The sequence below is a fragment of the Perca flavescens genome, chromosome 20 (genome assembly GCF_004354835.1).
Source record: "Perca flavescens isolate YP-PL-M2 chromosome 20, PFLA_1.0, whole genome shotgun sequence".
In the NCBI taxonomy this organism is placed as follows: Eukaryota; Metazoa; Chordata; class Actinopteri; order Perciformes; family Percidae; genus Perca; species Perca flavescens.
In genome coordinates, this window is record NC_041350.1 from 12,973,139 (window position 1) to 13,030,518 (window position 57,380).

The 57,380-nt window shown below is 41.2% G+C and overlaps 3 protein-coding genes across 6 annotated transcripts; 2 read left to right on the plus strand and 1 right to left on the minus strand.

The window, feature by feature from the left end:
* Window positions 1-4,086: 4,086 nt before the first annotated feature.
* Window positions 4,087-22,994, plus strand: plcb2 (phospholipase C, beta 2). Its single transcript, XM_028566334.1, has 32 exons — window positions 4,087-4,170; window positions 4,467-4,544; window positions 5,797-5,865; window positions 6,758-6,898; window positions 7,355-7,434; window positions 7,558-7,611; window positions 7,720-7,795; window positions 7,935-8,035; window positions 8,498-8,658; window positions 8,745-8,891; window positions 9,006-9,163; window positions 10,452-10,534; window positions 10,717-10,801; window positions 11,194-11,407; window positions 11,510-11,592; window positions 11,693-11,789; window positions 11,910-11,994; window positions 12,174-12,298; window positions 12,592-12,743; window positions 13,255-13,419; window positions 13,562-13,661; window positions 13,799-13,903; window positions 14,068-14,132; window positions 14,292-14,382; window positions 14,511-15,128; window positions 15,323-15,506; window positions 16,061-16,202; window positions 17,166-17,230; window positions 17,777-17,836; window positions 18,052-18,109; window positions 19,250-19,333; window positions 22,197-22,994. Exons 1-32 carry the CDS (start codon window positions 4,087-4,089, stop codon window positions 22,365-22,367), a joined length of 3,981 nt encoding a protein of 1,326 aa, XP_028422135.1. The 3' UTR covers window positions 22,368-22,994.
* A 4,534-nt stretch (window positions 22,995-27,528) lies between these two features.
* ankrd63 (ankyrin repeat domain 63) lies at window positions 27,529-39,662 on the plus strand. Of its 3 annotated transcripts, none has more exons than XM_028566503.1 (3): window positions 27,529-27,800; window positions 37,553-37,690; window positions 37,774-39,662. In XM_028566503.1, exon 3 carries the CDS (start codon window positions 37,813-37,815, stop codon window positions 39,421-39,423), a length of 1,611 nt encoding a protein of 536 aa, XP_028422304.1. In that variant the 5' UTR covers window positions 27,529-27,800; window positions 37,553-37,690; window positions 37,774-37,812; the 3' UTR covers window positions 39,424-39,662. The 3 variants fall into 3 exon arrangements, with proteins under 3 accessions (XP_028422304.1, XP_028422303.1, XP_028422305.1); XM_028566502.1 differs by lacking the exon at window positions 27,529-27,800 and adding an exon at window positions 31,884-31,969; XM_028566504.1 differs by lacking the exon at window positions 27,529-27,800 and adding an exon at window positions 31,884-31,969 and having other exon boundaries at window positions 37,553-39,662.
* A 375-nt stretch (window positions 39,663-40,037) lies between these two features.
* On the minus strand, window positions 40,038-57,044 carry pak6 (p21 (RAC1) activated kinase 6). Of its 2 annotated transcripts, none has more exons than XM_028566298.1 (9): window positions 57,010-57,044; window positions 50,537-50,784; window positions 48,462-49,124; window positions 47,391-47,924; window positions 46,483-46,616; window positions 42,489-42,615; window positions 42,268-42,393; window positions 41,976-42,110; window positions 40,038-41,381 (listed from the first exon to the last, which is right to left on the minus strand). In XM_028566298.1, exons 2-9 carry the CDS (start codon window positions 50,738-50,740, stop codon window positions 41,214-41,216), a joined length of 2,091 nt encoding a protein of 696 aa, XP_028422099.1. In that variant the 5' UTR covers window positions 50,741-50,784; window positions 57,010-57,044; the 3' UTR covers window positions 40,038-41,213. The 2 variants fall into 2 exon arrangements, with proteins under 2 accessions (XP_028422099.1, XP_028422100.1); XM_028566299.1 differs by lacking the exon at window positions 57,010-57,044 and adding an exon at window positions 52,854-52,925.
* Window positions 57,045-57,380: the final 336 nt, after the last annotated feature.

Sequence of the window (57,380 nt, forward strand, 5' to 3'; positions counted from 1 at the left end):
TGGACCCGATCCTACTATACCTGTTGGCTGGTCCACTTTACAGCGCGTCATTTCAGCACAATGGACAGTGCCCGGGATTTGTCATTGCGCATGTCATCTGGGAAGCTGCAGAGGTGAAACAGGTGAATGACAGGGACAACAGCATTTGACCAGTGATGTGCCAAATACATTTTTTTTTTTTAAACTCAGTTGGTGATCAACATAACTCCCATGCAATAAAAGCTCAAAGTATTGTGTCTTACATGAGCTTGATTGTATTCAGTAGGCTATGTATAGGTGCTATATGTCATCTTAAAAATAAAATAATTTTCAGTTGATTTTACCCTTGATTACATTCCTGTATCTAACATCCAACCATTTACAAGCAGTGGATAATTATGTGTGTTGTTGACCATTTTCCTTTCCAGTGTCACAAAATCTGATCATACACCAAAAAAATATGACACGTGACTGTGTTGTAACATCCCTACACATTGAATGGTTACAAGTAAACCTGGTTGTCACAAATCTAGACGGTAGATTTCTATATATATATATATATATGTTGGTCAGACAAGCAATCCTCCCACAGACCTACATGCACACACATTCAGGTGTTTATAGGATGATTAATTGTTTTCATTACTATCATATGGAGATCAGAAGGAGGACGATGATCAGTATCAGCTGTAATGGGAGATTTTACAGTATGGCTGCAACATAAAGCATTGAAACAATGAAATGACACTAGAAATGGAGGAAACGGGATGTAAGGGCAGGCTTATTTGATTGTTTCCTTGTTCAATGTAAATAAATGGCTGCTGGCAGCTCTACATACAGTTGGCCTATCATTTGCATTAACAGCAAATCACCTGGGATTCATCATTATTTTATTATTTTATTAAATCATGCCACAACCACCTGTCCATGGTCAGGGTCATAATGTCATTTATCACTGCAGGCAGGACACTATGCTGCTGTTTCAACAAAAGATCCCCGGTCATTTGGATATCATTCAAATTAACCTCAAGACAATGCAATATAATGCAAACGTTCAGCCAGTCAGGGACTGGAGGAGTGTCATTTGATAAACCACCAATGATGAATGAATTGATGAATTGTTTTATATAAACATTTTAAAGGAAAAAACAAAACAAGACCAACACATGTTAATGCAACATACTGTACCAAAAAAGATTGACCTATCTTTTTAATCTGGTTTTTAATTCCTAGTAATGTTAGTCTTAGTTCTTAAGTTTCAATCGTTGGTTTTCCATTCTTTTATTTAGTTTTATTCTAATAACTTTTATTTATCGAGTTTTGCTATTTCGCATTGCAGAATTGAAACAACATACAAAAAATGAAAAGAAATGGAATAAAAATACAGTAAATACAATTTTGCAAGACTAAAAATTGCAACAATAAACTAACAGGGTTACTAAGTTTATTGTTGTAATTTTTAGTCTTGCAAAAAAATAAATATTTTTATTTTATTTTTTGTCTGTTTCAGTTTTGCTATGTTAAGAACTTTGGTTCTGCATGTTTATATGAACGGGCTATATAAATAAAGTTGAGGTGATATGCTAGCAAATGGCATCTCCAAATTACTATGGGAAAAGCAACTGTGAAAATCATTTATTAAGGGTCAGTTCACCCAAACTACAAGATAAACATTTTCTCACTTATTCCCAGTGGTGTCTATAGAAGCCATTCAGGTGCTTTTGAATATATTTGCCAGGCCATTTCCGCCTCCATCCCAATACAAAATGGATTTTTGTGTGTGTATGTGTATGTGTATATATATATATATATATATATATATATATATATAGTACAGGCCAAAAGTTTGGACACACCTTCTCATTCAATGCATTTCCTTTATTTTCATGACTATTTACATTGTAGATTCTCACTGAAGGCATCAAAACTATGAATGAACACGTGGAATTATGTACTTAACAAAAAAGTGTTATATTCTAGTTTCTTCAAAGTTGCCACCCTTTGCTCTGATTACTGCTTTGCACACTCTTGACATTCTCTTGATGAGCTTCAAGAGGTAGTCACCTGAAATGGTTTTCCAAGAGTCTTGAAGGAGTTCCCAGAGATGCTTAGCACTTGTTGGCCCTTTTGCCTTCACTCTGCGGTCCAGCTCACCCCAAACCATCTTGATTGGGTTCAGGTCCGGTGACTGTGGAGGCCAGGTCATCTGGCGCAGCACTCCATCACTCTCCTTCTTGGTCAAATAGCCCTTACACAGCCTGGAGGTGTGTTTGGGGTCATTGTCCTGTTGAAAAATAAATGATGGTCCAACTAAACGCAAACCGGATGGGATGGCATGTTGCTGCAGGATGCTGTGGTAGCCATGCTGGTTCAGTATGCCTTCAATTTTGAATAGATCCCCAACAGTGTCACCAGCAAAGCCCCCCCACACCATCACACCTCCTCCTCCATGTTTCACGGTGGGAACCAGGCAGGTAGAATCCATCCGTTCACCTTTTCTGCATCGCACAAAGACATGGCGGTTGGAACCAAAGATCTCAAATTTGGACTCATCAGACCAAAGCACAGATTTCCACTGGTCTAATGTCCATTCCTTGTTTCTTGGCCCAAACAAATCTCTTCTGCTTGTTGCCTATCCTTAGCAGTGGTTTCCTAGCAGCTACTTGACCATGAAGGCCTGATTCGTGCAGTCTCCTCTTAACAGTTGTTCTAGAGATGTGTCTGCTGCTAGAACTCTGTGTGGCATTAATCTGGTCTCTAATCTGAGCTGCTGTTAACTTGTGATTTCTGAGGCTGGTGACTCAGATGAATTTATCCTCAGCAGCAGAGGTGACTCTTGGTCTTCCTTTCCTGGGCCGGTCCTCATGTGAGCCAGTTTCGTTGTAGCGCTTGATGGTTTTTGCGACTGCACTTGGGGTACACATTCAAAGTTTTCGCAATTTTCCGGACTGACTGACCTTCATTTGTTAAAGTAATGATGGCCACTCGTTTCTCTTTACTTAGCTGATTGGTTCTTGCCAACAGTTGTCCAATAGGGCTGTCGGCTGTGTATCAACCTGACTTCTGCACAACACAACTGATGGTCCCAACCCCATTAATAAGGGAAATAATTCCACTAATTAACCCTGACAAGGCACACCTGTGAAGTGAAAACCATTTCAGGTGACTACCTCATGAAGCTCATTGAGAGAACACCAAGGGTTTGCAGCGCTATCAAAAAAGCAAAGGGTGGCTACTTTGAAGAATCTAAAATATAAGACATGTTTTCAGTTATTTCACACTTTTTTGTTAAGTACATAATTCCATATGTGTTCATTCATAGTTTTGATGCCTTCAGTGAGAATCTACAATGTAAATAGTCATGAAAATAAAGAAAATGCATTGAATGAGAAGGTGTGTCCAAACTTTTGGCCTGTACTGTATATATATACATATAAATGACCGGTCAAAAGTTTGGGGTCACTCAGAAATTTCCATTCCATTTTCTACAACAATCGAGAACCCTTTTATTCTGTCTGTAATGGAGTGGAATGGAAATTTCTAAGTGAGTCCAAACTTTTGACTGGTCAAAAGTTTATATATATATATATATATATATGAATATTTATTTAATTTATTTAACATCTCTGTTGAAACTTTATCTATGTTACTCAGGCCACAGAACACAGTGCCAACACTTTTTATGTGGACAATTGGAAAGAGATGTTGCTTTTAAATGTTTTATTACTACTATTTTCCATTATGTCAGCACCACAAACAGAAATCCTTTCACCTCTCTTGCCCTTTGGATGAATTATCCCTTTAATATCAGTTCTTTTTTTTCAAATACTACCTGCTCATTTTAGACTTCTGATTTAAGGTAGCTTGAAAGCGGCACTTATGCTGTACCTTTATTCAAGTTACGTGTTTGTTAGCTTTTGCAAACTTCATTTGCAATGCATATTTCTCAGGGTGTGTCCTGAGTACAGTCAGAGGCAATATGCTAAACTCCATTAGTTAATCTTTTGGATACAGATGGGAGAGTAAGCTAGTCAATGGTTATGACCATGGTGGATTCATTTCACTTATTGCATTGAGTTGTCACAAAAGTCCCTCTAGAAGGACAAAATGAATAAGAAAAGACACTTTCTGGAGCCTCCAGAGGTCAAAGACTACCTGGTCAAAGGAGAAAGATTCACCAAGTGGTCAGAGGTGAGTGAATATTTCGGTAAAATCTGAGCTATATCTTTTTTCTTTATATGCAAAATCTTTGCAACTCTACCAGTGCGTTTTTTATATTTCATTGCCTGATGAGTGACATGGGAGTTTTAGTTTTATTTAAATCCCACTATAGTTACTTCAATCACTGATGTTGAACTGTTCTGGAAAATATATTTAGTCCTACAGCATAACATTTTAAATTAATCAACACATCATCATCAAACAGCTCTTTTCCAGAGATTTAAACTCAATACATTTCCAAAACTTATTCCCTTGTCTCCATCCAGGACTCCACAAAGACTGCTCCCATCACCATGAAGATGGATCCGAAAGGTTTTTACATCTACTGGATCAACCAAAGCAAGGTAATCAATGTTAAGAGTCTGGGGGGGAAAAAATGAAAAAAACCCTTGCACAATATGTCAGAGGTGTAGGAAAGTGTTGACTTTCATTTTAGGATTCACTGCCTAACAGAAATGCAATGGCTTTTGTGCATCAGACAAACACAACCTGACAGATTAAAAAGCATTTTAAATAGAGGTGTTCATGGGTCAGTGTAACGCTTATCAGTTCAATTTTCTAAGCACAAACGGACATTTGAAAAAACAGAAAAATGGGTTCAAATATCCAATTTTTCATTTTTTTCTTCCTAGACCAATTAAAAAAATTGGACCTTTAAACTGTTTTTTACAAAATTGCAACCGGGGCTCCAATTATTCAATACTGCACTGGTATTCTCTCCCTCGTTCCGCCTAGCTACGCCCCGCCCCCCACTCGAAACTATCAGTTGCAAGCACCTCTGACCCCAAAGTCTATCAGTTTTTTTTTTTTTTTTTTTTGGTCCATATACAGTTAATGACCTGCATATCCCGCAAAGTAAAGGAAGAGAATACCATTGTAGTATTGAATAATTGGAGCTCAGACGCAATTTTGTAATTTTCTCAATTTCTGATCCTCTGAATAAAAAACAGAAAATTGGAAAAACTGGTTAAAGATGCAATTTTGTAATTTGTCAAGGTGGAAAAAAATGAAAAAATTGATATTTGAACCCATTTTTCTGTTTTTCCAAATGTCCGTTTGTGCTTAGAAAATTGAACTAATAAGCGTTAAACTGACCTTCATGTTTCACTAATTCAAATCCAGAGTGTGTAATCTCCATTTGATTGGGATCTGCCAAAACTGTGAATAGATAAGAGCTGCTTTTGGAGAATATTGATTGGTGCTGATATGGGCTCCCCAGCTATCTCTCTCTCTCTCTCTCTCTCTCTCTCTCTCTCTCTCTCTCTCTCTCTCTCTCTCTCTATTGAGGCACCTTCTGGTTTCCACCACATAACAAAACAAGTGAAGCCTACATAAAATGTGTGCCTCATGTGTTATGGGTTGAATCATGTAGCCATCCTGATGTTGACTTTAAAGCGTTTATGGGAATGTGTTGTTAAATGAAAAAAGCAGTGATCTCCTACGCGATGTTTCAAAACATTGCAGTCAAATATGCTCCACACAAACAAAGTAAATCCCATAGTTTTTTCACTTTGCTAAAGAATGACTTGTATCTGAATCCATATTTGGACTGGCGCCTACATTGAATTGAGATGATTCTCTGCTTCTTGTTTCTAGGAGACAACGTTCCTGGATGTTGCTAGTGTCAGAGATACCAGAACAGGAAAATATGCAAAACTTCCCAAAGTAAGTACAGTATTACAGTATGATTTAATGTAGTAACCTGCTCTCTGATCCAATTAAGTAAAACTGGTGTGTTCGTTATGTAAGAATCTTTGCAGGCATGCAAATATGGTGTTAAACCCTTAGTTTGCCATTAAGTAGGAGAGGCATATTTGCTTTGCAAAAACAGCAATGGACACATGCACCCAGGCTACTCCCCCACTACAGAAACACACACGCACACATGCACAAGTAAACATACACTGTACCACACACTGAGTCATGATCTGAGCTTTCTGTGAGTGAGTTTTCTTGTTGTTCTTTTTTAGTCAAAATCTGACAGCTGTAGTTCTTTTTTTCTGTTCCTTGCTGGCATCCACAGAGAGTTGAAATATGCAGCCAACGTCATCCCTTACTGAGGGTTCAGAGGTGAAATCTGTTCTCCTCAAGGAGAGCACAGAGCACTGCATCATCCCAGTCGGGGTGCTGTTGCAAGCACATCTTCCTCTCGGGTCCCTTTTTTTTGGGGAATGGCTCCACTGCTAATGTTAGCTCTGCACTTCTGAAAGTAGCAAGTGATTGATTATAGAGCAGCAGATACAGGAAGGCAGAACCTAATAGACTGGTCTTCTTGCTGCTGTGTTTTGTGTGTGTGTGTGTGTGTGTGTGTGTGTGTGTGTGTTTGCGTGCGCACACGTGTTTGTGTGCATATGTTTGCATGTCTTGGTCAGCAAATTTGCCTGTCTTGGTCAGCAAATTTGCCTGTGTTGAACAAGCTCAATTGCTGCAGACATGATTTTAATTCTTTAGGCAAACATAGGGTGAACAGATGAAAAATAATTAGCTTAAAAATGGCACCATGTATTTTGAGCCAATTGGCTATAAACACATAGTCTGTCTCTTTTGCCTTTCACAGCACCCCAAGGTGCGCAACGTGTTTAACCTGGACTTCCCAGACAGCAACCATCTTGCCAAAACTCTGACCATCGTCTCAGGTCTCGACACAGTGAATCTGACCTATCATAACTTCTTTGCCTCTAAGGAGAAAGTGACACAGGTGATAAGCCACTGTGTATACACTGACTGTGTATGTGTTATTTGCACTGTGTCCATCCTCTAGCTGTTTGCAATCCTCCCTTTCTGTCTACTCTAATTGTTTGAACACAGCCACAGGCCATTAGCCATTACACAATGAGCCTTTGATTTCCCCTAATAAGGTGTCCTCTGTCTCCCCTTTAGTCTGTATTAGACTGTATGACTCCAATATCCAGATTTAATCAACTGTAATGAAATCACAATTGCGCTTTGTTCAAATGCAACATGCACTACTTTCATTTCCTGAAGCACTATTATATATATTAGTGCCCTCTAGTGGTGACTTTGTGTCCATTTAAAATCTTTTATAAAGACTTCCTGATTTCCAGCACAATTCATGTTGACATTAAATGTAATATAATATAAAATATATAAATATATATATATATGTTTGTATTTGTAATTAAATGCACATCAGAACTGGGCAAACGACATTCTTGCAATCGCCTACAACGCTGCAAGGAGCAATGCGTGCAGACACGTCTTCCTGGAGAAAATGTAAGTGTAGATCATGTCAGTTCAGCTGGTATTGTTGCTGCTGAGTGAACACAACACCATGTAATTTCACCATGTATGACACAGAATCATGTGGTAATGGGAAGCCTTTTTGCTCACTCTTAGATACGTCCGCATTTCACTTCACACCAACAAGGACGGCAAGATCCCAGTGAAATAGTAGGTCACAGTTCACCCATCAGAAGGTGTAGGATGGCACACAGAAGTTAGTTTGTACAGTAGATTTCCACATTTCCTACCCAAGGTTTCACTGTTTGCTTTTTTCAGTATTTACAAGATGTTCCCTGCGGATAAGAAGAGAGTGGAAAGTGCCTTAGCATCAGCACATCTCCCTAAAGGAAAGGTTAGAAACAATAGTGTCACTATAGTGTCTACTCTAAGTCCAACTATCTTTCAAGATTTGTTACTGCACTTTTTGTAAACTCTCCTTATAATGGCGATCTCTTTTAAAATGATGTGGATAATGTGTTTTTACATTTCAGCATGACACCATGAAGCCTGACGTCTTTACTGAGTCTGCCTTCAAGGCCTTTCTGACAAACCTCTGCCCTCGGCCTGAGATCTATGAGATCTTCACTTGTTAGTGAGTCAACCTCCGCTGTGCTTCACTGATCATCTTCTAATGTGGCGGAAGAATCATCAATTATCATCTTATTTCCTGTAGTTTTTCTAAATATACACCTACTTTAGCTCAAATAATATATTATTCTTCATAGTTTTTTTTTAAATCCTTCATTCACTTTTTTGCGACGTCGACAAATTTTCTGCCAAAAAAATCGATTGAATTTTGTCATGATTGTCTTTATCATCGTCATTTTGCCCTTGTGGCAACATGGCATCTAAATCCTCTTATTCTAAAAGACTCCGCTAGTTATGAAGCCAGAAAATTGCTTCTTTACATATTCTAAATTGGTAGCACAAAACCAGGAACGCCTAATGTAAGTTATATGATGCCGACGTCATACTTCGCCAGTCAAAGCCTCAGTTCATGCATTAGCTAGCTGGCAGCGGTCATGTGATTGTCACACCTTACTGTGGCCTGCAGCTCCAACAAACCCACCATGACGAAGGAGAATTTCACCAAGTTCCTCAACGAGAAACAGAGGGACTCTCGGCGCAATGAGGAGCTGTTTCCACGTCTGCGGCAGGACCAGGTCAAGGCTCTGATGGACAAATATGAACCCTGCTCCTCTAATTCAAACAGAAGTGAGGTTCATTGATGTTTTATACGGAGGCTGGATAATGCTTTTGTACTTTTGTTATAAATACTACTCTCTCTTGTTCATCTGCAGGTCTGATTTCTCCAGAGGGTCTCTTATTCTTCCTGATGGGGCCGGAGACATCCGTTGTCATGCAGGACATGTTGGCCAAGTGTCAGGACATGACCCAACCCATACCCCACTACTTCATCAAGTCCTCCCACAACACATACCTGACAGGTCAATAGTTCAATTTTAGCTTGTAACTTCTCATACCTGATTAACTCAACACATCAGAGTCATTTAGCTGGACATTTAGCTGGTATTTTAGTCTTTCTGTCTGTCCCCCTGCAGCCGGTCAGTTCTCTGGCGTATCCTCTCCAGAGATGTACCGTCAGTGTCTGCTGTCCGGCTGCCGCTGTCTGGAGCTGGACTGCTGGAAGGGCAAACCTCCAGATGAAGAGCCCATCATTACCCACGGCTTCACCATGACAACTGAGATCCTCTTCAAGGTTCTAGTTTTGTGCATTCCTTAAGTGGGGTTTTCACATTTCACTCTAACATTTTACATATTGACATTTTTGTCTCCTTTTTTAAACATTACCCTTCTGGGTCTTGCCCAATCTAAAGAATAGGGAAGTAAACAAATACGGGAAGCTGAAGACCTCAAGTTATGTACTGTCTCAAAGTGTATGCCAAAAGGCCGGGAGAGCTTTTCATATTTCTGTCATTAGCTTTCTCTTTTTTAATTGGTGATTCAATCCAACTTTATTGTAGGTACATCCTCCTGTAAAAAAAATAATGCAATATACAATTTAGCCCAGATAGATACTATGACTACATTGGTATCATGGACACTGCAGACCAACTTTAGATTCATCTGGAGCTCCTCCCATTACATACACAACCCCCAGACAAATCATGCAATATGGCCATTGGGACCATAAACAGTTTATTATTTAATATCATTTTACTTCATGTAAACAACTCAACTAATAGATGTAGGCCTACCTAAGAGCAGGGGGAAACTATTGAACCCAGAAAATGAAGCACTATAGACGATATAAGGATAGACTACTTTTTTTGTAAGACTAACCCTCTTCCAGTGATTATTTACTTGGTGTTGTCTCTAATACATTTTGGGCCTTTTTAGGAAATGGGCATCTGCTACTTTCCTATGAGCACAGATTGCATTGTTTCTATATGACGTCTTCATGTTTACATTCGCCAGAAGCTGTTCATGACCAAAGAATGCCACAGTGTGTGTCATGGATATCATAAAAACACAATAAATCCACCTTTTATTCATTTCCATGTACACACACACACACACACACACACATACACACGCACACACGCACGCACACACACACCGTCATCCTCTCACTCTCAACACTTCCATTTAAGGGCAGCTGGAGCTCCACAGTCCCAGGGGCCGGGACACATCACTTCAATTCAGTTAACTCTCAGCCTCTATGTGATAGGTTTGGAGCTGACTTCAGGGCCTCTGCATAAAAGCAATAGCTCTGCAGTTTGTCATGTTTTTTCTCTTTATGTTTTGTGAGTATAGTCATGATTGGCTCTGATCTTATGATCTTATGCTTATGTGCAATATTCATGATTTAATTTTATTTGTACCCATGTTTTTTGCTGTTTGCTGCTGTGTCATCGACTTATTTTTTTTATATTTTATACCTCACTTGCCCATTAGATCTCTTTCATTGTAATCTAATTCACATAAAAGTCTAATTACTGTAAATGCCTAGAAAAACAATAATGCCTGTTTCTTTTTGATGTCAGGATGTGATTGAGGCCATCGCTGAGAGCGCCTTTAAGACCTCACAGTATCCTGTTATCCTCTCATTCGAGAACCACGTTGACTCGTAAGACCTGAGTTTTTCAATAAACTCATGCCATGTAATGTTATAACTGTAACACAATGTAATAATGTTCTGATGCCATTATCTCAAATGGAATATTGATGAAACATATTGAAGATGCATTTGAACCTTTCGTTATGGCAGTAACAGCAGACATTAGCAGATGTTAATCTGCTTTGTTCCAGGGTGAAACAGCAGGAGAAAATGGCCAACTACTGCAAAACCATATTTGGTGATGCCCTGCTAACAGAACCGCTGGACAAATACCCTGTGAGTACACTGCTGCAACACAGCTCACTGTCAAAATAATAGAGCTGGATAAAGTTAATAGATGGGGGGGTTTGTTCAACAGAACACTTTGTTTGATAAATTATTATTAGATTAAGAATTCTCGTGGTATACTATGTGACTGTGTCATGAAGGCAATACATGGAAAATAAAGTTCTCTTTCTTATCCCTACAATGCCTCTCATAGTCTCCTGTACCCATCCAACTGATTTATATCAACAGCCAATGCCTGTGTGTGTGTATGTGTGTGTATTTCTTCTTTTTTAAAAGATAATTTTTTGGGGCATTTTAGGCCTTTATTATGGAGGACAGCTGAAGATGTGAAAGGGGAAAAGTTAGTTTTAGGTTTTCTTCTATTTGTCTGTACCGTCCAGCTGAAGCCGGGCCAGCAGATCCCCAGCCCATCTGAGCTCATGGGTAAGATCCTCATCAAGAACAAGAAGGGCAGCCATGAAAAGCCATCCCAGGCTAAGAAAACCAGCACGGCAGCCACTGAGCAGACCACAACCACAGCTTTACCCACCCAGGACCCAAACACCACTTCCCAGGATCCTGCTAACGCAGTACCCAGCACCCAGGAGAACCAAGGTGGACGATGAACCTCAAGCCAAATCAGATTACTTTTCAAAAAGTAGGCCTGTTTAGTTATGTTTTAGGAGTGATTGACATCATGTTTATATGTTTAACAAGAAGGGGACGCAGTTGTGGAGGACACCGAGGAGCAAGAGGAGACAGAGGAACAAGATGAGGAAAAAATGAAGACATCAGATGAGGTAGAGTATGCGGTTGCGATGACATTTTTATTGCTATACATCATCCGTGTCCAGCTAAAACAGAGCAAGCATCAATTAACTTCCTGTCAATCCCCCACAGGGCACAGCTGGACAAGAAGTCACAGCTTATGAGGCAATGTCATCCCTGGTCAACTACATCCAGCCCACCAAATTTGTGTCTTTTGACAATGCCAGAAGTATGTATATTCTTCATAAATTTAACCCAAACACAGATTTAATAGATTTTACAAGACATACTTTACAGGTTAACAAATCAAAGTCAGTGTGAGTTATGCAATTCTTTTCTTCCTTCACAGAAAAAAACAAGAGTTATGTCATCTCATCTTTTGTGGAGACCAGAGGAGAAGCAATGATTTCCAAGACTGCTGTCGAATTTGTCGAGTATCCTTTAAGAGTGCTGTAGATGCTCTAAAATATGACAACCTGTGTTAAATAAGATGAATTTGAGTTAAAAATGACATACAATTAGATCAAAAATATGTTCCTTTATGCTGTCACAAGAGTATCCTGGTTCACATACAAATGCAGAGATATACAACTTCCTAACCCATCTTTCTCAGATACAATAAGAGGCAGATGAGCAGGATTTACCCCAAAGGAACAAGAATGGACTCATCCAATTACAGCCCCCAGCCTTTTTGGAATGTAGGCTGCCAGATGGTGGCACTCAACTACCAGACAATGGGTAGAAATGGACACAATGCACTGATAACCACTTAAAATGACATAAACATGTTGCACTACATGAGAGGATGTAACCATTATTTGTTTCTCTTTAATCACCACTTGAGTCTGACACATTTTAAAATGTCATGCTCTGCCATACTGTTTTTGTTTTTTTTAAACCTGAGCTTTTTTTCTTCACCACAGCAGGTCAGTGTTGCACCTCTTTGTTCTGTGCAGGGCCTCTGCTGTGCTATGCTGCTTCTTGTGCTGAAGAGAGGGGGCATGAATGGGCTGTTTTATGTCTATTTTCAGATTTCCCCATGCAGCTGAACATGGCTCTGTTTGAATTCAATGGCAGAACGGGCTACCTTCTCAAGCATGATGTTCTGCGTCGCAATGACAAGAAATTCGACCCTTTCTGTGACAGGATTGACACGGTTGTGGCAAGCACACTGACCATAAAGGCAGGTTCACAGCCTTGTTGTTATTATGCTTCTCTCACTTTAACCATCCTTGTGGTGTGTCCGGCATAGGGATGCTCATATCTGTGCAAACTAACTACAGAAAGTTTAAAAATGTAAATATAAAGACTTCAAATGACTTGAAACATTTCACATACTAAAGTTGCATCATTTTTGTGTTGCATTGTAGGGAAACTGATGCAATGTGTGTAGCTGGGAGCTGTTTTTGCACTTCTAAATTGAGCACTAAATTAGTCTCTCACTAGTCTTGGGAAGTGTGTGTGTGTGTGTGTGTGTGTGTGTGTGTGTGTGTGTGTAGATGAAGAGTCTGTAATAATACAAGCTTCCCGCTGAGACTGAAATATGGTTCCTGGTATTCAGCAGACTCTGTTTATGATAGAGCTCAGCTCATGTGTTCTGAACACGGGTCCACACAAAAGGACACATCCACATCCAAACTGCCAGCCACTTCATACATGTATGTCATCAAATCTTATTTGCCCTGCCTCACTAGATCTATTCGGGCCAATTTCTGTCTGACAAGAACGTAAAAACAGGAGTCGAGGTGGAGGTGATTGGGTTGCCAGGCGACCCCAAGAAGAAATATCGCACCAAGTGGTCCACCACACCCAATGCCATCAACCCAGTGTGGAATGAGGAGCCTTTTGTTTTTGAGAAGGTGTGTGTCAGTAGACAAACACGTTCAAATATGCACAAATACATGTGTGAGTGAATGTGTTTGTTTGAACTCAGCCATTATAACCCCCTGTTTTGCTGCTGCTGTTGGTATTAATATTTTTTGTTGCTGTTATGATGCATAGATCCTGCTCCCTGAAATGGCCTCTCTAAGAATTGTAGTCCATGAGGAGAACGGTAAATTCTTGGGACACAGGATCATCCCACTTGATGCCATCCAATCAGGTCAGTGAAACTGAGGGTAAAAACACCTCACTTCATGCTTGATCTAATCTCCATAATTTAACATGTTTTAGCCAGCTTCTAGATCAGAGGAGCTGCCCTTGTTTTCAGTTCACCGAGGTTTGTTTTATACTCTGCAGGTTTCCATCACATCTGCCTGCGCAGTGAGAGCAACATGCCGCTCACTCTGCCTGCTCTCTTTGTGTACATCGAGGTCAAGGACTACATTCCTGCTGCCTTTGCAGGTGCTTTGTTTTTTCCTTTGTGTTTCTACAAAAGATAAAGCCTCTGTGGCAATTGAATACATGTTGTTATAGTTACAATCAAGGACAAGACTGTTTAGTTTGGATGTGTGGAGCTCAGTAGCATTTTCTTTTAAATATGACACATATTCTACCTTCTGCCTCAGATTTTACAGATGCCTTATTTAACCCAACAAAGGGAACAGAGAAGACCACAAAGGCCACAAAGGAGGTAACAAAAAGCAGCTAAAGGAAACTTAATTCAGCCGTCATCTACATAAACATCATGTCTCCAGTTCTTTTTTAAATCATTAACAGCACTAATCCACTACCTAGAAGATGACCAGCCGTGTTAGATTGTGATGTTCCTGTCCTTTCATTTCCCACGCAGTCACCCTCTGACTACATTTCTCCCTATGAGTTGCCTCTTGTGGGCCAAACCCCCACGGACAAAGCTAAGGAAAGTGAGGCCCCTGGTGCAGGTAATGAAGCTTGTATATATGGGACACAGTTCAAAGTTTAGTTTTTGAAAGCTACTGAGCTTTATTATTGTTCTTGTAGTAGGTGCTGAATTAAGAAGCTGTATTTAAACACTTTCCAATTCCTGTAGAAAAGGCCACATCTGAACCTACACCACTGGTTGATGCCAATGACCAATCACCCCAGTCTAAGCCAGAGGCAAGTGCAGAAGAAGCTAAAGAAGAGGCTGAGAACAACTCAGACACACCACCACCTGCAGCAGAACCTCCTCAAACTCCTGACAACACTCCTGCTGAAGATCCAGCCACGGACGCAGGAAGTGCCACCGCTGAAACCCTTCCTGAAGCCTCTGTTTCCCCTGAGGAGGCAGCCCCTGAGGAGGAAGCAGTTCCAGAGCCACAGGCAGCTCCTGAAACCAAAGAGGAGCCCATGAACGACTCCAGTACAAACCCTATGCCTGCTTCAGATAACACACCAGGCACAGAAGCTTCCAGCGCTGTTGAAGAGCCTGCTGCTGAAGAGCCTGCTGCTGAAGAACCTGCTGCTGAAGAGCCTGCTGCTGAAGAGCCTGCTGTTGAAGAGCCTGCTGTTGAAGAGCCTGCTGCTGAAGAACCTGCTGCTGAAGAACCTGCTGCTGAAGAACCTGCTGCTGAAGAGCCTGCTGCTGTGGCCTTGTCCTGTCCAGCAAGCGCATTGCCCGAGTCCACAGGATCGGGTGACTCATCTCAGCTGCCGACATGCAGTGAAGGTAACACCGAAGTGCTTAATGTGCTGCACTCATCACAGATTCCATTTTATCAGTGCACTGTAGGTCACTAAGAAGGAAAATATAGAAAATGTCATACTTTTTTTTTTTTAATAAATCTATCACAAAAATAAACATCCACTGCTGACACGAGTATGAAGATTGTCACAACAAAGCCTTGTGTGTTTATGCTGCAGAGCCTTCGACTGTGACTACCGAAGAACTGACACAGCACAAGAACTATCTGAAGGTCACCAAGCGTCAGGAGAAAGACATGAAAGAGGCAGAAAAGAAGAATCAGAAAAAAGGAGAGGATCTGATTCAGAAATACTCTGATTCCTTCAAGTCCATCAAAAAGAAGACCTCTGTGAAGAAAAAAGAGTAAGGGGATTCATTTTTTCCCATTTGTTTGTCGGTTTCTGGCTGAAATATGGTAGTAAAACAAATGTTTGACAAAAGACAATTAGATAGTGTTTGTGGTGGAGTACTTAGATCTATCCGTCCAATTGTTAATGTTTAGTCATTTACCAAAGACAGTTCCGTTTCCAACAAAGTAGCAGTGAATTCAACAGTGTATTAATACTGACCCACTACCAACCATGAAGGTTTTGTTGTTTTGGTCAGTGTCATTAATGAGATGATATTTAGAGGCATGGAGAATATTCCTCAGCTAATGGGTTTTTCCAGCTGAATATTAGAGGATAAAGAGAACAACAAAATTAATATGGGCTGCAGTGTCTTTTGTGCACAGCTCTTAGCTTTTAGGACAAAACGTGTTATTCAAGGCCAAATGAGCATCGCTGTAGGATTTCCAGTAACCTCACTCTTTGTACATTCATTTTTCTGTAATTGGAGGGATAGTGGCTGTTAGTCGATAAACTTTATTCCCCTTGCCTTATGTCCTGTTATGTTGTGTCATGTTATGTCTCCTCCAGGGGAGGGGGAAACACCTCTGATTCCAGCGTGATGATGGAGCAGGTGCAGGAGCAGAAAGAAAAAATGCAGGTTGAGCTGCAAGCTATGTGGACGGAGCAGTGTGATCAGCTGAAGAAGAAGAAAGAGCAGTGTGCTACAGAAGTTAGTAAAATACTGGTTAATGTTTAAAGTTGGCTCATTAAAAATTCTGTATTCCGTTTAAAATGCAAAAAAGACATTGTAAAGTAAATCAGTACATTTACTCAAGTACTGTACTTAAAGCTGCACTAATCAGTATTTGTATACAAACAAGGGGTCAATTGACTGTGTAATGTGTCACTTGTAGTGGCAACACCACAAAAATGATCAACTTCTTTTATTGACTCTGCAGTTTCCCTCAGTTATACAGAGAGTTTTTGTGTCTTTCAGCTTATTGTTTCAGTTTTATGGCCTGTTACTTTACTGTTTTGGTTCAGTGTTCAATGAAAAAGCCGTATATACCCACTACACATAAGCTGCACAGTCAAAGTTAGCGACTAGCTGGTGGTGCAGCACTAAGCAGCTAAAGTGCCAGATCTTTCCCTTAGAAATTGGTGGAGACCAAAATAGAGCTAAAGAGAGTGAATATTGTTACATTCGCTAGGTGGACATAAACATGACTGAATTATAATGTTGCTCTGTAACTGCTGGATGTAAATAAGCAAGTTTTTGCTAACAAGTTCACCATATCAATTCTTACAAGCATTCCTTTCTTTCCCCCCATTTCCAGTCTGCCTCTATACTGTCATATATCCAATAATAAATAAATAATAAATTGCCAAAAATGTATCTTTAAAGAACAAATAATAATTGACTCCTTCTCATCCAGCTATAACACAAAAATGTTTAAGGGTTGCCATAAGTGCTGTGGAGTTAGTGTGAGAGTTAGTATCCTGCAAACAGGTATTGGGCCAAGTGCTCTCATTAAACTTAAAGCTAATGTTCATGCAAATTAGGGCTGGACTTTTATTTGGAGAGAGACTTTAATCACACACAGTGTGGACATTGTTATTTAAACTACTCAAGTCTAATTTTTTTTAGCTTTATCTTGACTGTGATTGTGTCACTTCCCTCCTATTGTGACAGAGACTGGCCAAACTGTTGGAGATGGCCACAGAGAGACACACCATTGAACTGAAGACCCTGGAGAGGTGTGAGCACACATAAAACACATTATGTGACATTCTGTACACACAGAGTGCAGAGGGCTTTGCTGAGTCTGTCCAATCTGTGCCCTGAGATTTTGGTGGTGCACTGCATGTGTGTGTGTGTGTGTGTGTCATCTGAGGTGAAACATTTGACATTTTGCAAAGACAATACCATCAAATAATACATAAATCACCTCAATGTGCGGGTCTTCCAAAGTCCTTGGCTGGCTTATGCTGTTCTGGATGTGTGTGTGTGTGTGTTATCCCAAGTCCCCAGCTGGCGGATGGATATCTCAGGACAAGCATTATCCAACAGGTGTTTAAACAGCAGTAGGGAAGTGAAGGTAGCCTTGGTAATCTACCTGTCCACACAGACATTATAACCTCACACTTAAGCCTTCCCGTCACTGTAAAGAAAAGGTCACATCAAAGACACACAGCCCAGCATCTCTTGTTTAAAGGGAAAAGGTTGTTATTAGGGACACTTTTCATTTTTAGGATTTGAACCAAGCTGGAGCCCTCACTCTCTGTCTTTGCCTCGTTTTGCAGTGAAACCAAAGAGAATAAGAAGAAAACACTCTCAAAATGTTCATCCTCAGAGAAAGCGAAGTGAGTTCACAGACCTTGCCTTCAGTTACTTTGTGTGTTTCCATTCATCGCCGTGTCTTTCACTGTGTTACAGTTTCCTGACCAAAATGAAGAAAAATGATCCATGTTCTTACCCCTCCGCCACATGGCATGCACATTAAGTCTGGCTTGATTTTATGAATATTTAACATTATGTGCAAGAGATCTAATTGGAAATTATAATTATCTTCTCTTAGGTTGAAAAGGGCAATGAGCATAGAGCTGTTGGATGAGCCTCGTCAGTCTGATGATGCAGTAAGTAAACTTTATAAGCGAATAAACATACATCTGAAAATGTCAAACTAGGCTACTCCTTTAAAGGAAATAGCAAATCACATTGAAATCCTCACCTGATTTTAACTAAAGTTTGAAGCCACATGCTCACATGCATCACTGCATATGTACCATAAACAGTATCAATATCACAGCTCACACTTGACATCCACGGGCTTGTTCAACACATGTTGTATTTAACTGTGTAACTATGGTTACGAAAAGACAGCAAGTGCCTCAAGAATTGAACAAAAGCTCGCTTTCCTTTTAATACATCTAAACACATACACCCACGTGTATGCTTACAGACACACACACGTTGTTGAACTGTAAGTACACTCACACATGTGAGCATGCACACCCATTCACCCACAAACCACCCACATATACAAACACACACACACACACACACACACACACACACACACACACACACACACACACACACACACACACACACACACACACACACACACACACACACCCTTTTACCCAATGAGTAAAGTTCAGTGGGCCCTGATCATAGGCCAGGCTTGTCCAATACTCAGAAGCTGTTTCCAGGGAGCAGACTAATCCACGTGTGGTCGATGACTCACTGGGCTCCGCGCTAGTTCCTCTGTTGGCTCATCAAGATTCAGACCTGTTGTATCTGGGTTAAAGACCAGGCCATTTCACTGTGCTCCTCTCCAATTGACTTCATTGTAGCAAACCCCACTCACCCCTATGCACATTAGAGTCACATTACAGCTCATTTTGATCTACTTAATCAGCATTTGCCCAGTAATTACAGCAACTATTTTAAACACAATCACTTGTTTAATCAGCACAGCCCCATTGAATGGCCCGGTGTAATAAGGAGAGTGTAACAGAAGTGGACAAGTCCAACCTGTTGTGACTTAACTGTATTGATTCTCTTGCTCGGGTTGTATCCCATGGGTGCATTCCTCTACAGATATACACACACACATACGCACACACAGGGAGAAACATGAGCAGAACTGCTTGTAGACATGCAAACTCTCACTTGATACCACATGCACACATGCTCACACAGACTCAAACCACAAATCAATTGTGTTTTACAGTAGCCATATGTTGTGTTGTACTATTGTATTGTTACAGTCTTCAGATTACAGCCCACAGCAAGTGGCTCTGATGATGAAACAGGCTGCTACACTGGAGGAAATCAAGACCCTGACTAATCAGGTACACACACTGACACCAGAGTACACTTATGGCGCTTTTCCATTACATGGTACCTACTCGCCTTGCCTCGACTCTACTCGCCTTTTTTGGTTTTCCATTACGAAAAAAAGTACCTGGTACCTGCTAACAGGTACTTTTTTTAGTACCTGCTCAGTCGAGGTTCCAAGCGAGCTGAGGCGAGCCGAGAAGGTGACGTGAAACCCTGCAGGCTGCTGATTGGTCGGAAAGAAGCGTCACTGATCACTGCATTGCTAGCGAGAGATTGCATTTTTAAATAGTTTAGCCAGCTGTGTTTTTTTGCTGCCGGAGGCTCCACGCAGAGCTTTCTCCGTAGCATACAAGTGGCCTGATGGTTATACTGGTGCGCTGGTGTGTGCATGTGTGATGTGTGTGTGTCGAGTCGCCGTATGTGTGTGTGTGGGGAGCTAGTGAGCGAGGGAGAAGTGAGAGAGTGACGGCGATTATCTCCGCAGCGAGTAGCGACTCTAGAGTCATATATATGTGAGAGAAACAAAGCGAGTAGCGACTCTAGAGTCATATATATGTGACCACGGTGGGAAATCTGGAGCAGTAAACGTTAACTATCTCTTTGATATCATGTTGTTTATGGAGACGGAGAACCAGGAAATGCGTCGGGGATATGTCAATGGGAAAAGCAAGCTACTAAGCCACGCCCACGGCAGTCGCTATGACGACCAGCCACGTTGAGGCGATACTAAAATCTGCAATGGAAAACGGACGCAAAGCGAGTCGAGGCGAGTAGAGTCGAGTAGAGTCGAGGCGAGTCGAGCAGGTACCAGGTAATGGAAAAACGCCATAAGACAGGAGTATAATGCACTTATAACCCTTTCTGAACAAAAACATATGAAACTCAGGAGCTAAACTACGAACGAAAAGTCCCTTTTGCACATTCCTGTTTACGTTTCCATTGCATCTGAAGATCTGTGAAGACTAGAAAAATTTGATCAATGACAGTTTTACCAATCAGCAAATGTCCAGCACTGCAAACCCTGATGATTGGTAACCATCACAAAGTACTACCCCCTGAGGAAGGACTGTTTTGCTGGCTGAAACCATCGCACAGTGACTACATTTAGTCCCTGGTACCTCCGGTCAAAAAGGAGATTTAATTCCCGAGTTCTTGATCCTTTAAGAATATTCATGTGGTGGAACATCCTCCCAAATGTGTGTCCCCACAATGTGATTAATACAAGATGTCAGCAACATATCCCCTTTTTTTTCAAATTCAATGTCAACCGTGTCCATTCAGTGATTATACGTAATGTTTAAGGACACATCCAGTTTAGGCAATTGAGAAAGTACAAACCAAGCTCCCACCGCTGTAAATTATATCAGAGCACTTTTATGACAATGCTTTGCTTTGAGTTAAATTGTTGAGAAAAGAGGTGTTAGATAGTTTAGACAGTGACGCGTGAACGCCAGATGGATAGTGTGTTTTTAATGTCTCACTATTAGTATTAACTTACAAATACAAACAGTTTTTGATATTGAGAGGAGCTGTGGGATGAATTCAAGCAAGTGCAAAGAGTTTTTCTTTCATCATGCAAGCTAATCTTTGCTGTATATATTTAACAGCATTGATTGAGCATTGCACCATATCCTTAAGGTCCCATATTGTAAAAAGTGTGATTTCAATGTCTTTTTAATAAAGCAGGTCGAGGCATTATATAAAAACTGTGAAAGTATCAAAATCCTCAATCCACAGAGAAATGCACACAGTCTGTGTTCAGGAACTGTGCCTTTAAACGAGCCATCAGGACTTCCGTACAATTGTCATGTCACAACTAAACTATATAAAGGTAGAAAGTGCCGCTACAGTCATTCCCCGGCTGCAATGATGCAGATGTAGAAGACCCGGAAATGCTGACCAATCAGAGAAGAATGGGCTTTTTCGGGAGGGGAGGGCTTAATTAGGCAGATGCTTAAAAGGGAGTATTTTAGACAGAGGGTGAATACAGCTATATGCAGACATTGAACACCAAGCCATTTCTGAGAGTCTGAGCTCATTAACAAGCACACCCATGGCCAAAAGCTCCCAAATGTCTTTTGAGCAGAATGACACAGTTGTATACATATACATGTATAGGATACAATATAGGAAAAAAATAATTTTGGCTGTACATCATTCAGACAAAGAATTATTTATTTTTTACAAACTTTACACTAGTCTTTGTGCTTTGGTTTGCTGTCTCAGTCGCGGATTGAAGGAATTTTTGCACATGGCTATTAATATGTCACACAGTAAACAAATATGACTGCTACCGTTAATCTAGAAGAGCATAGAATTTTATGAATTTTACAGCTTCTTGATCATGCAAATGGTTGATTTTTGGCAAATATTTGAGGATGGACATGTAAAATATGATATTTTTATGCAGTTGGTGGGGTTTTGGCTTAACTTTGGAGCTTTTTTCAGCTTCTTTCTAGGGTAAGTGGTTTTGTTTGGCGATGTTTTAAACAAAACATGCTTTTTCAAACCCAATGGCAGATTTTGGTGTAACGAGGGTTAAATCATGTAGACATGTTCTAGTAAAAAACCAAAATACAAGTCAACATGAAAATGAGCACAATATGGGACCTTTAATACAGGCACATTGCCACTATATTAAATATCCTAAAAACAGCTCATCATCACTCTTGTTTAAAATCAGTCCACTGGGTTCAAGCCAGTTCCCTAGCTTGAGGTGAGCAGTGATCTTTATTTTCACTGTTGCCAATACACAAATCGATTCTCTAAAGACTATGCCAAGCACCTGGCAGAGAAAATAAACTATGCAAATGTCAATGTGTCCTTTTGACAAGCCTGTAACCTCTAACTAACCTTTGGCCCTTGGGTCTGCAGCTCAATCAGGAGGCCCTAAAGGAGCACGATCAGAAATTGAGGTCTCTGCCAGCAGAGGTGAAGGATACTGTCAATGTGTGTGTGGGGGCCCACTTTCCTGAACTGGTCAACCAGGCTGGAGACAAGAAAGTGGAAGGAGTGGGCTTCTATGGCGATGTCTTCCTGGGTTAGAGTTGCCTTTTGATCTGTGACCCTTTACTGTAACCCTCTTCTCACTTTTTAGAAACGTTTTTTAGATCTTCTTTTAACCTGTTACATAACCTTCAGTCTGAGCATAACTGGAATAGAAAAAGATCCAATTAGCTCTTAGTGAAATTTCCATTTAGAACTGCTATTCATAGAGAGAGCTCTTTTGGTAGTGATTATGCAAAAATTATGTTTTTGTGGATGAATTGGAAATGATTTTAATTTTCTTTTAACTTTTTATTTCTGTTGCTTTTCACCAACCAAAAATACCCTAATACAGCGACAAATATATTCCAGATGAAAGCCCATCAATAAAAGCTTCAGTTCACAGTCTCCTTTCTGTTCTCTTAATCAGTTCAAAAATAGGAATTAATGTAGCAAGAAAAATGGGATATCAGAGTCTGCAGGCTGAATCGAGACAATGAGTCCATCTGCAACACTTCAGCACATTGTGTGTAATACTCCATGAAGCAACAGCAGAGCATTCACTGTGAGATGCAGGTGTGCTGGAGTTGTAAAGAAGGTTTTGCAGAAAAAAGCTACATTTACTCTTTGGGACGAAGATCATGTGAAGCCATAACGATGGAAATACACAAAAGGCAGCACATCAATATTCCCTCTGCATAATGTGTTCTTGTGATGAATAATCCTTAATAAACTGTACTTTGCACTGTATATGTGTGTGTTTATTTTTCCAGGTAAGTTTTATCTGCATATGTTTACATTCCAGTCCTTACTCTGGTTTGGATCATATTAGTCATATGTTTACTATCATTTTTTGTTTTACTGGCCATTATGTGACTTGAGTTGAAGACACCCCTGTGTGCATGGCAGATAGTTATCAGAAACCTGGATAAGGTGTTTACATGTCACAGCATCCCATTTTCTATCAGAACACTCCAGCTGGCATATCCAGGTATATAAAATCAGGATATGATGGTTTCAAAACGTAATTGGTATGCACCAAAAACCTGATCATAAGCAGGATACTGCATTTAATACTCACTGAGCTAAATGCTCAGTTTTTTAGGAATGCCCTGATTTCACTTACATAGTTATTCACATTCACACCTGCAAAGCTCCCCTCTGTAACCACAGTCTAAGATGTTGTGCCATGCTTAAAAGCACTGAAAATGAGGAAGGGGGAGCTGCGCTTTCACTTATTCTTCCTGCTGGTCCAGGGATCAAACTGGCATCCTTTGGCTTACAAACATGCTTCTCTAACCTTTAAACCAGTAAGTGTGTTTCCATCTATCTGTTTTTGTGCACATTTTCAATTTTCACATCAAAAACCTACTGAAATATTAAAAAAGTGTTTACGTTTCGCTGAGGTAAAATAGTGTATCCATAAAAGCAAATTATGATGTGGCACCTGACAGGAGAATTAGCTTATCTCAAATCGCCTAACTCCTAATAATCACATAACAGCAGTAGATGGAAACACTCATTGATTTGCCCATTTTCTGGAAATCATGTTAAAATATGCGTTACTTAACTAGTGGTTCCCAATCTTTTTTTATGGTTGTAAAACGCACATGCAGTGCCCTGCTACGCTCTGCTACGTCATGCTATGCCTTGCTCAGAGGTGTTAAGTAACGAAGTACAAATACTTTGTTACCTTACTTGAGTAGAAATTACTGGAGTAATTATTTTACAGGTGACTTTTTACTTCTACTCCTTACATTTTCACACAATTATCTGTACTTTCTACTCCTTACATTTAAAAAAAAGCCTTGTTACTCCTATTTCAGTCCGGCTTGTTTTCATTCCGGGCTTGTCATCGTTCAACAAAAAAGCAAAAAACAAAAACCTATCCAGATAAATTGCGCCATCCGGATAGAGTGAATTAGAATGTGGTTGGATGAGAAGTATAAACATATACCATTCCAACACCCTATTGGTTTGTATGCAATCCATCGTACCTGCACATGACACAAATAACGTCACAGTCCAGCAAGGAAATAGCAGACATTTGTAGCCCAGTACGAATATGTCCGTGGCAGAGACTCAAGAGAACTTGAGCGAAATGTCCCAACCAAGCATCAGTGAGGAGGTGGGTAGCCAGGAAGACCAGCCAACCCTTCTACATCCCTGGCAGTACCTGGACAATTTTTCGAAATGGTTGGATGCAAAAACAACTCCTTTCGAATGCGCTGCAAGCTCTGCAATACTTATAGGCAACTAGTCATCATATCTTCCGCTCTATGAAACATGTTAATGCTCAGTATTACACATATATGGTTCTTTAATGTATTTGCATTGTACTAAAATGCGTTCATTTTCAATGGGCATAAATGCGGCTGAAACAGGTGCATGCCACATTTTTCAACATTAACATTTTAATATAACATTATAGTCATTATAGCCTTTTTTGTGGAGGTGGGGTAGTGCACTACAGGCCCCTGTGGCGCGTCATAAGCTTTTGTCCTTGATGGCACTTTTTTCCCTTGCATTACTTTTACTTTTATACTTTAAGTAGTTTTGAAACCAGTACTTTTACACTTTTACTTGAGTAAAAAGCTTGAGTTGATACTTCAACTTTTAGTCTTTTTAAACCCTAGTATCTATACTTCTACTTGAATAATGAATGTGAATACTTTTGACACCTCTGGCCTTGCTACACCCTGCTGCACCCTGCAGTGCCCTGCTATGCCATGAACTACTGCAACAACTACTATTTCTAGTCATAGTTCCATTATCTTTATTGTGACTATAATTGCCACTGTTCATCATAACCCCAACGGCAGACAACTGCTCATCAAGAGCCTGGGTCTGTCCGAAGTTTCTCCCTAAAGGGAATTTTTCCTCGCCACTGTCGCTAAGTGCTTGCTCTTGTGGGAATTACTGGAATTGTTGGGTCTTTGTAAATTATAGAATGTGGTACTATCTGTAAAGGGTGCATGTCTGAGAGTCCAAAGACACAAGAAAACTGAACACAAGAGAAGCACAATCTGAGAAGCACAATGAGTAAAGAGTTTCTGTTGGTACATAAAGGCTGGTGATGACTGCAAAGGAGCATCTTCCCAGCCCCTTATCTCTCTGTGCATTGCCTCAAACCTCTACAATGGCCAGTGTAATTTAGCATGATAGATTTATAATAAGAAGATTATTGTCTTTTCTCTCCAACTGATACGAGATCTGAGATGGATCGAGTGCTCTTTTCAAAATACAGCCCAAAAGGCACGTGGGATGGAGTGAATGCAAATGACAATAATTTAGATAAAGAATATTCCAACCTAATGTCGGCTCCATATATGGTGTATTAAATGACAGAGACCGGGGAAATCTTTCATATCAAATCAGAGGCACTTGTTTCTTTAAGTGTTTACACGTGCATGCATTTATTAATGAACACAGCTTTCCTCTGACTCACCGTTCAAAGCAATCTGTCCGTATCGCTTATTCCTTTTCTGTGTGACTCCCGTCTTCTGAATCAAATGACATGACTGACATTTAAAAGTGGAGGATCTGGACAAACCACGTCTGGGAGACACAGCTTGTGCCTGAGAGTCTTGCCACCTCATGCACAACACAGATGAACTGTGAGCTTGAGAGTGTGAAACCAGTCAGTCTTGAATCACCGGGCTGATAATCTTACATAAGCTGAAGACAACTCTGGCAGCTCTGTCTCATACCAGCTGGAGAGGGATGGCCTGAGCAGGATCTTTCCATCTTGCCACCAGGCAACACTTGGCTGCTCACACCGGACGGAGAGCACACACACGTGAGCATGCATGCACGCATGAATGCACACAAAAGGTGGATGAAGGCTAAAATGAGGATACAAAAGATAATCAAGCAAAACCCTTATATGCTAGTGTTTAACATGCAGTAAATATGTTTTACATATGAGAATATGGAATGAAATGGACAATATGGTGCATGTTTTTGGTATTCGTAAAGCACAAACAAGTACTGTCTATGGTATTTTGCTTAAAAGGGGTTTACATAAGTTTAATGTTTAAATAATTTTTTTCTGAATGAATGTATTTAGAGATTTTCATAACAAATGAAAAGCATAAAAATTGTTAACACCAGCCATCAATGCAGTCCCACTAAATCTTGGCAGTAGCTGAAACACAGTTCAGTACAGTAGCTTTTCTCATTTGCTGTCTGTCTATTTTACAGTAATCCTGAAAAACAACAGAGAAACAAAACCCAGCAAGTGAAAGACTGAATTCAGCACAATTCTAAAATGCAAGATTAAAACAACATGGTAAAAAAACAAATGGTGTATTTTTGGTCAGACGAGCACAAAGAATGAGGACACTGTAGAGCACAGGTGAAGAGTGAACTACTTTTCTTATCCTCTTGTTGTTTCCTGTGTGAGGAAGCAGGCCTGACCCACAGGAGGTGGAGACTTGACTTGAAAATGGATGCTATCCAGGATGAATATTACAGTAAGCACCCACACCACCCACATACACACGTCACAGGCTGCATGTGTGTGTGTGTGTGTGTGTGTGTGTGTGTGTGTGTGTGTGTGTGTGTGTGTACTTATGGTACTTATACTGCCTTTAACCCTCCCAGGTCTAAGCCATTTTTTCCCATCTTTGGTCACCCTGGTCTCCTTGTATACTAATACTTGTGTAACCTCAACCCTGTTATGCACAATCAAGTTATATACATCATTTTTTCAGGAGAACCTGGGCTTTCAGAGATGCTGCAGGGATGTCACATAAATGTATAAATTGTCATATGACTATAAAGATAAAGAAAAGGACTAAACGTAAATGAAAGCTCACAGATATGTATTGAAATCACACAGAGAAGATAAAAAACTAAACCTTTTGGCTTTTGAAAATTGTTCTCCCAAGTCTTGGCAATCAGGGGAAACAAAATTAAACTCTGTAACTAACAAAAGGAGGCTTTTATCCAAAAAGGTTAGTTGTGTCATCTCTGATTCATTTTCTGTCTGCTATAGACCTTTTTCACGGCAGACATGTTGACATGTCATAGTAGGAAAAGCACAGGTGTATTCAAAACCATTAATGATGGCTGTATTCCACTTAGGAGAGGCCCTGGTATCGTGCACGCTGACTCACTGAAATAGCTCACTGGGACACTTGATGGAATTGCGCCATCGTTAAGTGTATCAATTTCAGCTGTGCTTTTCTTACTATGGCAAGAAGTCAAAGATGTCTGGTGTGAAAAAGGTCCATAGAAGTCCCGACTTGCCCGAAGAGAGCAGAGATTTGTTATTATTTTCATACAGAAAGATCACAAAATAGCCGTTAAGTCGGGGATTTATCGCTTTGGAATTAGTCTCCGAAAAGTCACTGTCTTCCCGGCCGGATTACTAAACTTCTGGAAGGACTACAAAGACACCAAACATCCTGCTGGAAAGCTGGAGCTAATGGCTAAGGAAGCTAAAAACAAAGATGTGGGTGGAAAGGTCACGAAACAAAACCGAGAGTTGTGAGTTGATTATTTATTTATGTTACAAAGACACTGTAATTCCACAATGGATTAAAAAAGCTTCTGGATGGCCTATAATTGTTAGAGGATCTTGTTAAAACTGCGTATTGCTCTGCTTCTAAGCAACAACAAAAAAGTAAGCCTTTACACTGTATTGATCTGGAGATATTAAATATGATATAAAGTGTGTATCTTCCTATCGTGGGCGACAACGTCGGCCATTGCCAGCAGAAAAGATTGCAATTAAATACTGATTCCTTTATACATTATTTGCATGCATGCTTTCACCATGATGCAGGAAGATGTTTTTGTTTCACTTAAAAAATCCAAATAAAATCATGGTTATGGCATGGGATTAACAGGCTTATAAGTATTCCAGGAGGCTCATCTCCTGTGTGTCACATGAGCATCGAGGGCCTGTGAGAGCGCCTTCACTTTCTCAGGGATGCAAATTTCAACTTCCTACGTGTGTTGAGGATATGGTGCTTACATTTAGACAAACCTACACACACACACACACACACACACACACACACTGTAAGCCTGTGCTAGACAGCACTCTCGTGGCTACTTGACTGATACTCTCATACTCCCCAGTCATTTTTGGACCTAAAATTCATGCCATCAGGCTCAAGTCGGGTTTATTTTGCTCTAGCTCAGACTCTTTGCAATGTTTGGATACACTGTTGCCTGTTCATATCTCCATTACGGTCCCAACCTCTCTGGGGTGAGAGCATCTGTCTCACTGTGAGTTACGACCAAGACCCAAGAGTCGTATCATAAACCTGGCAGCCGCTGCACCGTTGAGATGCATTATTCGTACAGCAAATGACTGTACATAATGATCTACACAGTCCACCTGTGTCTGCAGAGTTAATGGGTCCATGGCATGAAGTGATGTGAAAGATTGTGGAATTGACTTATATCATATGGCATCAAAGTCAAATAAGGGCTTTGATTTAGGTTTAACAGTTTGAATTAAAGTCAAAGGTTTTGCTTTCTTCCTTTTGATTGAAAGAAAAAAAAAAGTACACAATGAAGGTCAAACATGCAACTAAAGTAACAATCAGCAAAACAGATTTCTGAGTGCAGGGACTTCAATGAGAATTGGAAAGTCGGTGCTGTTGACCAAGCAGTCTTTTTATTCTTAAATCCATTCACCTGGAGGCTTTTTCAATCTGTTTGAAGCTGCTAGAATATGAAAATATGTCAGTTTTTTTACATATCTGCTCCACGGGGCAGCAACTGACAGAAATGGTGGGTGTGGAAAATGTCATGAGCCGCAGTAACACCCACCATGTCATGGCAACATTCATTTTATGTTATGCACTTAAGGCAGGTGAGTCACAAAGTGGCTCTTTTCAAAGAAATACAGTCATGCCGGGGGCTCATTTGATGTGAAACTTATGCTCTTACTCAAAGCTACATTCACTGTATACTGCGTGCAGCTAAAGAAAGAGCAACAGGAGCCAGTATGAGCAGTTAGCAGGTGAACACTAAACAATGTCAGTGGCAGAGCATGTGGAGGAGAAAATAGATAAATTTATAAAGAAGTGAAGTTCCTTGAGGGGAGCATGGAGGGTTGCCATTTACAGAGCTGTTGTGTCTCGAGGTGAGGTGTGACTGATATGGTCTGTGTGTTAAATATTTAAAATCAATAAAACGTTGATCACAAAACAAAAAGGATCGGCTAAGAAAACTAGACAGACGATGCAACCGTGTCAGCAGTTGAGACACCAGGTGAAATAAAACCTGGCATCTGTTATTGTCTTAAAGCCTCCAGGTGCTTTATTTCTGTTTTCTCTCTGACCCAGTCAAACCTGCCTTTTGCTGCTACTTTCTTTGTGGATGTAAAAGTGTGGCAGACCTTTACTCCAGGTGCGGCTGAGTGTTACCCATCTCCCTACAATGTGGCCATATACATTTGTTATCCATTTGAACAATTTATTGAGCTGTCAGAGGTGAGCGTGCCCGCAAGGCCACAAATAGTGCCTGTCAGGTGGGAGATGGAGAGGGAGCTCTCTGGCCCTCCATCTCTTCCGTATCATTGCAGGAAAGGAATTTCCATCAGACCTGATAGATACAAGAGGGGGTACAGGTGGCTCATGGGAAACAGCACTGTGGCTCAGCATGGCAAAACGTATTGTTGACACAGATTCAAGTCCTCTTGTTCAACAGGAAACCAGTGACAAGTTCGATTCCTTGTACATCTGAGACATGCTATGTCTGTTACTGTGTATTTTCAGATTAACGTAAAGAAATGTTGCTGACAAGTCTGCTTTATCTTGGAATTTGTTATGGCATATGCACACATTAAACCTGACTTTTAAACTAAAATTATATGAATATTGATTGCGCAGGGAGATAGTTAGGTGCAAATACAGTGTTGTATTTAGGCCAAGTGACATTTTAACCCAGCATTGTCTTCAGCAGTCAAATGTGTTAGCACAGCTGTGCTTTGAACTAAATGTTTACATAAGCTTGCTAAGAAGAAGAAATGTTAAACTATTCCTATTAGGTTTGCAGGCTGATCATAAACCCAATGGCAAAATGGAAATTTTGACCTGACGAGGATTACCAAAGTCATTACAATTCATCCTGAGGGGAACATGAATGTCTGTACAATATTTCATGACAATCCATCCAACAGATATTCCCATCAAGACCAAAGTGGTGGACCAACCCACCGACCACCATCCCTAGAGACTTGCTGCTAGTGTGGCTAAACATTTGTAACATCTTTTATGCAGTGTGCAGGTATCATTTGCTTTAAAGGGGCTGTACTCGGAATACTGGGAAAAAAACAGCGGACTGGGATTTCCTCCACACGGCTCTAACAGACCGTTCCCAGATATGTGAAAATGTTTTACGGCCACATTCACATGTATCCAGTACCGCCCCTTTTAAATAAGTAATTGATTTGCTCATCTATGCAAAACCAGCAAACATTCGGTCTCAATTTGCATTTTGCACTTCCACTTTGCAGTACTTCTTTTCCTCTTAAACTATTAACCCCCCCCCCCCAATTGCCATGGCAAATGAACATAGGCCAGTCATGCTGTAGGTGCTAATTCTCTGTTGTCCAAAATGTCTCCGTCTGAGAACTGATATTAGAGCCCCCTAACTCCAAAGGCTGAGGGAACAGCCTACTGTTTACCATCTGGTCGTGGCAGAGTCAGGGAGATAATTGTTGTGAGCAGAGAGAGCAACGGCGCTGAGGGGGCCACCTCCTGGCCAATAACATATCAGTGGCCCCTATGAGTGGCAGCTCCTGGTTTGCTGTCAGAGTCTTTATCTGCAACCCTGTAACTATATGTAATTGTCCTCTCTCCAGCTCTGCCTTGCTATCTGTTCTTAGTCTTGTGACAGAAATGAAAAATATAACAATACCTGCCTTTTGATTTTTTTTTTTTTTAAATAATCAGGGAACAAACCCTGAACACAGCAGCAAAGTGACTTTTATTAAGGTTGGAAGTTCATCTAAAGAGATTCTGCTGTTTCACATGACATTTTCTCTCTGCTGTGGGACAGCCACAGTGACCTTGCCTGCACCTTAGCGATGATACAAGCACACCATGGTTACACAGTGACAGCAGGCCAGCTGGTGCCTCTTTCCTGGAACGGAAGGCGTGTGAAATCTCCATTCAACCTAAGACTGCTGTGTCCTTGTATCAAATCAAAGGGCATAAGAGGAACTGAATGGACACACAGACACATGATTGTTCTTGCTGAATATGAATGCATCAATTCAGTGCTTTTGTCCCAGCAGGAGCTATTATCCCCCACCGCTCAAATGACAGAGCTACCTGTGTTAAGATGTTACATAACTGTGAGGAAACAAAGTCCAATTGTGTTTTGTTGTGATTTGATATTAGGACATAAGGCGGAAATCAAGAAGTCTGGAGTCTCTAAAAATGGTGACATGTCCTAGGAAAATGACATGTTATCAGGTTACAGATTTGAACTTGAATAGGTTAATTATGCCTTAGCTGCCAATATGTTTCTCTTAATACATTTGTGCAGGGCATGGAAAATGAAGGTCACAGTTGTATCCTGTTTTTCACAGTGTAGAGCAGGGGATAGCCTCAACCATGTTATTGTCAGGTGTGCTCAATTAGCAGACAGAAGATGAAGTAGTCCATGGAGGATGAGGACATGTTGAGTCACTGGTAAGAAAACATTTTTAGTTGACGAATGAATGAGCCTTGTTGATTCTGGTCCCGGATGAACATCATTTCCTACCTTCTCCTCATGCAATAATTTAATCCCAGGTGTTAATAGCTAAGTGGAGTTACCAAGGGGGCTCAGCTCAGTGGTTTGTTTCCATTTATTGTTTCCATTTCCATTTTTCTCAAAAGAACCTGTTGATTTTGTGGCACTGAAAGTGCATTCTCCCCAGTGGCTAATTAAGACGTTTAGGGCTGCCGATAACACCTTAACTTGACACGAGCTTTAATTTCTAATCAGGCATTCAAAGTGGCTCCTGCTTGGGCCTGGCCTGCAATGAATGGGAGATCAGGTATTTACCATGACATCCCTGCTTTATTGAATACATCTGCCCAATTAGCAAGTCTCATGGTACCAATTCATTCACACTCTGAATATTTCATCCACATTTCATTCATTTTTGCTTGGCCCATTTTTTACATTCAGTGAATGGATGGTAGAGTGGTGGTTTTATGTCATGCATAGAGGCATATTTTTCTTTTCTTTTACCATTCTTTACTTTTACGGTTTTCTGTTTACTGGTTTTAAACACTGAAAGGCAAAAAAGTTAGATTAAATATACAATAGGCTATGCATCTGATGTTTTCCTGGACCTCTCTAATCTGGTGGCATTGTAGTGTTTATATGGTTCCTATAATTATTATGTCTGTCTGGTAGTAGTTAATTATATTCGTACTAGTAACAATTATATTTAAGATTTTTTTCATATTTTATATATCAAAAATGGAATTTCTACTAGTCAAAATGGCATTGTATATATCTTCAATGACCTACGTACATATCCAAAAATTATATGGTAATTTAGGCGATTTTGACATGTAATGTCATTTCAACTAGAGAAAATTAAATCGCTACTAGTCAGCCCTGTTGATTAAAGGTTAAAAGGGCTTGCCATAAGAAGTGTGTCCTGTTTTGATTTAGTCCCAGCAGGATCTTTTTCAGGGATAGTTGGCTCCACTGTGCTACGGTCTACATGTGTAAGCTACTGCAAAAATGGAAAGACATTTGCAGGTTTGTCAGTATGAAACACAGAAGGTTTGACATCTACAACTGGACATTAACTTGTATTTAACTGCATAACTCCATTATCTTGAAGTTGAAACAGGTGTCCTTGAGAAACACACAGACCTTGTGAGCATAAGTGAACAGAGCTAAGAGAACATATTCTACTAGGAAAATTGCTGATTTTATTCACACATATTCATAAAAACTGTTTACAATGATGTAATGTTGCTGCATGGTAAAAAGTTTTTTATTGATACATTCAGACCCATGGTGTGCACTCTTCTTGGTACTGAAGTGATATTGATGTAACTGTTAAGTAGCTACAAAACAACTTTTGCTATTATGATAAATGAATACTAAGATAATGTTGGGTATGACACAAGGTATAGCCTACAAGGTGTAAATACAACTGCAAAATCACGTTATTATATGTATATTTAAAAGTGATATTAAAAATTAAACACTAGAATGTGGAACTTTAAGTATTTTCAGGTAATTGTTGCTAAACTGTACCACAAAATGATCCAAGTCCAGACAGAGAGAGTGATATTAACTATATTTATTTTGTTTGCCGTCTGCTAAAAATAAAGATTAGAATTAAAAAAAGCTATACATAGGGTAGACAGCCACCCCCTGGAATTTCTTTTTGAAATGGACTATCTATCAATCCAGAACTCTTCCTTTCTTATAAAACCGAACCGCTCGAGCAGAAAATGTCACCCCGCATACAGATAATCAGCAGTAGCCAGGGGCCAACACAATAACTCAAGTGTAGCTCGCAACCTGCCTGCCAGGATGCATGCAGTCCAGACGGCTCAAATCTATTTCTGGATGAACTGCCTTCTGAAAAAGCTAAAGTCAAAGAGCGTTCAAACTAGAACACCTGATAAAGTGTTATCATTCTCTTGCAACATTCAATGTCTGTTTCATCAGTTTCTATCCTAGAGGTGTCCTCATTTTTGTTATATATTTACCCTCCAATTAATACTACAGTACTGACATGATGCTGGAGTCTTGTTTTATGTTTTTGATGTCAACGTTGAGAAAACACATTTAACCTCCTGTGTAGAAGACCGACAAAGAGTTATGCCATCAGCCTGACCTACTCAGTCCCTCCAGGATTTCGTGGCCTTTTTTTTGAAGATTGTCGCGGCCCAAAATGCCTGATTTCACAGGAGCTTTTGTAACAAATTGCGATAAAGTTGCGATGTCTTTTGTATGTTTGTTGCAATGAAGTCAACAGTGAAAGTTGCAAAAAAACATGTATACAGGTTGGCAGGACGGTCTGAAATGTCTTTTGCTGTACGTATTGTTAGTAAATGTGAGATGTTTGAGTCACACACGTCTCGTCTTCATATCAGAAACAAGGAAATGATCGTTCTCCCTCCCGCTTGGTCAGTGGCTCTCAGAGCGCATGTGGGATTGCTGGGATTGGTTGAAGTTGCGGGAAACTTCAGGTTATGTTCCTCTGATCTTAACTGTTTGTCAAAATGATTCATAATTTCTGTTTTTTAACTAAAATATTAGGTATAATTTAGGGCTGCAACTAACAATTATTTTCAATGTCAAGTCATCTGTCGTTAATTTTCTCGAGTAATCAATTAGTTGTTTGGTGTATAAAATGTCAGAAAATTTTGAAAAATGTCGATCAGTGTTTACGATAGCCCAAGATGATGTCCTTAAATGTTTTGTCTTGTCCACAACTCAAATATGTTTAGTTTATGGTCATAGAGGAGTGAAAAAACTAGAGAATATTAACATTTAAGAAACTGGAATCAGATATTTTTTACACTTTTTTCATAAGAAATTACTCAAACCGATTAAAGGTGCTGTAGGTAGGATTGCGAAGTTCCAGGACTTAGCCAAAAAATTTGAACATCAGCAACTTCTCAGTCCCTCCCCCCTTTCTGCTAAAGCCCAAAACGGTCTCCTAAGCCCCTCCCCCCACAAGGGAGAATGAATATGTGTGCATTAGCAGTGATAGACACCCCCCTTGCCTTGATTGGTGCATCTGAACAGGGAGCTGTGGATTTTTGCAAATCGCACTACAGCCTGTAGGTGGTGCGAGAGAAGCCTGATTTATTTTTTTTAAATGACCTGCTTCATGTAGTTCTACTGGATATGGATAGGGTCAGTTTCAGCAAATGTGACAGAAAGTTAGTTTTATAAGTCTTACCTACTACACCTTTAATAGATGATCAAAATAGTTGCCAATTATTTTAATAGTTAACAACTAATCGTTCAATTGATTAATCTTTGCAGCTCTAGTATAATTGGTTTACATGGTTTATTGACCATGAATTCAAAAAAGTAGTGTAAAACTAGTGGTAGTAAGTAAGTAGGTGTCGAAAAAAGTTTTTGACCCGGGAGGACAACACAAGGGTTAAAATGTTACTGGACAATAACCTTCTATTATCCAGCAGTAGCCTATGATGCACCATGTGCTCATCACAACGTGATCGTTCCAGGAACATGACAGGTATTTCAGTTTACGCTCACAGCTTTTACTCCAGATTTCAACTCAGGTGAACAACTTTTGGAATGACGAGGAATGGGAGGTTGTTGCAGAAAAATAGTATAGCCTACTATATACAAGTGCAATAACAATCAACTTAACAAAACGCTGCCTACCAGCCGTGGCTCTAAGAATGGCAATGTTGATCTGCTGTTGGTCGGACCACTTTGGTCCAGACTGAAATATCTCAACAATTATTATATGGACTGCTACGAATTTTATTATGTTCACCAGAGGATGAATCCTAATTACTTTGGTGTTTCCTGATTTTTCCTCTAGCACCATCATGAGGTTCACACTTGTTGGTCTGAGTGAAATTACTCAACAACTATTGGATCTATTGCCATTTATTTTGTTACAGGCATTCAGATTCCCTTAGTATGCTAACAGGCAATATGAAGATGGTACAACCCAACAAATTTGGCAATGGCTTGAATGTAACCGACGTTCATTAATATCAAAAAGTTACGCACTAAAGCTTTAAGCCAGCATGTAAGCCAAGTGTTGTTATTTCTGACGTTATTTTATTATTTCTGACGTTATTTTTGTTATTTCAGCATTTAGCTCAAAGCGACACTTTGCCTCGGCCCAGCCTCAAAGAGCTGCTAGCACGGCTGTAGACTCTTGTCTTGTTTTATTGTATATACCAAGCTTTATGTTCCATTCATCTTCCATTCATCAGTAATTCAGTTTTGCCTTTTTATTATTTGGACTGAGTTACGACTTCCTTTCAATGGATAATATATATGCTTTGAAGGCAGAGCATTAATCCTAAGGACCTAACACCTGTGGATCCGGACATTGTGAAGCTAAATCTAGAGTGGCATCTCTGGCATTATAAGTACTTAAATCTACGAAGATTTTGCCATGATATGACCTTGTTATAAAAAGATGTGGCGATGAAATATCTTTATGATGAAAATAACACGTCTGTATTAAAATAATAGCCTCCATCCACTGAAAGACAACCAGGAGGAAGTGTTGGTTTATGTTGATAAATTCTCTCGATGCTGTTTAAAAGACCCGCTGAGGGTTTGATGAAACCGGATGGTGAACAGCGAGAAAGGTAATATTTCTCTCACCTCTACTGTTTGGCACAGTTTTGGCCCTGCTGAGATTAATATTAGCAATTAAAATGAAAGTCTGGTCTTGTGGAGGAGAAACCCCTGCGTAAAGGGGTCCTTTACAAAAAATTCAAAAAACAAGTTTTTAAACTTAAAGCTTTTGTTGTTAATAGTAGTAAAAGGCAAAACTACCTGAAGCAGAGCAGAATTACCTGCTTACAAGGCCAGGATAGACATACTCAAATACACACAAACACAAGGGCATTTAACATTTATTTTCAGTGTTACTTCAGAAAGCAACAGATAATTATGCTGCTATTCTCATAAAAACATTATTGTTCAATACATTCAATAAGCTAATAAAAGAAGGCTTTCACTGCCTTTTTCTTTGGATTTCTTATTTTCCATGGCAAAAAAAGACCTTCAGGCAAAGTCATTATTGTAAAACCTTGAGAAAGTCAAGGCACAATAGAGTAGTATAATTAAACCTACAATGTATTATGATTTGTGGATGAAGCAAACTGCAAGCAGAACCGCAGGGTGGATGGATCTATCAAACGATAGATGCAGTATTTAAAAGGCATGTTGGAAGAAAAAATAATCTAAATGTTAATTTTCCCTCACTCCCTTTTGAAGTGACCTCTCAAAGTCTTCAATCTACCCTCAAACCATTGGTAAGTGTCCTGATAACAGCATAGCCTTAAATGTAAATGGCACTCAACATTATGCCATAATCATAGGTTTCACATAAGGCTGGATTGCCCTTGATATCTATATATTCTATATGCAGCAGACATTTTTTAAGTTAATTTGTATCAAAGGAAAGGTTTTTAACGTGAGCTCTGTGAGGTTATAACCTCACAGAGCTCACGTTAAAAACACTGGCCATGTTTTTCTCCTTGAGTAATTATTCTGTTCAAATAGCATATATTTCTCTCCAGGCAGAGAGTGCTTGCGGTGAATGGATGCTGCCACTGCATAATGGTCCTCAGACGTTTGTTTCCTAGGCAACGTGGGGAGGGCATGTGGAGAGGGAGGTATAAAAACACTGGCAGCTCCTCTCTGAGTCTTACTCTGAGGTAAATACACTCACTGTCAACACGGAAAGCCTCATAGAACTTGCTACACACTTTCTCTCCCTATTCGTCACCTTCTGTCTCAGCTCACTTGAAGGCTCAGCTCCACAAGTAGCTGTTTAAGAATGATGCGGCCGAAAGATTTACGCCAGGGCTCTGGCACCAAGACCTTCCTAGATGCCATGCACGGTGGTAAAGTTCACCTCGCACGCTTCATCCTGGACGCCTTGGACGGACGCATCATCAACTCTAAGACCGAAAACAGCCGCACCCCGCTCATGCACGCTGTCTGCCTGCAAGACTCTAGGAGCAGGGCCAAGTTCACCCAGCTGCTGCTGGAGAAAGGGGCTGATGTCAACTGTCAGGATGAGGACGGTCGCACTGCCCTGAGCCATGCCTGTGAGATGGGTCACCTGGACGTGGTCAAGCTTTTAGTGCAGTTCAATGCTGACCCAGACATCTTTGACGCCTGGGGTAACAGCGCTCTGATGTATGCTGCCTTTTCTGGGCACAGCCAGGTTCTGGAGTTTCTGGTCCGGGCTTTTAAAAGACTGGGACTGAAGCTGAACAAAACCAATAATGCTGGTCACTCAGCCATCGAGGTGGCCAACTTCTTCGGACACAACCAGTGTGTGCAGATTCTGAATTTTCCTTGCAGGAGGGGTGTTGGCAGTGATGATCCACTTGCTGATTCGGTTACCATCGATGAAGGAGAGTGCCGGCTGCCCAACAGGCTCCCCAGGCATGTTGTGGAGAGGTTCTCCAAGCAGCTGAATAATAATGAAGACCAACTGCCAGGGATATTTCAGAGACAGCTGAAGATTGGAGACAGCAGCGGACTGTGGAACAGCTCCAGATGTCCCAGGAGCCAATCTCAAGACAACAACCATCACCACAGCTGGGCTCTGCCTCCTCAGATAGAGACAAGCAAGATTGAAGGGGATAACAGCGTTCGCGTCACTGCCAAACAACTACAAAACTGCCAGCTTAGAGAACTAAGAGCTAAAACACTGAACTCTCTGCCTGAGCCAAGCCAGAAAGATGTCAGTCGAGACACTGGACTCCAAGAGAAAACACTAGTAAGTTTTCCTCTCTGGGGAAAAGCAAAGTCATTTAACCTGGACCTTCGGAGCAGCAGAAAGCAGTCCTATCAGGGTGATGTGCGTGACATTAGCCTGTCAGCCAGCAAATTAAAGAGAGCATCGCTACAGGATGAGAGATGCCTGATAGACAAGATGGACTGTCAAGGGAACACCCGGGGCATGACAAACGATGCCGACAAAACTGTCTCGGTGCCAAAACCTCTTTTAAACGGCAAGAGTCAGCCTGTGCTAGGACTCGAGGAGAATGTTAAATCACAGAGAAAAGAGGCTAATGACATAGCTCCACCAAGCAGAAGAGAGCAGCAGAAGAGGGGAAGCTTTGGCCCGACTGGCAGACACAACAAACTGCTGTTTGCCAGAGAGGAGCTGGAGCCTGGGAAGATCCCAAGCCGTACGCCAGGGTTAATGGGCCTGGGGAACAGACTGCTGCGTCGATTCACTGCACCAGAGTTCATGAGGCTGGTGATAGACAGTTCGTCTGGATCCTCAAACGGCCGAGGGCGGATTTCGCGCTCCGAAACCTTTCCTCTCTCTCACACACATCAGCGGGTCAACAGCCAGCCGAGCGTTGACAGCATCAGCGGAGTGAAGTGTGAGTTTGAAAGCTGCTCGTCTCAGTCTGCCCTCAATTAGAATGTTAAGCAACAGATATGGCTGCAAATGGACATTTTTACAGCACTTAAAATTCAGATAATGCAGGTTGATTACTTGGTGATATATTCTATTTATTGAGAGAAATAATAATCGTTTGCTTATATTGCAGTATATTAGTTTTTTCAATGTTCCTCAATATTAAAACGAGAGCTAAGTGTTCAGTGACCTACAGCTGCATACAATTTTGCTATTTAAAATAATTTTATAAATGAACATCTCAGTATATCAGCTACTAAAAATAATTATATATATATATATATTATGGAATTAAATGTATTTGATATTTCTTCTGTGTTTAAAAGAAATATTGTATGTATTTTGCTTAAAGACTGAATGTGCACTGTATGGTTCATGCTGGGTACCTAATAAACACTTTAAAGTGTGTGTGTGTGTGTGAGAAAATGCAGAACTAAATGAATTCTGATTCAATATGCATCATTTATTGATTTATACAAAATTAAAATGTGTAATTCTCTTTTTCATGAATGATCAAGACAGAGATAGAAATACATGAAACACGTGAACATGTATCCGTGTCAGAATACAAAGACTATGTGCAAAGTGTTTCTCAGCAGGTGGACGTCCTGCAGCATCACATGCCAGGCCTGTGTGCTTTATCTAGGCAAACAAATGCAAATACAGTCATACACAACTTCTGGAGGAGCAACACCCACACCTTTTAAAAAGTCTGTCACAATACAAAGAGGGTTGTATCAGAAGCAAACACTGAGATGTCAACTCACACACATCCATGTGCCCATGTGCTCATACACACATGCACACATACATACAACTATACACTCACATTTCAGTAAAGAAAAGTAAAAATTTGAATTTATCATATATAATTGACTGCAGTAGCAGGGACAAGGACCTGATATTCTGTATTTACATTTACATTATTTATTTATCTGCTGCTCTGTTTCAATTCCATACATAATAATGAAACCTTATTTGCAACTTCACATCATACAAACAACCCACAACACCTTTTGTAAATAAAGAATAAATATGAAAAAGAGGAATACGGTACTGGTAAATTTTCCAATAGCCCAATAGTAGCAGCTGGGCTTTCATCTACCCATTTATTATTCTAACAAAGGAGAATTGTCTTTCACTTCCCAGTTTGGTTCATATTCAAGCATTCACATCAGGCCAGGTGTGCCTCCATTTGGCCATGCAAAGAGTCTACTGTCAGTTTTTGTGAAGTGTACTGACCAGGTTGTTGTCTAGTTTCCACAACAGAGAGTGTGAGTGTGCAGAGGTAACTTTATACTTCCTTAACAATGTCACAATGAGCTACTGTGGTTTAAGCCTAACACCAGCTTTATAAGCTTTACACTGCTAGCAATAATGCCCACTATGAACACTATAAAGGATCTTTAGAGTAGCATATGTTCATTACATTTAGTTACGTGGAATATTGATTTTTGCTATCAGTTGATATGCACCATGTTGTGTTGAATCCCACTGAATGTTACAGGAAGCCAATCAATATTCAGATTGAGCCGAGTCGAGAGGTGAAGAATTGCATGCTGCCTTTAACTCACTCCTAAAGTGCTTCTCTCATGCCTGAGACCATGCGGTGTCTGTGAGCCAAACTTTCCGTCCTGCCACCATCACTCTGGCAGCAACATGCTGTCTGGGTCTGCTTCTCTGGAGCTGATCTCCAGTTGGCTTAGGTGCTAGAGCAGTTGGACCTCGGTGCTGGTCCTCACCTGGACAGGTCAGACTGAAGGTGGGTGTTGGGGAGCGGGAGACCCACAGGGTCAACAACGAGACATGCGCTTGCGGTACTGCTCCACCAGAGGGACCAGGCACTGAGGTGAGCCGCTCTGCAGCAGGAAGGGGTGCTCCAGCAGGTCAGTGGCGCTGGCCCGCTCAAGGGGGTCCCGAGTCAGCATACGGTCCAGGAAGTCTTTTAGAACTGGGGAGATCTGGACCAGAGAGTAATGATGCTCTAGTTATTCTTTACAATTCATAATAATAATTATGAAAATTAACAAACGTCTACAGCCATGCTAGTGGCTCTGTGATACAGTGGTGCTTTGAGCTAAATGCCAACGTCAATATACTAACATGCCCACAATGAAAATGTGAGGGTTGTATCAAATATTGTTGTTGATAATGTTGTATCAATGTTTCGCGGGTATGATGTTTACCATGTTCGCAGTCTAAGTTTGGTGTATTAGCATGCCAGCATTTACTTATTAGCATTAAACACTAAGTACAGCTGAGGATGATGGGAATGTCATCTTTGCAGGTATTTAGTCATAAACATAGTATTTGACAAAGGTTTGACCTGATGATGGCACTAAAGGAATACTCAGGGGATGATCAAAGTTATTACAATTCATCCAGAGAGTGACATGACTTTCTGTATGAAATTTCATGTCCATCCACTCAGTCTGGACCAAAGTGATGGACTGACAGACAGAGATTGCCATCCCATAGTGCCATGCCACTAGCATGAATAAAAATTATACGCGCAGCTTATTTAAAGACAGAATAGGTTGTGAGTGTTCTTGTACCTGGCTGACATTTCGGACAGTAGGAGCCAGCTCATCCCTCAGTCTCTTCATAGCTGCTACAGGGGTTTCGCTGAAGTACGGGGGCTCTCCATCCACCATCTCCACCACCATGATACCCATTGACCAAACGTCCACCTGGTGCAAAATCACATGTTTAAATATTAGTTAATATTTAGTTTTAAATTATGTAACAGGTGTTACAGCACAGATTGCCACTGTCGGCATTTACGCTACGTGAGAGAGATCACCACTGTTATTCAGCGTGAGTGCATTTGAACGTGTGCCTCCTCACCTCAGTGCCATATGGTGATTTGGAGATGACCTCAGGAGCCATCCAATAGGGTGTCCCCACTAAAGATTTCCTCTTAGGGATGTCCTTGCTGATCTGAGCACAGAAGCCAAAGTCTGAAAGCTTTACCTGTGGGGAACAAGAAAAAGACCTTACTATCGAGATAGCGAAAGACAGGAAAAAAACCCAAAAAGAAAACCCGAAAGAGTAATAACAAATCATACCCTTCCATCTAATGTGAGTAGTATAGAGTCACTCTTGATGTCTCTGTGGATGACTCCCTGCGAATGTAGATAGGCCAGGGCTTGCAGAACAGCTTCACACACTGTAGCAATCTGCTCTTCGCTCAGCCTGCAGGATAACACGCACACAAACACACACACAAATTTACATTAAAATTTCACACTTCCATTATGAGTAACGGTAAATCATAGGTGGAGTTTGACATTTGAGCCAGGGGGGCAAAAAAAAAAAACAACTCATTGTAGCAACTGAGACCTGGGGAACACAGCACGATCACATATGGACAAAACAAACATGCTAAATAAACATAGGTTTATTTTTTCAAGCAGATTTGAATTTACATTGTAACAATTTAAAACCTCGAGCTCAATTTAGTTAAAAAAAGAAGTAGCATATAATTCTTGAGCAACAGATGCAAAAAATCCACAACACAGACACAGCCGCTCTGCTGCTGCGCAGGCTGTACGCTTCTCTGTTCACAACGCTGCCTGTTCTGCTTAACGTGAAAAAGCTTAACGTGGTTTAATGTACATCAACAACTTTCACCAAATGTATCATGGCCATATCTTCAAATGAACACTTATGCCTGTCAAAAGAACTTAACAGGCTATGGCGAGGAAAAAGCTTGTACCTAAACAATGGTTACCAAATTTCTCTCATATTGCTCCTCATAACCACTGAAAACTGTCAAAAAATCTAACCAGAAATGTGGTGATGATTGATCGTTGTTTAGGTATATTAAACCACGTTAAGCTCTTTCATGTTAGGACTTATAAAGCCCATGAGAACCGTTGGGAGTCAACCAACAGCTGCTCCGCTGCCCTGCTGAAAATGTGAAGCAGAAACGCTAAATGTCAGATAACGTCCATAATAATTGGACTTTGGGTTCTATTTTTTGACAGTTTTCCGTGGTTATGAGGAGCAATATTAGAGAGAAATTTGGTAATCATTGGTCATTGTTTACGTACATTAAACCTGACCTGCGCGAAAGAGAAAAAAATGTATGCGTCATTGTACCCAGCACTTATGGAAATGTACCTCCGAATGCGTCTCTGTCCCCAGCACATTTCAAACCAAACTGACGCCCGTGGGCACGGCTGTGCTGGAGCACAATAGACAGACGGTGGCAGAATGCCCCGACACTTAAATTCAACTAACATGTAGGTTAACAGTGAACAATCAGTGTTGGACCTCCAGTCTGTTGAGATGCCTCTCCAAACGCAGAAACCAAGCGCAATCGCACCATAAAACGTTAAGACACGTTAAGAAAAAAGATCAGTATTTTGCCGTAATCCAATGACATGAAAACAAGTCATCCACAGCGATCAGTAGATTCACAAACAGAGTCACGGTGTATCCAGCAAGGCCTAAACAAGCGTCCCATTCACCAGTCAGCTCCAAACAGGTGAACGAGGTGAACTTCGCCGTTTAAACAAAGTGGAATAAAACGTATCAAAGTCCAAATCTACACAAAACGCGCATTCAATTTGTAAGCTGACAGCAAATTTATATACATGGCATTTAGGATACCTTTATTGTAACGTTGGCACGGTAAGATGTCCCGACTAGTGCAACAAATTATTGTTTTTTGCGTCCTGCATATGCGTCGACAATGGTCTCAGGTGAGAGGCAGAGCCCTGAAAAAATATTATTTTTACTAAAGCAGTATATGAAATCAGATGTATTACCTATCCCCATTTAGTTGTTTTGTGTTTTTAAAGTATTTATAAAATATCTGGTTATGTCAGAAGTAATTATTCCAAGGCAACAATAACGAGTGGAAGGTTCAAAACAATAACTCCTACACAGCAGCATGACCAACAAAACATGTTCATTCCTCCACAATGTTAATGTAACTTTGATATTTTACAAGTGCAACATAAAGACATAAGGCCATTTTCAAACAACAAGCAAGGTCATGCTAGCCTGGCTCCGCCCTCCTACGTACTTCCGCTCAATTTTCATTTTCCTTCATTAAACCATCTGGGTTTGCGGTATATTCTTGGGTTTTCTCCATAGACAGTATATAATGGACCAATAGACCCCGTTGCTCTGGACGGAGACCAGTGAAGGCTATTAGAAGCACTTTTCCGGTGATGGCCAGCTTTACTGCGCAGCCTCCAACTGAGAGAATGTGACGTGAGCAACGTGTCTAAAAGTTGTAAGTCTTCTGGTAGCTGTGCCAAGAGAAATCTCAATCATTCCCAATCTTACAGATATGGAGACTGTAGGTGTATGTAAGGAGATAACATGGGCACAGGCTAATTATTGATCACTAACATGCTAGTTAACATTAGTAATTAAACCTAAACATCTCATGTAAGTCGAAACTGCCTCATGAGCTTCTCCTGTACTATACGGTAATTCCTCTACTATGCGACAGTAAGTCACTTGGTTATGACACAATCGTTAGCTTATTTTTACAAAAACGTCTGCTACGGAGCCATAACGTGAGGTACAAGGTAATGGAGCCTTTTATACATTGTCGTGTTTCTTTGGAACTAAACAACGGACAAATAGAGTCTTTAAACGCTTCAGATGTAAAGTTATTTGCAGTCAAGTGACGTAAAAAAAAAAATGGTCAGCGGAATGCTAACCGGAGGTGATGGCCAGTTAGCAACAAAATGGCGCCATGATGGCTCGAGTTCTGAAGCGAAGCTTACCCCCTTGGTTTTCTCCTGCCAAATCTTTACCGGTCCAATCAGCGAACAGAGGGAACAGAGGGCGTGGCTGAGAACGATGACGTTGCGGTTGTGCGCTAGTTTGAGTTGTAGTTCTGTAATGGCGGCAGAGAAAGATGCGAGCGAAGCCATTCAGTCCGTTGTGGCAACGCTGCCAAATATCAAGAAGTTAAAGCCCCAGCAAGAACAATCTTTGCTGAGTTTTGTTGGTGGCCATGATGTTGTGGCCCTCCTCCCTTTGGGGTTCGGGAAAAGTTTGATGTTCCAGCTCGCTCCGTTAGTGGTGAAGGAGTTAGCTAAGGCGAACGCTAGCAATGCTAAGCCGACGTCACGACCAAATGTTAGCGATTGGTTATGGCAGATCCACAGTGGCTCTGGGCAGATCCAATAGTGTCAATGGAGAGTGGCCAGACTCTCTGTACAAATGAAATGTACGAGAGTCTGGTAGGACCAGGCTAAGGTCATGTGCCCACTGAAAACAAAGGTAGAGTTACCTAACAAAGTGCTATATTCTCCCACACATGGTTCTTATCATATTCAAAAGACACATATATATTAGGAAAAAAACTTCCTGCATTAATTTAGGCAGTTACTAGGTTTTTTTAATTTAGGGAGACTTTTATAAGTCACCCTAAGAGATTTAGACTGCAGCCAGGAAAAACAGAAGACAAAAAAGGACCCTTATTCTTGATTGCTCTGCCAATATACTGATCATCTTAGTGTTTGACAAACAGTGGCTGTGACAGTTGGCTCATTTGATATGTCATCTGGCTTGAGAGAATAATTTTTTCAACGCTTTGAGTCAAGTGATCTAACCCTGATGTCACCCTATGGAGATCGAGCCAACCATCTGTTAATAATATACAATACATTGACAGATGTAAACGCAGATCTAAACGCCCCGACAAAATTCAACTCCCTTCTGCTGGTCGATATGTTTTCCTTATTTTTGATGTATGCGCTGCTGGACAACAGGACAGCATCAGGAAATCAAATTCTCAACCAAAATTGACTATCCACATGTCATCTAAACATGCACATATTCAATTATGTTATTGAATTATTACTTTTCCCCAGAAAAAAGCAGCAGGCTTTGAGTGAGAGAGAGAGGGCTGAATGACAGTCTTTGTGAGTCTATATGCTGCTGGTATCAACACAGATCCCTCAGCAGTCAATACCACACTACCCCCTTGTGGTTGATTTAGTTCTTAAAGATGATATCATAACCAAACAGAAAAGCGCCAATGCAGCTTTCTTGAGAAGGGCCAATATTATATCTCAGTGGTGCTCATACCTGGTTTCAGACACAATGTTAGTCAGTGCTCCACCCTGCAGGTATTCCATGATAACCCACAGCTCCTCCTCCACCAGGGCTGACTTAAACATCTCCACCACATTTCTGTGCTGATAGTCCCTCATGATAACCACCTGCCAAACAAAGCATTCAAGTTAGAATCAAAATCTTTTTAATCTTATTAAAATGATAATTTTCCACAGACATGACCCATGAGTGGCCACATTTTGGTTCTCCAATGTTAAAGGGGTACTCAAACAATTTAGTGTAAGTCCAAGATATCCTGACTTTTACTCTTTAGTATGGATCAGGCTATAACTATCCAACTAAATAGTGTCTATCATCAGAGGTCTCGTCTTGTAAACACCCACGTCTTTTAACGTCTCCAAGTCAAATTCAAGATAACCCTGATGACATCATCAGGAGTTATTTTCTCAAACTTTGGAAAGCTCCCTCCAGAGCCACAGAATACATTATACAACTGTTATTACAGGCTGAGTAGTTCTCCCAATGACAAGCAAACTGAACTCCATGTGTAAAATCATCGGAGTACCCCTTTAAGTAAGCATTAAAGGAAAAGTCCGGTTTATTGCAACTTGGCGTATTTCCCATAAATGTGGCTATAATGGCTCTATGGGCCATGCTAGCTTGGTACTTGCCACCTCTGTTGTAGAGATTTGGGGAAGCGAGCCATAATGGATTCTTCAGGTGGAGACAAGTGTTTAAAATTATGGAGAGAGCAAAGTTAGCACGACCGTTAAAGCCACATTTATGGGACAAACGCCAGGTTGAAATAAACCTTTAATCCTTTAAATGCCAGACCACAAAGAATAGCAAGCATGTAACCTTAAATGCATTGGTTTGTGTTTGTTTGTGAGAATCACTTTGTACCTAGTTGGATATTGTACCTCATTAAATAGTAACTCCCTCCTCTGCTGCCGCCGCAAGTCCATCATCTTCACGGCCACCTGCCTGCCGCTGTGCTTCTCTGTAGCAATACACACCACCCCCGTCGAGCCCTCCCCAATCTTCACAAAGTTCTCCAGGTAAGACCGTGGATCGCCCTTGTCTACCACCATCTGCAGGGCCGCCTTAAACTGTTCATGGGTCACCTTGGGTGGGTCTGGTGGTGGTCTGGGTGAAGGATGTTGTGGGGGCCTGAAAGCAGGGGAGCAGGTGCCTGGAGGACTGGTGGCTAGTGAGCCTGTAGGGGAGGGTCGAGGCTGGGAAGGGCTGTCTTGCCGGGGGTAGGGAGGATTGGGGCATCCAGAGTGCCTGAGAAAGGGATCAGGCCCATTGGGCCTCAGCCCCATGTTAGGAGACAGGCCCAGCGTATAGCTAGCTGAGGAGCGCACAGTTCGCTGGGGTCTGATGCCGCCCACAAGAGGACTGCTGTTGCCAGTGGGCAGGAAGCTGGAGTGGTACCTCACTGCCGACTCTGCCTGCATGATAAAAGAGAAAAGGGTGGGGAACATTAAGGAAAGGAGCTGAAAGAGAGTTGGCTGCCTGCCTGGGGTTCAAGATCTGCTTTAAAAGTGAATGTAAATCAAGTCCATCCCTTTCACTCTGCATCCACTTCACCTGATACGACCCATGTAAAGATGTTGCTATAAGGACCCAAGTGTCCCGCTGAGATCTTGCCAAACACACCATCTCTCAACTTTTACAACCCCACTGGCACTTTAAACCCACATTTCATAATCAACTCTAGAATTAAAAAAAATAGTCAACCCCAGAGGTTTAATCACCTTTAGTGTAAATCCAATCAATATGCTGCCTCGCTAAAGTTTCCACACCCTAAGCATAACAATTATTTCTTGACAAAAAATTGATTCAGAGCTCATGCAAAAACAGTGGACTATGATGTACATACTGTTAGCAGAAATATGCATATATTGTGTATTCTATGAATAATGTATTACCAGTGCACTCAATGGCAAGAAAGATGTGCAAAGAAACTGCTGTAATGTCAGGCTTACTTTCAGGTCATAGGAGGAGAACGGCCTCCCAGGGCTGTTCTGGGGTTGCATGTACATCGGTACGTTGGGCCGCAGCTCCGTTGCGACTGTCGCTTGATCACCATGGGGCGGCTGTAAAGCCATAGCTGGGCTGTAAAAACAAGCTATAGGTCTCTGATTTGGTGGCATTCCCCTGGGCTGCTGAAAATCTCTCTTCCATATAAGTCTTTCCTGAGGGCTGCCCACCTCACCGCTCATATAAGCCCCGTGACTTAGCACTGGGATGTTCTGGGACTGAACCGGGTGTGAGGGTCCCTCCAGGGAGCTGACGCTGACTTCATAGGTGGACTTGGCCTTTGGCAAGATCCCATTAGGCTGCAGAGTGATGCTCTTCTTCATGCCCAAGTAGGGGGTGTTGGTCTCACTGTGGATGTTCCTGGCCCTGTCCCTCCATTGGTCTTGACCCATATCCTCGTCTTCTTCATCATCCTGAGTCAGGTCCTCGTACTGGTAAGTATCTCTCTCGTTCACTTCCCCCAGTCTTCCCAGTGACTGGGCCCTCTTTCTGGCTGATGGGCTGCTCTTCCTCAAAGAGTTAGAACTGGTCACAGACAGACGGTTCATATCATTGATCATAGCTGCAATGTAGTCTCCGTGACCGATCATGCTCCCCCGCACAATGGTCTGAAAGAGGAGAGGCGTTTATCTTTATCACATTGCGCTTGCCATGATCACATCATAGAAAGATTTTGGACCAAAAGAAATAATGAGGGTGACATAATCATTGCTCAGAGGCGAGTTAAATTTAGAATTGAGAATCTGTAAAGGACATCTTTGTCATTCTTCAAAGACAGCGACTTAAATCATTTCCCCAGTGGCTCATTCTGACAATACACTGAGAAATATACCAAGCAAATGTATCAGGAGACATACTACAAAGTCAGAGCCTCAACAACTGTTCCTATGTTGCCAAATTTAGATATTACAGATAACTGTTCCTATGACTTTGCAGATGGCATGCATAGTTAGCGGACATGCAAAGGCAAACCTGCCCTGACAGAAAATGATCAGACAAACTTAAGATCTTTTGCCAGAATAGTGATACTGTTGCAACTGTATGCTGGCTCATTAGTCACTCTCAGCCAGGGAAGAGTCATGTTCAGTTCACAGCCAGTCAACAGCCTCTCCTGTTTCCCTGGTTCGGTGCCATTACATCTGCACTGGGGGTAGAGGTCAGATGACATCTCACCTACAGTAGCACCTCTCCAAGAGGAAAGAATGGCAGGTGATAATGGCCTTGGTGAGATATTGTATTCTAAAACATGCTGGAATAATATTTTATTTTAATAGCAATAACCTGAAATGTACTGAATTTCCATCCATATGTTTTGTTTTTGCATTATGAGGTTATTGTGGGTGACACCACACTCATTTTGATGACACTATTAGAAACATAAATCTGACCTAAATGCTGACATGATGGTTCTCATATTGAACAGCACTAATCACATTAGGGAATAAATGAAATGTTTGTTTTCTCAAATTTTTTTTCTGGAGGGTCACAAACAGAATCGACCATATGCTAGGTGAAGCATAGAAATCCTGAGAGTTGCAGTCTTTATCATTAACTGGCGTTTCCTTCTCTGTACCTGCACTTTTTATCCCTTATGCTTGACATCTGTGGGAAGGCACCGTGGACTGTTATTAATTGCCTGCATGGAGTAATACATCTTGTGGTCCCTCTGAGTATTCAACATTGTACAGTCAGTGTACACAGCAGGGTCATTAGCCCAGCCCCATGATAGATAAGAAAGCAAAAAGATGGGGAGGGGAGCAGGCCTTCCTTCTGCGTGGTCATCAGAGGATTATGACATTCTCTGAGACAGCAGGATGCCTCTGCACCACTGAAGGACACTTTTGCATCAATACCACAGGCTGCATATCTTTATGCATTAGTCTCTTAGAGATTATTTTACAATGGCAACACATGAAAGCTTAATGAGGGCCTGGTTGAATGGTGTGCTGCTAGTCATTGGTGATCAGTTCAAGGTAAGGTTAAAGGATCAATAAAGAGTTGGATGTATGGTGTGGTGTACCTTCTTTGGCCTCAGCTCCACCTCTGTGATCCTGGAAGGGTCCACCATGGGTTTAGGCCTGCGCAGGTTCTCTATCAGGCTCTGCCATTGGGTCGGCAGGCCAACAAAGCAGCCACGCTTGGAGTCAAATGAGGTGTGGACACGGTGCTCAAAGTTCTTGGGCGCTGATATATCAGGCCTCTTCTTTTTCTTCTTGCGAAACATCCTCAGGTCCTCGTGGGCGACAGCTTGCCTGCTTCAAAAGGTGCCTGTAGGGAAAAATATTCAGCCTTTAATAAACTGCACTCAATATTGCATACAGCATATGTTCCAGTAACTGTAATCTTGACATTTGAATTTAGGCAAATCTCTTCTGCCCCAGTGATCAAAACGATGGTGCTACGGACTGACCACTCTCCTTTATTATCTATTCTCTGACCAAGTGTATTCAAATACAATCTGACAACAGAGGATCTTTCCATGTGTGAGAAAATATTCAAATGGCTCATCTAAAAGCTGTTTCCTGTCTGGGATGTGTATGTCCCTGCACAATGCTTTGCTGGCTGTCACAAGCTTGTGCCTCTAAGAATGGCTCCAAGGAGAGTGGATGGATTTGTAAGCACATGTGTAATGAAGGATATCTGGTCAATCAAGGCTTATTCATTCTCTGTGCCATTTTACTGATGAGCACGTGGCCGGGCTGGCTAGCGCCCACAGGCTTTCAGTGCATTAGCAGGACGAGTACAACACACAGACACAAACACACGCTCACGTACACACACAAACAAACACAAATATACTATGGCAGGCTATCCTTCATAAACCCTTTATAACTCATATGCCGTCCTAATTAGTAGCTTGTGTGCCCTTGATTGCAGGGAGGGTAACTACTTAATCCTTAGATGGATGGCCATGCGTTTGGCGAGACACTAACTCTGGTTTACTGAATGTTAAGCTTTATTTTCCATTCAAGTGTAGGGAAATAATTAAATACATTACATCTAATTTCTTCAGCTGCGCAGCTGTACTGGGAGATAATCACTCAAATTTAAGTCTCATGATTAGGATTTATACTGTTTCATGTAGCTCTCAGTATGGAGGACGTTCCAGCCAGGCATGATAACTGCGTGGCTCTAGGGATGGCAATGCTGCTCTGTTCAGTCTGTGACTGATTGATCCCCTTATCTTTTATTGCACGTTTGGGGTGCATGTAGCCAAAGTCAAGAAATACGCAGGTAGGTAGGGAGGAACACAGATTGTTCTTTTATTCCATATTCAATGTCAAAATTAGCGTAAGGGGGACAATTGACAGACATTTTGCCAATTTGTGCTGAGTTTACTTGAGTGTGTAATAGTACTCCAGTTTCATGGTTCAGTCCTTAACATGTGCATCAAGTGTCTACAGTATGTGTAGTCAGGGGTGCTGGTTCCAATTGAACTGGGAAGTCGGAATTTCCGAGTTCTCAGTTGGAAATTTTAACTGGAACACCTCCATGAAGTTGGATTTCCCACTCAAAAAGTGGGAAAACCCTGACCTCAAAATCCAAGATGGCTGCTCTGAGCATCAACAGCTAGTAATATAGCCTACTGTTTACCAGCACTTCTGTCTTATTTGTGTCTCATTAAATCAGTCGTACACACACAGTATTGTCCTTCTATCTGTGGATATGCTGCTACAGTGTTTGTACACGTAATTACTAAATAATGCGTTGTTATCAACTGGTATTGCTAACCGGGGCTAACCCAGCTAGAGCAAACCATACTTCCACCACCCAGTTAAATATAATAGTTTTCCGACTTGTTGTACTGGAAAGCAGTCAACTCAGGTGTAGTCTCACTTTGCCAGACCTTCCTCCACAGCGCTGCGGAGGAGGGTCTGGCTAGTCCACACAACATTCCGGGATGGGAGAAAAACGTGCTATGGTTTATTGGGATTTCTTTAAACCACTCACAATCGTCATGGGAAGCGCTAAGCACCGGTGCTGCTGCAAAATAGAGTTTAAAATTCCAACACACAGAAAGCGGAAGGTAACGGACAGCCGGCCGAAAAGAGTGAAACCCGGCAACGGAGCAATCCCGAAACTGGAATGTTGTGGATATAGACTAACTCAGGTGTGACGTCATTCCCAACTCTGACCTCTGTCTAAAGTAAATGAAATGGAACACAGCATAGTTAGCAAATGTGAGTAAGCTAACATGCTAAACCAAGCCGCTGAACATGGTAAACATTATACCTGCTTAACATGTACATGCTAGCATGACCACTATGCTCAAAGCACCAAAGCACTGCTGTGTGTAAGTACAGCCTCAAAGAGCCTCATTGTCTTGTCTACTTTACCAGAATGTAGCACTTAAAGGCCCTGGTGCACATAGCCAACGCAGAGCCCTACAAGGTGCCCCTAGGATATCAGATACAATCTCCCATCATGCACTGTGAAATGGTGGGAGTTGAGGAAATTAGTTTTGCAGTTGTCTGCTGCTCAGCAGGCGATCACACTGGCAGTCTCTCCTCTTTCCACCTCCGTCCTCAGAGCAGCACAGCTCTAATCAGCATTGACAACGACTGTTGTGAGCTGTATCGGTCGCTACCCCATCACTCGCCCCACCACATCACCAGAGGGTAAGAGGAGATCAGGCCCACTGGTCACATCAGCTAAACCTGCCTCATTAAAAGGCAGGGTAAGGATGTGGGGGTATCACCCTCCAAGGATAATTCAATCACAAGGCTAAAATGCTAAGTGTTGCATAAGCGTATCACTCTGTGCTCTCCCTATGTACATAATGTGGTGCTGGGAAGGACTTTAATTCCATGTGACAGAGACATTATGGTGTGAGGGTTCTCAGGAGGTAGGGAGAGAGACATTGGGGCCAAGATTACTGCCAGACCTGGAGGTATTAGAGAAACACAGACCCAGTTTCCTTCCTACAGACACAGAAAGGCTTTTAAGCACCAATTGTGGCTGCTTTTGAATAAGGAATACTTGTGTAAACAAGCTGCAAAACAGAATATTGCAATCTCTGCTTTTTTTCTTTTTTCCGCTGCACAAGAGACTATCTCCTTTGATAGCTGTTCAACGTGCAGATGTTGGCATTGCCTAAACAAATATTTACACATAGCGCATATGTATCCTTTTACAAGCAGATCGATCAATATTTACTCATGAGTCAAATGCAAACTTCTACAGTCCTCCACTTCCAGCAATAATGGGGTGATAACAGCACAAATGGGGCGGCTGCTTTGTATAGTACTTTATCAAGCTTCATTAGTTCAAAGCAGCGGAGAACAGAACATGTCACAGCATTCATTATTCATTCTCAGTTTTCTTACTATTGTGCAAGTTGAAACACATACATAGACTGCGTTGATTCATGCCCGGGCAAAATAAATTGAAAAGTTGAGACAATTATTGATTTACAAGCTTTAATCACATGCAACTGGCCTTATATTGACCCTTCCTACTCCGCCAAGCTTATGACTGTCTTGATAACAATATGCTATTGATTTCTAAGCCCCTCGTATAATACGTATGCACAGAGCTGAACTTGCACGGTGCATAATCACGTTTTCTAGTCACATCCCTCTAAACTGCAAGGACTTGACCCTATGCCTCAGTGGCTTGTCTTGAATCTATCAAAGTGCTGAGGCAAAAACTCAGCCGGCTGCTGTCAGGAATGTGAAGAGCCAAAGAGGATGAGGTCAATCCGAAATTGTGCTACATTAGGTATTTCCATCTCTACAACTGTGTGCATGAGCAAAAAAAATTGAAGGCGTGACCTGAATATCCACAAATCAAGAACTAAAATCTCAGTCACAGAAAATCACATGAGCATAAAGATAGAGCAACCAGGCCTTTCATGCCATACAGAAATGCAAGCAGGCAATCTATACGTTTCCCACAGACAACATGACAAAAGAGGAGAGGGCATGCTCGCATTCCCCTCATGTTCAAATCACCCTGAGCAGGTTGTGTTGTGGATGAGTGGGAGAGGGGATTGAGAGATAAGAGAGATATTGGATTTGCTCGATGTTAGTGCTCCGAGCTCTGTTGAATGATTTTTTTCTTCCTATTTCCCCTGATTTCTGCCTTTCTTTTCTTTTTTGTTGGCATGCATGCAGGAATGTAGTGAGTGTGCAGGTGACTGTGCTCGCAGGATTAGTATGGTGTTCAGTCCTTCACTGATCTAATTTTAGGACACATCATGCACCCACCCCCCCTCTGTCCTCTCTAGCACCAGACGTGTGTTTATTTTGTACAACAAATAGTGAGGTGAGGGTGGGAGACGATGTTTGTCAATGCACGTATAAGCATAATCCAGCTATGCTGAATTACAGGGTGCTACATCTATTTCATAGTGGCATACAGTAGATAGTATCAAGGTCTTAACTGCTGTTTTTGGACTCTGCAGTGCAGTACGGGGGGCTTAGAGATTGCTCTCCTATCAGCTTCATTATGATGACCGTTCTGCCCTTTGAGTGTAATGAAACTGGGAGGAGAGGGAGAAAGGGGGGTCTTGGTTGGTCATCTCTTCCTTTTCCTTGTGATTCGTAAAACCACCACACACAAACACACAAACAAACACACACACACACACACACACACACACACACACAGACATACACACGGCATCTGAGCGCAGGACGTGATCAGACTGTACAATAGCAGTGTTTATGACTTAAGTTGTCTGCTTTCTCTTTGAAGTCACCTCTGCAGACAAAGAAGGATTGTCAATAGGAGATGACAAGTGATGTAATAAGCTGTGTTCAATGACATGGAATAACACATTGCTGTCATGCATATTTCATGCTAGTGGTCTGATACATCATGCATGACAAAGCACTTGAAATACAAGGAATGTTAGAGGATGGCACACATCTACTGCCTCTGTAAAGTCTCCCATTGTGCAAATGTGGCTTTTTTTTAGCCCTGCTAGCAGCTAGGGATGGCAATGTCAGTTGGTTGGTTTGTTAGTTGGTTGGTTATTTGGTCAGTTGGTCAGTTCACAACTTTGGTCCAAACTGAAATATCTCAGCAACTACAGGATGGATTGCCATGAGGTCTCCAGAGGATGAATCCCACTGGCATTTCCTCTGGCACCACTGTGAGGTTCACATTTGAATTTTTTTAGTAAATGTCTCAACAATTATTGGGTGGATTGCCTTGAATTTGTTACACAAATTAATGTCTCCCTCAGGATGCAATAAATAAATAAATGCAATAGTTTTGGTGATCCCCTGACTTTTCATCAGGTACTGATTTCATTTAGTCCTAAGCCAAATACATGCTAAAAAATAAGGACATTCCCATTATCCTCAGCTGCACTTTCTGTTTTCTGCTAATTAGCAAATGTCAACATGATAACATGCTAAACCAAGATGGTGATAATAAACACGATACTTGCATAGCATAAGCATTTTAGCATTGTCATTGTGAACATGTTGGCATGCTGACTTTAGCATTGAGCTCTGAAGCACCGCTGTGCCTAAGTACTCATAGAGCCAGTAGCATGAATTTAGACTCTTGCCCCAGGATATGCATGACATTGAAGGAGCTACTCAGAACCACAGGAGATTCAGCAGCAAAGAGAAAAAACAGGTGAAGATGCCAGGTTTTTTTTTTTTCTTCCTAAAAAAAGTGGCCAAAAGTGGTCAAAAACAACTTTCTCAGTCCTCACAGTATTTTTACCTCTGATTAAAGCTCCACTCAGGGGTAAGGAGGGCACAATGTAGAGCATACCCAAGGGCATGTGAAGTGAATGTCGTGGACTAGTTACAGTATATAGTTTATGAAAAAGCGAAGCACTAAAGGAAGACTTAAAATGCTTTTCTGTTGTCTCGGGCTCGTCTTGGACTGGCGAAATATTCTAGTTGGTCTTGACTGAGTCCAGCACTATGGGCCTCATTCACCAACCGTTCTTACGAAGAAATGTGTTCTTAAACCCTTCTTACGCACTTTACGAAGATTCTGGCATTCACTAATGTTTTCTTAACTTGGATTTGTTCTTAGCTAAGAACAAAATCTACGAACACTGAAAAGCACTCTGAGTGATGACAATTTGCTCCAAATGATTGGTTACTGCAATTTATTTAATTCTACAGTCGTTTACAATGATAGTATTGTACTGTAATGTATTTCTGATCATTTGTTGAAAAAAACACTAACACTGCAATTTACATCAGGAATTAAACTGATTAAATCCTGCGTTATTTGGTGATTGATCGCTATTTACATGGCCAAAATGCAGTGGTAGAATGTAACAAAGTACAAATTCTTCGTAACTGTACTTAAGTACATTTTTCACGTAGGCCTATCTGTACTTTACTTAAGGACGCCTAGACTCAATAGTGCAGCCTACTTTTGACTTTTACTTTGTTACACTTTGCAGCAATTATCTATACTTTCTACTCCACTACATTTCTACAATGTTCCGTTACATTTTCTGATCAGTTTCCCCCCTGCCAAAACGTCTTCCTGACCGTCACACGTTTGTCTCACCAGTGAAGTTTTGTTGCCGTAGATATATATGGGGCACCGCTGATCCAAGCCGGCTCCGGTGCTCGAGAGCCCGGGCACAGCGCCGCTGACCCTCGGTAATACAGCCCCGGTAAAAGTGAAAATGAAAATGTTTGTTTTTTATTATTCCCATTTTTAAATCATAGTTGCCATCTATTTCTCTCCAAAGCGTCGTTTACTCCTCCGCCAGGCTGCGTAAGACGCGTTCATATCTTATTTATTTGGCTGGACCTCTTCACATCTCCCCATTTGCGCTGCTTCACACACTTTATTTGCTTACTTGCATGGTTCAAGAAAATAAAACCGTCTTAAAATACATCCATGAATAAAACCAACCGCATTCCGATTCTAAC

What these genes read in the sequence shown, in the direction of transcription:
- plcb2 (XM_028566334.1), top strand. Translation starts at nt 4,087, where the DNA reads ATGAATAAGAAAAGACACTTTCTGGAGCCTCCAGAGGTCAAAGACTAC. An exon ending in CAAGCACACTGACCATAAAG is followed by an intron (nt 12,744 to 13,254) that starts GCAGGTTCACAG and finishes CTGCCTCACTAG; the next exon opens with ATCTATTCGGGCCAATTTCT. An exon ending in TCAAGACCCTGACTAATCAG is followed by an intron (nt 19,334 to 22,196) that starts GTACACACACTG and finishes TTGGGTCTGCAG; the next exon opens with CTCAATCAGGAGGCCCTAAA.
- ankrd63 (XM_028566503.1), top strand. Translation starts at nt 37,813, where the DNA reads ATGATGCGGCCGAAAGATTTACGCCAGGGCTCTGGCACCAAGACCTTC.
- pak6 (XM_028566298.1), bottom strand. Translation starts at nt 50,740, where the DNA reads ATGTTTCGCAAGAAGAAAAAGAAGAGGCCTGATATATCAGCGCCCAAG. An exon ending in TGGAGCTGAGGCCAAAGAAG is followed by an intron (nt 49,125 to 50,536) that starts GTACACCACACC and finishes CTCCTCTTTCAG; the next exon opens with ACCATTGTGCGGGGGAGCAT. An exon ending in AACATTGTGTCTGAAACCAG is followed by an intron (nt 42,616 to 46,482) that starts GTATGAGCACCA and finishes GTTATCCTGCAG; the next exon opens with GCTGAGCGAAGAGCAGATTG.